This window comes from Saccopteryx leptura, chromosome 11, assembly GCF_036850995.1.
Source record: "Saccopteryx leptura isolate mSacLep1 chromosome 11, mSacLep1_pri_phased_curated, whole genome shotgun sequence".
Lineage (NCBI taxonomy): Eukaryota > Metazoa > Chordata > Mammalia > Chiroptera > Emballonuridae > Saccopteryx > Saccopteryx leptura.
In genome coordinates this window covers 69,026,832-69,087,180 of record NC_089513.1, presented here as the reverse complement: position 1 = coordinate 69,087,180, position 60,349 = coordinate 69,026,832, and the positions used below count along the sequence as shown (strand labels likewise).

The 60,349-nt window shown below is 51.6% G+C and overlaps 3 protein-coding genes and 1 pseudogene across 7 annotated transcripts; 2 read left to right on the top strand and 2 right to left on the bottom strand.

Moving 5' to 3' along the window:
- Positions 1-292: 292 nt before the first annotated feature.
- Positions 293-18,901, bottom strand: DENND2D (DENN domain containing 2D). Of its 5 annotated transcripts, none has more exons than XM_066352562.1 (13): positions 18,676-18,694; positions 14,772-14,902; positions 13,985-14,160; positions 12,998-13,110; positions 12,207-12,276; positions 11,403-11,480; positions 9,616-9,756; positions 8,083-8,231; positions 5,184-5,361; positions 2,276-2,317; positions 1,792-1,864; positions 1,218-1,457; positions 293-793 (listed from the first exon to the last, which is right to left on the bottom strand). In XM_066352562.1, the coding sequence occupies exons 2-13, from the start codon at positions 14,857-14,859 to the stop codon at positions 717-719; spliced, it is 1,425 nt and encodes a 474-aa protein (XP_066208659.1). In that variant the 5' UTR covers positions 14,860-14,902; positions 18,676-18,694; the 3' UTR covers positions 293-716. The 5 variants fall into 5 exon arrangements, with proteins under 5 accessions (XP_066208659.1, XP_066208660.1, XP_066208661.1 ...); XM_066352563.1 differs by lacking the exon at positions 18,676-18,694 and adding an exon at positions 16,946-16,964; XM_066352564.1 differs by lacking the exon at positions 14,772-14,902 and having other exon boundaries at positions 18,676-18,901.
- Positions 18,902-34,337: 15,436 nt separating this feature from the next.
- Positions 34,338-37,798, bottom strand: LOC136382923 (small ribosomal subunit protein eS10-like; annotated as a pseudogene).
- Positions 37,799-37,990: 192 nt separating this feature from the next.
- LOC136383104 (acidic mammalian chitinase-like) lies at positions 37,991-47,563 on the top strand. Its single transcript, XM_066352666.1, is given in 10 exon segments — positions 37,991-38,092; positions 38,183-38,384; positions 39,650-39,706; positions 40,108-40,273; positions 41,329-41,453; positions 42,296-42,419; positions 43,303-43,488; positions 44,278-44,394; positions 45,211-45,352; positions 47,328-47,563. Coding segments are annotated over 10 exon segments (1,422 nt in total). The 5' UTR covers positions 37,991-38,025.
- Positions 47,564-51,658: 4,095 nt separating this feature from the next.
- Positions 51,659-57,542, top strand: LOC136383487 (acidic mammalian chitinase-like). Its single transcript, XM_066353408.1, has 11 exons — positions 51,659-51,765; positions 52,196-52,225; positions 53,135-53,336; positions 54,079-54,135; positions 54,232-54,397; positions 54,696-54,820; positions 55,199-55,322; positions 55,614-55,799; positions 56,246-56,365; positions 56,469-56,610; positions 57,239-57,542. The coding sequence occupies exons 1-11, from the start codon at positions 51,741-51,743 to the stop codon at positions 57,472-57,474; spliced, it is 1,413 nt and encodes a 470-aa protein (XP_066209505.1). The 5' UTR covers positions 51,659-51,740; the 3' UTR covers positions 57,475-57,542.
- The last annotated feature ends 2,807 nt before the right edge of the window (positions 57,543-60,349 follow it).

Below are 60,349 nucleotides of genomic sequence, written 5' to 3'. Positions count from 1 at the left end.
GTCCACGGAGACTCCTCCCCTCAGGTCACCCTGGGTGCAGACGCTTCCCTCTACGGGCGGCCCTGTGCCCTGGGGACTGCTGCCCTGTCCCCATTGCTAGTGCTGCTTGTACCTGGATCCCGTACCTTGCCCGGTGGAAGTGGGGCTGCTGACCCTAGAATTTGGCCACAGCCCGAGTTCGGGGCCGCCGGGACCTGGCCCTCCACTTCTCGTACAGTTTGTCCTCACATCCGTTTCTTGTTTTGTTGTTCTCCCCCAAGAGCGGAAGCCAGAGATACACATTAAACAACAATAAGATTTTCGTTTTATTCTTACCCTCACATGTCCACAGACCCCCTTCTATGTGGCGAGCCTGCGCCTTTCAGCCCCAACCGCGTTCTCGGGGGAGGGTTTTGTCCCGGTGGCTCCTGGGACAGGGCAGTTAGAGCAACTTCTGAGTCTCTGTGACACCGGCACTGCCGGTGCCTGCCCTGGGCCACCTCGGCGGAAAGGGAGCCCTGCTCTGTGAGCACAGAGGTCGGGGCCTTCCAGAGTCTTGAGAAAGCTGATCCCAGGGATCCCAAATTCAAGACAGCAGCTTGAAGCCAGACCTGGTTTCCAGGACTTGGAGGAAGACCGGATTCGGGGATTGCCAGCCTTGCTGACCCTGCCGTCTTGGCCGGGGCCGAAGTCCACTGCGGGCCTGGAGGTCCAGTCTCTCCTGTTCCCCACAGTTCCTATTTCACAGCCTTTTCTCTGGATTTCTTCTGTTTCTTCTGTTCCTCATATTCAAGTATTTTCTGTTGGAAATAGCCTGTGGGTTCAGATGCAGGTGTAAGAGGCGCCCAGGGGTGAGGGCCAGAAACACCCTTCCCGTCCGCTCCCCGGACTCCCCCCGCCCTGCACCCACATTCTTGCTGGGGAATTCCCATGCCCTCACAGGCCTCTGGGGAGCCACACATTCCAATCAGACTCATTAATAGGAATGGGCTCCAGACTCAAAGAGCAAAGGGCCTCCTGCTGGCTCATGGGTACAGCAACTTCTCCAAACCCTCAGCCTGGGCAGCATTTCCTTAGACCTCCGGCTATTTCTGCCCTACCCCACCTGATAGGATCACAGCTGTTCTGTGGGACTCTAGAGGGAACTGCTGTCACCTCCCCGCCTCTTCCTAGGGCCACACTTCCCTTGGGGGCAGTGACCGCCTGGACTTAGGTGACAGGAGGCTCTCCTTGCGTACCTGCAGGAGGGTTCTTGCTCTTCTCAGCTTCCTGGATGAAAAGAGAGAAGAGCTGTGTCTTCACAAACTTCTTCACGAATCGGCGGTTGGCCTTGGAGGTCAGAGCCTTATAGAAGGCCCGTTCTTGGAAGTGGCCTTGCCCGTTGGCCTCCCGCTTGATATAGGAAGCATAGTGACCCACAGTCTTGACAAAGAACTGCACAAAAGGGCCTGAAACATTCTCGTTGGTTTGTTCTGACGCTGCAGGGGACAGAGAGAGGCCATCTCAGGGCAGTGGAAGGATGAAACGACCCACTGTCACCTTGGAGGGGCTGTCACTGCAGGCCAGAAGCTCAGGAAAGGGATAAGGGTGAGGTTCATAATTACAGACTGGCTCATTAAAATGGGAGGCTGGGTATGGGTTCTCCAGCACCGCTTAGGAAGAAGAAAGCCTCAGACTTGCCCCGGGATCTTGACCCCTGGGTCTGTCTGAGGCCTGCTGACCAGGTTCATGTTTGTTTTAGAAGGGAACAGCTGGGAATCATACCCTCGAGTCCTTTGGAGAAACCCAAAATAAGATGGGTCTAGGACTTACTTTTTAACTGACCAAGAGAGTCCAAGATGTCATCCTGAAGCTTGGGTGGTAGGATGTCTTTTTCATCACCCACCTAGTAGGGGACAGAGTCGGGGATGCGGTGTGAAGGGAGGTGCTAGCAGGAGGCCGTGTGTTCTGCACCCCTGCCCCCCCCCCCCCCCCAGTTCACAATCCACCACGCAGGAGAGAAACAACAGGAGCTCTTTCTTGGTCTTCAGTTTGAGTCATCATCAGCAAGTCTCCTTTCTCCCCCTGCGGTACCTGGTTCATACCCTTGCTCCAGAGGCACTAACACTGATTGCCTTGTCATGAATTTATCTGTGTTTCTGTCCCTTGTGGGCTCCCCGAGAGAGAGGACAGGTCTCATTAGCATGAGTTCTTGTGGGACAAAAGGACTTAGGTTGAAATAAGTGGCACAAGGATGGGACTGGGATGTGATTGAGTTGGGGGTGGACCTGCAGGGGGTCCGAACCCAGATACTCACTGACATTAAAAAGGTTCCTTCACACAGATTCACCAACAGGACCTGAAAAAAACCCCAAAACATAGGCTGGGTTGATCTCTTCCGCTCTCCTGAGAACTCAGGAGGCCCTACCACCTCCATTTCTGCCTGTGTAGCAACAAAATCGGCACCTCCAATTCTCATTTCCTGTCTGAGGCTCTCCAGTCTCATGGGTCCCCAGCTTGGAAACCTCAGTTCCCTTCCTAGGGAAAGAGTATTGGGGGGAAGGAGGAAGGTGAGGTAGAAACGGAAGTCATAGCCAGTCACTCCCTTAATTAAGTAACCGCTACTATAGACTGGACATTTCAAACAAGATCCGTGCCTCTGCACATCTATCTCCATCCTCCCACAGTCCTGTGGAGGCAGGTGCTAAAACCCACTCAAAGAAGTTGCCTGAGGTCCTACTGCGAATATGCAGGAGCCGGCTTCCACACCTAGGGCGCCCTGTTCTCAGGACGGCATCCCTCTCCCTGCTGCCTTCGGCCCCCTCCCTCGGGTCGGCTTTAGGACAGGGATGGAGAACTTTTCACCTTTCCATGCTTGCAACAGCTTTTTGTAAAACTGCATGGAGTTCCGGTCTAAAAACTCCCTCGGAGCTTTGGGAAACAGCAAGAGAAGGAAATGAACGCAGGGTCAACAGGAAGAGGGAAGGAAAGGCAGTGAGGAGACCACGTGTCCACAGGCTGCAGGCCAGACAAGGTCAGGGCTGGAACTTGGGGGCCTAGGCTCCCGTACGGGCTCCACCACTGCCCCAGGGGCCTTCCCCATTGGATTCCGACCTGCAGATCGGTTTCTTTGATCCCCACCGCATTTTCAAATCATTGTATTCGTGTCCAGTGTGTAAACTGGAAAATTTCACATAAAATTTGGATCCGGGGCTTCTCCTGAAAAGTCTGGAAGCCCAGCAGCGGTCCCCACTTCTAAAGGATGACATGTGGAGGGAGCTGAGCGCAGCTGCCCCATGTGGGCTGGGCACATGCCCCGCAGTTTGCCGCAATCCCACCCACACCTGTGTTGGTCACTTAAATGCCTATGGGGCTCCTCTTTTCAGTGTGGACTCTTGCTCTTGACAACAGGGTGAATGATCCCTCGGTGTTCCCTCTTCCAAATAAAAGAAAAAAGAGGGACCGGGAAGTGTGCCAAGAGACAGAGCAGCCACTGTAATTATCCATCATCAGGGGACAAAAGTTGAACTAGTCCAGGCCTGATTCCATTGAGCACATCAGGTTCAGATACCTTCATTCCGGGAAGGCTGTTTGTTTTGGGAGGTTGGGAGCTTAAAAGAGTGTGGATGAAGAATTGTTTTGTGTGAAGTCATTCCCCCAAATCTTTCTAGTATTTGGGTATATTACTGTCAAGTCATCCCTTCCAGAGAGCTTATGTGGGAGGCAGGGAATCCCGGCACACCCACCGTAGGCCCTGCCTACTTCACAGAGCAGCAGCAGAAAACAGGCCAAGGCCTTGGAAGGCAGGAGCCAGGTTCTGCTGGCCTTGGGGTGTCTTCCCACCCACCCCGCCATCCGGGGGAGGAGCCACAGCTTCTGAGAAGCCGGAGCTGCAGCGTCAGGAAGTTTCATACTAATGGTATTGGGACATTTTATGTCTTATTGCTAAACACGGGGCTGATACTGTGTCCCAGTTAGTCACAAGGCAAAGGCTCGTTCAAAGGGCATGTGTACTTAGCAGTTCTGAGAAGAGCTGGGAGGGCCAGGAAACAAGGAAGGGAAACATTTCTTTCCTTCCCAGCAGCACTTTGTACAAGGATTTGGGTTTTCCCTGTGCCGGTTCCATCACTGCCTGTGTGACCTTGGAAATGTCATCGAGTTCTCCAGACCTCAGTTATTTCTTATGTAAATGGGGGAAGTCTTCCCATTGGGGCGAGTTCCAGAACTCTTAGTGCTTACTGTCAGCCTCTTCCCCTGGTTGGCCCCTCCTTTGCACAGAGTCAAGGTTGGCCAGTGCACACACATATACCTAAGTAGCTCTTCTTGCTTGAGATGAGTAACATGCGATCTCTTGAGAGTTCATATTGACAACTCCAAGCAGAACACATTGTGGGTTGTCCTTCCAACGCTGGGGATCGACAAATGCTACAAATGTCCATTTTCACCACTGAGCGCATTGGTATGTCTGAGGTGCTGTCCCCGCTGACAAAATCAAAGAGCTACATCCTGATTAGCCAACTGAGCTCATTGGGAAGGCGTTTGCTACAAAACTGTGCATTTCAAGATTCAGTTTTTAGAGAGACTACATTAGTCAGCTCAGTGGTTTTCAACCTTTTTACCCTTGGGGACCTGTGAAAATACGTAGGGGAATTATTTCAGGGACCGCTAAGGCAGAAATCACCCTAAGCATAAGCAAATTCAACTAAGATCACTGGGTCTATAATCTTCATACAACATCAGGGTGGCTGACTCTTTCGCGGACCAGTATGAAATTTCTGATGGACCGGCCCGTGGGAGGATGGTTGAAAATCACTGAGATAGCTCACGTCCAAGGAATGTGAGTGAATTCCAGTGGGCTGTGTGTTGCATAGACCAGCTGTGCTTAACCATTCAGATGAGACAGGGGACAGCCCGGAGCCTGCTGTGTGGGGCCAGCAGGCCTAGGACATCTAGAAGACTCCTCAATAAGCTACATGCTGCCCTTGGAGCCCTAAGGGGATCATTCAGGAGAGGACTGATGCTTGTGGAGCCCCCATGCTGTGTCCACACCAGATGAGGAGCTGTGTGCAGGTGACCTTCCTACAGCCCCTGGGAACTGAGCACTGTCACCCCCATGTCACAGAAGCAGCTCAGGCTTCATGAGGTAAAGCCACTTGCCCCGCATCACACAGCCCTTAGCAGCAGGTCTGCCTGGCCCCGGTCAGAGCTTCTTCTCGCTGTCCTACCTCTTCCATGGGGCTCTCCATAACCTCCTGCAGGAAACGCATTTGGACTCCAACCATGAAGGGAGTGGGACAGCAGACAGTGGCCAGCAGGCTCTCGGGGACAACCGGGATGTAGGTGTGTGCCCAGCTGAAGGGGTAAAGCAGCGCGGCGGCGGCGTGGATACACTGAGACAGGGTGCTGGGGACAGGGCGCAGAGAACGAGAGTCAGAGGGGCCTCCCTGCCCTCCAGCCCAGCACCCCGCACCGTCCAGCACCCCGCAGTGCCACTACCCCCTGCGGCGCTTCGCCCCGCCTGCACAGGTGCAGAAGCAGGTCTGGGAGCCACGTGAGTCACACGTGACTCCTCACAGCTGGGCGGGGAGGCGCAGAGACCTCCTCACAGCTGGGAGGCGGAGGCTCCTCTCAGGGCCCTATTGGTTCCTATTTCCCAGCGAGTCTTCTCAGCTCACTACCGAGCAAAAACAAAGTGGCTTTAAAGAGAGGAGGGAAGAACAAACACCTTCTCTCCCTCGGCAGATCATCCGTGGAGCCCCTTCTATTTGCTCACGTCCCGTGCTCAGGACTCGGCGCTGGAAGTGAAAGACACTGGCCCTGCTTTTAAGGAACTCACAGTGTTGCTAAGGAGACAAGCGTGTAAACACTGGGACTCAGCCTCATTTCCTCCTCCTGTCTCTCCACCCCATCCCCGATCTTAACCCCTCCGGGCTCCCTCTGGCCACGCAAGGTCATTTAAAGTTACCAGGTTGGGAAACTGGTAAGCAGTTAACTTGGGAAATTCCTAGATTCCAGGAACCTCACCCAGCAATTCCTACCCGGGAAGTCCCACAGAAGTGGCTCCTCTGCCCTTCCCAATGAAGCAGTCCCTGTGTAATTGCTGCCCGTGTCACAGCTCAGGCCCAGCTCCTCGCCCCCCACCCCCACCCCCAGACCCCAGTCTCCTCTTCTCTGTTGCCCATTAGCCTTCACGGCTCTTCCTTTCTCCAGGTTGCCCCCAAACCAAAGCCAATAAAAACAGAGGTGCGGAAAAGAATTCTTATTCCAATTCTTGGTATCAGGCTAAGACTTCCTGAGGGAGAGAGATTGAGTCTCTGAGATTTTAGCCAGGGCTTTGGCTGCCTGGAAGCGGGGACCTGAAAACTGGTGTGGGAAGGAAGTGGGGGAGAGGTGAGATCTCCCCGGAGAAAGTGAATGCCTGATAGGGAAGAGCTGCCAACCAGTGCCCCTGTCCAGGCCAGCAGTCACCTGCAGTCACATTCACTTCCTAATGCTGATCTCCCCCTGGGCGGGGGTGGGAGGAGCACCTCAGCTCCAGCCACACAGAAACTTCTCCTTTCCTTCCAGGGCCGAAAGGGAAAAAGCTATTTCCAAAGCAAAGGGTTACAGCACTTCCCTCAAAGATTAGCCTACAACTAGGGCCTTGTGTTGTCACTGATGTTTATAGGATGTTCAACCCACTGACCCCCCCCCCCCCATTCCCTGCCCAAGCTTCCTTTTCTCTGAAAGCCATGACATTCACCTGACCCTCTCTGGACTAACCTTTGGGTCCCTAACATCCTTTTCTTCTTCTTCTTCTTCTTCTTCCCTAAAAGACGGAGCCAGAGTTGTCAGCCCAGTCTCATCGGCTTTCTCCTCCCCAGACATGAATAGAAGGCCAACCTCCTACTGTTTCATGACATATTTTTTTTCTTTTTTCATTTTGTCACATGTCCCCCTGTGTCTTTCTCAGACTCAAAGCCCCTAAGAGGTATGACCAAGACATGACAGCGCCCTGCTCCAACTGCACACAGGGATATATACTCATCTGTGAGCTTAGCGTTAAGGATAACAAACAGCTCACACGACTCAGATGCGTCTGGCCCCAGGGTACTAGGTACCCAACGCAAATTAATTCATTTAGTCCCCACCACAACCCTATGAGGTAGGCATAAGCAAGCACTCTCTCCGTTTTACAGATAAGATCACTCCAGCCTAAGGGGACCGGAAGCTGAGGTGGAAGAGCCCCCGTTCTGCTGATTGAACACCTGTGCTTTCACTCTGTACCGAATTCTACATCCCCTGAGGTCAAAGACCATGTCTTGTTTGTATGCTCCTGAATGCATCGGACAGACAGTTGGCACACAACAAATGTTTGTTGAGTAAGCGAATGGATAGATGGGACGTGTTTGTCATTAAGGAGGATGGACCTGACCTCCATACCATTATACGCCTTCCTGACCTGTCCCCGCCCTCCTTCCCTCCCTCTGCCTTTCAAGAGCAGAATCATTTCTGCATCCACCCTAATGGCCCCCACCTGGGCTGTCCCTGGAACACTTCTCAGCATTTTTAGCGCTAAAACAGGAAACTCCTTCAGGCTTAAGCAACAATCAAGTCTGGAGGCAGAAGCAGGTTTAGTGCAGATCAAGACCCAGAGGCAGGAGGGTGAGCACATGGGTCCTATAACCTGGCTTCCTTTGAGGACCCTCTGGCTGACCAGGCGGTGGCGCAGTGGATAGAGCATCGGACTGGGATGCCGAGCACCCAGGTTTGAGACCCTGAGGTCGCCAGCTTGAGCGCGGGCTCATCTGGTTTGAGCAAAAGCTCACCAGCTTGGACCCAAGGTCGCTGGCTCGAGCAAGGGGTTACTTGGTCTGCTGAAGGCCCGCGGTCAAGGCACATATGAGAAAGCAATCAATGAACAACTAAGATGTCACAATGTGCAACGGAAAACTAATGATTGATGCTTCTCATCTCTCCGGTCCTATCTGTCCCTGTCTATCCCTTTCTCTGACTCTCTCTCTGTCTCTGTAAAAAACAAACAAACAAACAAAACATGCAAAAAAAAACAAACAAACAAAAAACTTGAGGACCCTTTGGCTATGCCCTTGAACCCAAGGTGAACTGCTCAGTGGCGGGACCCACCTGAGACCTTCTGCCAGGAAGATGATTCTTCTCTCCAGCACGGCAGAAGCAAAGATCTGAAGAATCTGTTCAAAGCGGAGACACCGCAATAGAGAACTGAAATCCACGTGTTCTAGATGGGAGTCCAGGGGCCGCGTCAGGGAGATGAACTTGGGGAAACCCGAGAGAGAGGCTGTCACCACACTGAAACATCATGCAGACCCCAGAAGGCTGGGCCACTGCCAGCCCCCATTGTCCCCACAGGAGTAAATCTGATCCTGTCTCTCCCTTGCTAAAACGCCATGCCCGGTTTTCCCGGTCCTGGGAATCATGCTGACATTATCGTACCTAGCATGGCCCACGTGGTCTTGCCTCCCTACGCGCTGCGCTGAGCACACTCCACCCCCATGGCCATGCTTCGTCCCATCACCCCCTTCCTGTTCCGCGAGCATGTTGTGCTGTTTCCAGCCCGGGGTCCTCCCCAGGTGAGGCCCTCCCCTGGACTGCCCTTCTCCCTTCGTTCCTGTCCTCCCTGGAGTCTCAGAGGCCTTCCATGGCCAGCCAGGGCAATGTGCATCCTCTGTGGAGCACCCTTCCCCCCCCCATCACAATCTTGAAACTGTTCATTAGATATTTGTCTGTTTCCTTATCTAACATCCGACTCCCCCACTAGACTTTTAGCTCCATGACGTCAAAGATCATGTTCCTTTTATTCACCACGTTATAGCCAGAAAATAGCAAAGCTGGGTGCCTAGCGAGCATTCTTTTCTTGAGTAAGTCAGAAAGCCCAGACCTCCCCTGCTTATTATATGGGGAGGCCAAGGTTCAGAGTGACACACAGCTTATCAAGAGGAACAGGGGTCAGCAATGGACTTTTATTATTATTATTATTACTGATTGATTTGAGAGGGGGGGGGAGAGACAGAAAGAGAGAGACATCAATTTGTTGTTCCACTTATTTTCAAGTACTCATTAGTTGATTCTTTTATGTGCACTGACCGGCAATCGAACCCACAACCTTGGCATGTCCCGACAACATTCTAACCAACTGAGCTAACTAGCCAGGGCTGGAATTCTTAAAACAATGTTCTATTTGCTGCTTTGTCTGCTCAGTGCCTTAAAACAATGGCATCCCCCATGTGGCATGGGTGGAGACTCAGGGGCGGGAAGGTGAGAAAGAGACGGATGGAGGCCATAGGTATAAATACAAGACAGACACAGGAGGACATAGGGCGGGGCTGGGGACAAGTGGCAGTTTGGGGGCTGGGGACAAAGTCCATTCTAGCACCAGGAACCTCAGCTTATATGGTTTATTTTTAGAAACAAACGTCTTGGTGGCTTGAACAGTGACTAGGTCCTTGTGAGCATCAGGTTGGGAGGATCAGAAAATTTGGATTAGATTTCTAGCTCTGCCAATAATTCAAGCCGAGACCCAGTCCCCGCCTGGCTCAGTTGCTCTGTATGTTAACTGGTAAATGGCAGGACAGTGCCGAGAGGTGCCACAGGAGCCCGCCCCTCCGGCCAGGGCGGGCCTCACCTTTGTTTTCAACCTACCTCAGTGCCCGAGTCAGGGATGAAACTCTTGAGGGTGACAGTCTTCCCCGGAGCAGGGAAGGCCGCCTCCCGGAGGCCCTGCATGAACGGGTAGATGACAGCCATGGAGATCTGATGCCTCTTCTCCACCTCGTCCAGGATCTGTGCGGAGAAGGACCACAGGAGCCGCGGCTCAAAGGAGAGCGACGGGGAGGCTGGCAGAGGCCCCCTGTGTGAGGCGCCCAGGCTGGTCCAGCCAATCTACAGGGACCTTCCAGGCCCCTCCCCCAGCCAGGCCTCCCGCTCCCGGCCACAGACCAGCCTACTGCTCTCTCCTGGCCTTCTCTACATCCTCCCTCTACCAGTCCATATTCTTCCCTTCTCCCCACATCAACACAAACTCCCTTCCCCCCGGAAGTCAACCCATTGCAAACTCATTATCCATGGTGATACCACGTTCACTTGTGCTGGTTGGAGTGGGAGCCTTTTAGGAAGCACCACTCTGCCCGCCAGCTTCCACTGGGTACTACTCCCCAAGGCCAAGGCCAGCCTCTGTCCCTCAGCACCCTGCACGGATGAACGCTCCCCCCCAAGCCAAGGCTGACGGAGTTCCCTGCCTTCGTCCTCCAAGGTGCCTGCTGGGGGCACAGCACACTGAAGCTCTTTCCTGGCCACCAAGACACGCTACATCCATACCCGGGGCCTCCTCTCATCCCCACTCAGGTGCACTGGCTCTCAAACGAGCCCCAGCGGGAGAAGTCCTGGAGGCCTCCACGTCCCTTCTGCCCTGGAAGGAGTCGGAGGAAGCCCGCCATTGTATAATAACTGTCTCCATATTTCTTTAGAGCAGCGGTTCTCAACCTGTGGGTCGCGACCCCAGCGGGGTCGCCTAAAGCCATCGGAAAATACATAATGCATATCAGGTATTTACATTCCAAATCATAACTGTAGCAAAATTACAGTTATGAAGTAGCCACCAAAATTATTTTTTGGTTTGGGGTCACCGCAACATGAGGAACTGTATTGCGGGGTCAAGGCATTAGAAAGGTTGAGAACCACTGCTTTAGAGCTCTGCCCTTCTCACGGATCACCTCACCGGAGCCTCATACCTGCCGTGAGACAGGATGGCGCGGGGACATCAGATGCATTTGACAAATGGAGAAACTGAAAACTCCCCAATTCAGAACCTGGGGCTCCCTGCACGGTCCCCTCTGCTGCTTTCTGACCTGACTGGAGACGGGGCGGTGGCACTGGGCAGGAGAGACAGTCTCCTACGTTCATTCAGTTCTCTCTTTTCTCTAAAATCAAGTGGAGCCTCAGCCCTTCCCCCGCCTCAGTCCTCCCAACAGGGGTCTCGCCTGACCCGGGCTGTGAGGGAGGCATCCCCTAGGGCAGGGGTCCCCAAACTTTTTACACAGGGGGCCAGTTCACTGTCCCTCAGACCATTGGAGGGCCGGACTATAAAAAAAAAACTATGAACAAATCCCTATGCACACTGCACATATCTTATTTTAAAGTAAAAAAAAACAAAACAGGAACAAATACAATATTTAAAATAAAGAACAAGTAAATTTAAATCAACAAACTGACCCGTATTTCAATGGGAACTATGCTCCTCTCACTGACCACCAATGAAAGAGGTGCCCCTTCCGGAAGTGCGGCGGGGGCCGGATAAATGGCCTCAGGGGGCCGTAGTTTGGGGACGCCTGCCCTAGGGCTTAGGGAGCACAGCCGGCTGGCGGGCAGCCATGCAGAGCGGGGAGCCCAACAGGCCCAACAGGCCCGGGAGGAATTCGCTCCGGCCCTACCTTGGAGAACAAGCCGAAGCAGCCGATGCAGCTGATGATGCAATACACCTTGGGGAGCCGCGGGCCGGGGCCGCTGGGCTGCAGGGACAGGGAGCCTCCGTCAGTGCCGCCGAGTCCCCGGGGCCTCCGCCGACTGGGGCTGACCGGCACGGGTCCGGGGGGCTGGGGCTGGGGGCCTCATGGGGGAAGGTTAGGCCGGATGGAGGAAGGCCTGGCCTGCAGAGGTCCTGTTTGTGGGACACGCACCAAGGAGGCCAGAGCGGCCACCAAAGTCAAAGGAGGAAAGTGGCTGCGAAGGGGCCGGCCGGCTTGAGGGCAAGCACCTGCCGTGATCTGGGGTCGGCAAAGAGAGGGGGCGAGTGTGCTGCATGGATGAGGAAACGGTGAGGAAGGACAACACTGTACAAGTGACCTGAAGAATCCTGAAAGCCCAGAGGTGTTCTGGTTCTGATCTACGCTCTGGGCGGCTCCCGGGCCAGGCACCGAGGCCTGGGTAGGGAAGGCGGAGAGGGGTAGGTTGGAGCCCCCTATACCACCGAGGGGGGCAGCTCTTGGAAGTTGGGAGAGCAAAGACCACAGCGGGGCCAGCAGAGGTCCCCTGGGCAGGCGGGCGAGGAGGGGCATGTGTCCCTGGTCCTGCGGGGCTGCGGAGGGGCACTAACATGGCAGCTGGAGCTGGGCTGTGCTCTCTCTACAACCACCACTGCCAGGGGGCCTGGGCTCCTGCAGCTGAGGCTTGAACAAGCCCAGCTGTGGAGCCGAGCGGGCTGCAGAAAGAAGGGGGCAGTTCTGAGCTGCACAGACCAAGAGGCGCCTGCAGTAGCCAATCTTCCTGCTCCCATCCACGTTGGTCAGGACGAAGGAGAAGGTCTCCCTGAAAAAGAGCAGACAGGATTTTCATTTGCTCAGCAGACTGTGAAAGAGGAAGGGGTCAGCATCAGAGGGGGGCGCCCAGGGGGAGTGAGGAGGGCACAGGGCACTGCCAATTAGCCACGAGAGCAGTCGCAGTCATAACACCAGAGATGTATTACATGCTTATTGCTGTCACGCTCCAAGTACATCATCTCATTTAATTTTGAAAACAACCCTCTGAGGTAACCGGCCCGATCGTTATCCCCACTTTGGAGTTGAAGGAGCTGAGGTCGAGGGGGCATTTCTGATTCAAGCCCATTCAGCTATGAGGACTAAAGCGAAATTTCGAAACCAGGCAGTCAAATTCCAGGGCTCATGGTCTAAGGGTCTTTGCTATCCCACCTTCTTAAAGGCCAAGGGCCTCCTTCTAAGTCTAGCTTCTGCCACTAGCGGAGTCAAAACACAGACACTGTCTGTCACTCCTGGCCCAGAGGCAAGAATCTTGCCCATCTCTGCACAGACATAACTGGTCCAACCCCGTTAGCTAAGATCCTTGGCCTTGAGGGCCGGCCCCCAGGCAAGTGTGGGTTATGCATGAATCAACTGAGTCCCTCTCGTCAGGAGGAAGGCTGGTGAGAAATGGGCAGACACACCAGGTGAGGGGGACACAGGCACCACAAGGCTCTCACACTGTCCCTTCTCCGCCGATCCCGGAGGCCCCGCCCACAGGGCCAAGCAGTTACCTGGAATACTCGGTGAGTGCTGCCCACTCGTTCCCATCCGGGAAGCAGAACAGAGGGATGGCGTTGAGCAGCCGCTCCTCCTCCTCCTGCTGGCCCCGCAGCAGGTTCTCCCGCTGTAAGGAACAGGAAGGAGACCAGCCGATGGTGGATGGCGCGGCCGGGCCGTGGGAGAAGGCTGGAGGGCAGGCGGGTCCTCTTCTGAGGCTCCAAAGAAGTCTGAGCATCAGCTTTTCCACTGGCGTGGGGTCAAAGCGTGCCTCGGCCTATCACTCTGCACTGGGACTTCGCTCTGGGGCTGGCTGGAATGACCCCATGGCTGGACCCCCTGGTCCAGCTCTACATGAAGCTGAGCTAGATGTGAGGGTCCTGGGGGTCTGTGTCATCAGCATGAGGGCCAGGGCCACACCCGAGCACAGAGAGGCCCAGAGACGGCCCGGCTTCCTGCGAGGACCACGTCACAGGATACCACATCAGAGAAGAGAAGCAGCCAGCTCGCTTGCTGCACTTTCAGGGTTAATGAGAATCTCTGTCACCCAGTGCAGGAGCCGGAGGCCCATGAGGAGCCCAGCGCGTGGGCTGTGGCCACGGGCTGGGCTGAGTCTGGCCACCAGCTGTGCGGCTGTCCCACCCACTCCAGGGAGGGGATTCCTGCCGGGAGCTCCTGCAGAAGGTAATCCTCTCCATAGAGCAGGGTGACTGGACACGGAATCTGGGAGAACTAGGGGGTTCCAAAGGGGGCGGAAGAACTAGCCTAGTTTCCTGGCCAGGGAGCCCAGGTCAGCTCCTCACAAGGCAGCCAGACCTAGATTCTGTGGCTGATAGCAGAACACGGGGCTGGGCCTGCAGGGAGCAGGAGCAGGCAGGCTCAGGGCAGCTCCGAACTGGAGCCAGCCCGGCCGGCTATGGCTACGGAGAGAGCGAGGGTACCCCTGCTGTCTCTCAGACGCCCCATCCTCTGTCTCCCCTGCCCCCTCCTGCAGCCCTTACCTTGGGAAACTGGTAGGTGATCGTAGGCTCATAGTCATCCCCTGACCGCTTTTTTTTGAGGGAAACAACGAGGAGGTATTCAAAGAAATGCTGTCCTCCAACGAAGCTGGGCAGACAGGGCTCCTGGGCCCTTTCTGGTTCCTTTGCAGCTTCCCCCGGGTTGTCCTGGACAGATCCTGAAACCAAGACGCATGGCCCGCTGGCTATCTCACAGATCTACGCCCCAGGTGGAGACTGCGCGGCTCCAGGCGGCTTCAGCACCTGAAGGCCGGCTAGCCGAGACTCTGAGGTCCCTGGAGCCAGCACCTGAGGCTCTGCAACGGGGTCAGAGCCAGCTGGGGAGTTTCCGTGCCTGCCCTGGGAGATGTGAAGTCACGCGGAGCCAGGAGAAAAGAAACCACGGATCTGAAAGCCAAGGAAATGTACCAGGGAGGCCCCCTGGGAGGCCGTATGCCCCAGAGTACCACAGAGACTCTGCCGACCCATTGGGTGCCCAGTGCAGTTGCTGAAACAGTATGCCCAGTAGACCAGCACTTACTAAATCAGAAGAGGCTCAAGGGCCATGTGGCTGTGACTACACCAGCACCGCCCCCCCCACACACACACACCCGGGGGCATGAGAGGCTCTAAAAACCAGCAGGGAAAGCCTGCCAGCCCAGTCACATGGGGACTAGGTGGAGGGCAAGATTTAAAAGGAAGAAGAAAAAGAAGTGTTTCAAGGAAGGAACAGCCCCATGAAAGAGAGTCACGGCGGGGGAAAAAAGGAAGTAGGCAATCCAGTCCAGACCTGCTCGGAGTCGAGGAGGCCGTTTGCGGAACAGCCTGAGCATCCCGCCTACCACTTGTCCTTCCATCTTCCCGGGCCTGCGAGGCATGGAGCGCTGCCCTCTCCTCCGGCAACAACTGGCTACAGAAAGCCTGAAAAAGCGGCCGTTGCTTCAGGGTCTGGCCCCAGCGCTATGAAGACAAGCCCCACGCTGTCTTCCTGATGGGGGAGCGCAGTTTCCATCTTGGGCACCCCATGGTTGAGCAAGAAGGATGTGACGGGACCCAGGAAGGCGGCAGGAGGCTCGCACTGACAAAGGCAGCATCCTGGCACAACAGCTCAGACCTCAGCTCCTCCCAAGAGCCCCAGGGTGTGGTGAGACAAAAGGTCATGAGCAAACACCTCCAAGGCCCTGCTGGCTTCTGGGCTAAGGGCTCTGAATTCTGGGCTGCAGGTTGGACCGGGGTTTATTTACAATCTCTGGTGAGTAGAGAATGCGAGATAACATCAGACTGTGGGCACTGGGGCCTCACTAGACCCAAGACCTGGATCTTCTATCCCCATTTCTTTGATTCTTGGCCTTTCACTTCTCAACCTGGTCGACAGCAGTCCCAAACCCCTGCAAGGACATCTGCCGCCCACTGGGACGTGCAGGTCTTTGGGGCCGCAAAGCAAGAACACAGGACCAAACCCTCCCCTCAACCGGGATGCCGCAGCTCTCCCTGACATCTACGAGGAGAAATTCTAGTACGAGGGAAACCTGGAAATCAAGGCGAACCGAAAGCCTCCTCTCCCGCGGTGACACAGAGAGCAAAGTCCCCCTCCAGGCTGGAACGTTCCTGACATTTCAGGCCTGGCATGGAGCATCACTCACCCTCACAACACCTCCTGAGACAGACTTCTCTCACTGGGATCTATTGCAGGGTCCCAGCAAAGAGTCCCTCTTGCAAACAGAAAGCACTGACTCAGGACATTCTCCCTGGCCTACAGTAGGGAACTGGTTGCATCAGCAGCCTGAGGGTCACTCAGTGACAGTAGAAAGCATTCGGGTTCTCTGCACCCCACCCCCACTCCTGCTTTTTTCCCTGGGTTAGGTCAATGGTTCCCCCCCCCCCCCAAGCAGCTGCACCTTGGGGATCTAGTGGTGTCTGGAGGCTGTGTCTGGGGGCTGAGGGAGAGATAAAAAAAAATAGCAATAAATCACACAGGAGCCTCATAGAAGCCCCGAGTGAGTAAATGCACAATGTAAGGGAGAAGGACTTTGGCCAGGAAGCTGTGCCTAACAGAAGTCAGGAGGCAAAGGCAGTTGGTGACAGTGGCTGCCACACCTGCAGAGAATTAGCAGCCTTCTGGAAGAAAAAGGGATCCTGGAATAGAGACGATGGCTGCCTTGCTCTTAAGAGCTTTGGCGGCCTGACCTGTGGTGGTGCAGTGGATAAAGCGTCAACCTGGAAATGCTGAGGTTGCCGGTTCAAAACCCTGGGCTTGCCTGGTCAAGGCACATATGGGAGTTGATGCTTCCTGCTCCTCCCCCTTTCTCTCTCTCTCTCTCTCTCTCTCTCCCCCACCATTTACTCCCATCACAGTAAATAAGGACATTACACATACTGTAACAATGAGAACAGTGACCCAGAACACAGAACTCTCGCCACTCTTTGCTCGCACACTGCACAGGTTTGTTGCCCATGCCTCACCACCTGTCTAAGGAATAAACATCTTGCTGATACAGATGGGGAAACTGAGGCGCAAAGTAGTTCAAGGACTATTGACAGAATCTGTTGGGGGTGGGAACTATGAGAATCCTAGACCCATTCTCCTGCCTTGTGGGTGCAGTACACACAGAACATCCCATAAATGTGTGATGCCTCCTGTTTGCAAAGGACTTTGAGAACCAAAATCATTTCTCTGATCATTCCAGAATCTCAGTAAATTATTCCTTTGCTCGAATCCTTTGAGTTGCAATGTATAGCCCACTCCCTTCCTGCTTCACCAGGAGAGCCAAGAGAACAGCAAAACTCATCAATTCAAACAAGTAAGTGACAAGACTTCTGGCCTGAGGCCCAAGGAAGCCAGAAAAAGATACCTCTCCCCTATCTTTCCAAGGGGGTTAGCAGAAGAGAAAACACCCACCAAACACACATATTTCATATAGGTCACCTCATTTAATCCCCAGTGCCCTGGAAAGGAATTCTTACCTGGGGTTTTTAATTGAGGAGGGAGCCACCCTTTCCAAGGAAGAAAGTAGTCTGGTTACACTTGTTCCTCCACCAGGAAGCTCCTCCCACAGCCACCTGAGGGAAGTCCCAGACTGGCTAGAATATAGGTGAGCGGAGTTTCTGGAACCTTCATTTGAAAAGCTGGCCTTACCTCCTCTAGCTCAGCTACTCTCAACCCAAGACCACCACCCTCATTGCCACTCCTTCTACCAGGGTGATTTACACATTTGTGTGTGCCCATGTACTCACACACACACACACACATCCTCCTACCGCACAGCTGCCTCGGAGGGAGGGGGACTCCAGGAAAGTGGAGGACAGAGGGAAGGTACGGAAGATGACAAAGTCACACTCTCATGACCTGGCAGCTGCCTGATCTCAGGACAGGTAGTACTGGCTGCTCATCTTCCACTTCCTCCACGTCCAGGAAGCTCCTCGGGGCACAATCATCACCTCGTTTGGGGGGCCAGGGTGGGTGGAAACAACTGGAATGTCGCCTCTGGGCTGAATGGCAGACCCTTTCATTCACACCGAGGTCTCCGGGGTGAGGGGGGCCAGGAAGGTGCAGGCCTGTGCTCGCCAGAGAGGAGAGCACTGCAGCTCTACCCTGTGTTCTACTCTGGCCACTGCACACTCCAGACCTCTGTCCCCGCCGGTGTTTCTGACCTCTCTGCCTTGCCTGGGGTGATATGACAGATACTGGAACCCCGTGTTTAGGGAGACCAGCAAGGCTGGGATGATAGCAGGAGCACTGAGCTCACCCCCAGACTTCCCACCTCTGGGCTTGGTTATGGGGGCACAGGGTGGCTTCACTCAACCTATTGATTCGCCAGTGCTAGAAGAGGCGGTCCGTACTGTCCAATCGCTCTCTCCGCCACGCACATAGGGACCTTCCGGCGGAGTACTGAGGGCTCTGGCTGCTCAACCACCGCACTGGCTAGTGGTAAGCAGCAATAAATGTTTGCCAACCGATTGAAGAAAATGAATGAATCCCTAACCGCCTTCCTCCCAAAGCGCAGTGGCCCTGCGCAGGAGGAAATGAGCATCGACTTCTAACGCGATCCCCACAACACTGGGAGGACTTATCCTCACTTCACCGCCGAGGGGGGGGGGGGGGGGGTCGGGGAGGCGGGACTTGCGTGGTTCACACACTCGAAGGAAGCCACAGAGCAGGCGCCACCCCAGCTCTGCTCTTGGCCACACTCTCGGTGGCCCCTTGACTGCCTTGGGCGGGGGTGGTGCGTCGTCCCGGAGACCAGTTTTTCTGGCGGGTGGCTATTTGCGGCGCAGGGACGAGTCAGGGGGCGGGGCGGCGGGCACCCGCGGGCTGAGGCGGGGTCCCCCGGGAGGGCGCTCCGTGCACTCTGTGGTTGCACCGCAAGCTTCCTGGCCGGAGGACACGTGGCCCCGGGGCCCCACCACGGTTTCCTCTGCCCTGCCGCCTCCCACTTCATCCCCTTTGGCCTGGCCGCTCTTCTGACCTCCGACCTTGTCCTCACCTGGCGCTGTCCACCCCTCCCTGCGCCCTCTCGGCTCACCTGAGCCCTGCCCAGCCCTCCCGAGTGAACGACAGACTGCTCCCGGATCCCGACCCTCCGCGCCTCTTCCCCGGCCCCCCGAAGAGGCCCCCGCCGCGGTCACCTCGTGTCCTGGCCCGGGTCCCCGCGCCACCCCCGCGCCCTTGGCCCGCGCCCCTGCCCGGCACTAACCCCCACGGCCGCGCTTCAGTCTCAGGCTGGCTCGGAGGCGACGGCCGAGCCCATCCATGGCCCTTTGGTGCCCGGCGCCCGGTCCCAGGTCCGCGCCGGCCCCGCCCCCCGCGCCGACCTCCGGAGGGCTGACACTTTCACTTTCACGCGGGGGGAGAGGCCGAGGGGACCCGCCCCGGGCGGGGCGGCGCACCTTCCGGACTCGGCCCAACCCACGGCGCACCTGGGCGGGCCCACTCTTTCCTCGGCCGGGCCGAGCGCTGCGTGGGGTGACAGAGGGCGCTCGACGCGCGTCGGGACGGGGCGGTGCCACCTCGCTCCCACCCTCCGTGGAGCGCCCCGGGAAGTTCGCCTCTCTAACCCCGCCGTTCTCAAACACGCGCGGGGTCCCAGAGAGGTCAGCCCAGCACGGGCTAGGAGTGCCCGTGGCCACCCGCGCACCTTCCAGACCGGTCCCCACTTATCCCATAAGGGGATCGCTTTTTCAGCGCGGTTCCACCTTTCCATGCCCTCCATCTCTTTCCCTGCAACTGTCAGTTCCAGATCTTCTGCCGTATTTGTCCTTCTACCGCGGGCATCTGTGCCTGCTCTGCTCAAAGCCCTGTTCCACTTCCCTCCAGGAACCAAGGGGAACCGAGGACAGCCAGATGGGCTCCTGGGCGGGGACTGGAGATGTGGCCAAGGGTCCAGACCCTGCCTTCGCTGTGTCTTTTTTTTCCTCTTCCATTTATTGCAGTAACGTTGGTTAATAACATTATATAAATTTCAGAGGTACAACCTGATAATTCAACATCTCTTGTGTGCTCACCACCCAGAGAAGTTTAATTTCCTTCCATCACCATGTATTTACCCCTCTTTACTCTCTTTTTCTTCCCCACACCCCCCTTCCCTCTGCTGTATGTATCTATGAGTCTGGTTTTTGTTCATTTTCTCCTTCACTGGATGACTACATAAAGACAGATGATGGCAGCTTCCTGACCTTCTAGCTGAGACAGAGGTAGCAGCTTCCCCAAAATGGCCACTCTGGGTGTTGAGCCTGTATCTGCACCCCACCCCCACTCCTGCTTTTTTATACGGTGGAATACTACTCAGCCACAAAAAGATAAAATCTTGCCATTTGTGACATGGGTGGGTCTGGGGGGTGTTATGCAAAGTGAAAAAAAGTCAGATGAGAAAGGACAAGAACAGTATGATAGCACTGATATGTGGAATATAAAATAAAAAGGAACAAACCAGCCAGCGTGTTCCTGAGCAGATGAACAAAATGTGGGTAGGCCCTGTCCTGCCCCCCTCTCCGCACTGACGTGTCAGAGATAAGGAACAGAAAGCTCTTTGTCAGCTCTTCTGTAATACACATGTAAGGGATGGTGGTGATGGTATAGTTGCAGCTAGTCACACTCCGTTTTCTAATCCCAAATCCCAGTGCAATCTTTCAGCTCCTCCTGCATCCTTCTCACGTTTACTGGTTTCCTCCAGACATGCCCAGACCTCTAGCGGCTGTCGGGTGTGAAAGTCTGCATCTGATAAGCCCCACTTGCTCCCAGGGCAACTTCCCTGGCTCCCTTCCCCTCCCAGGACCAGGGTGAGAAGAGTGGGAGGAATAGAGTCCTCTTCAGTTGCTCCTTCCCCAGAGGTATTAGCCTCAGTTTCAGGTGTGCAAGGCGGAGGGAAGAAGACGCTCTGGCGGCAAGATGTCTAGGATCATCTATAGATGTGACCCCCCAGGCTGCAGCTCCCTTCCCCCTCTTGTGCTTGGCCTCCAGGTGACTCTCTTGTCACAGACTATGGGTGAGCAGAAGTGAGGAGTCCAGCCCTGGTATTAAACTGTCTAGTTTTAGCCCTGAAATTCTAAAAGTCGCCTCTACTCTGGGCCTCTGCAATTTTGTGCTTAATTACACAGTGTATTTCTGTTCCCTATTCTCGGTGTATTCCCGCATGCAAGGGCACATGTCTTTCCCAAATACCTTCTCTTGGCTGCACCGTGTCTTAGGCATCTCTGGGTAAATTTAGAATTTCTTCATGATAACCTTGTCCAATTGGTCGAATATTATTGTGCCTTAATTTTCTCAACCTATTTTAAGGTGGTCCCAACCAAACTACTTCTTTCCTTTCAAAACCGATGAAGAAATATGTGCACATGTACTCCAAAAAGACCTGCACAAGAATGATCCTGTAAACCCTGTTTGAAATAGCTTCCAATTGGAAATAGCCTCAAATGTTTATAAATAGTGAAACAGATGAATTGCAGCACATTCTTACAACGGAATACTATACAGCAGTAAAAAATGAACACCCCACTGCTACAGACAATGACGTGGCTATTTCACACAAACATAATAGAGCAAAAAAGCCAGACACAAAAGAATACCTAATGTAAGTTTCCATTTATATAAAATTAAAAATAGGCAAAACAAATATATGGTATGAGAAGTCAGGATGATGTTAGATTTAGAGAGGAAAGAGGAAGTAATAATTGAGAGGACACCATAGGGATTCTGGGTGCTGCTAATATCTTATTTCTTAACCTAGTGGCAGATACATAGGTGTGTTCACTATGTGATCTTTTGTGTGTGTGTGTGTGTGTGTGTGTGTGTGTGTGTGTGTGTGCGCGCGCGGCAGAGAGAGGGACAGATTGGGACAGACAGGCAGGAAGGGAGAGAGATAAGAAGCATCAATTCTTCGTTGTGGTTCGTTAGTCTCCTTAATTGTTCATTGATTGCTTTCTCATATGTGCCTTGTTTGGGGGCTACAGCAGAGCGAATGACCCCTTACTCAAGCCAGCAACCTTGGGCTTTAAGCCAGTGATCTTGAGCTCAAGCTAGTGACCATGGGATGATGTCTATGATTCCACGTTCAAGCCAGTGACCCCACACTCAAGCTGGTGAGCCCCCACTCAAGCCGGATGAGCTCGTGCTCAAGCCGGCGACCTTGGGGTTCCAAACCTGGGTCCTCCGCGTCCCAGTCCGAAGCTCTATCCACTGAGCCATCGCCTGGTCAGGCTATGTGATCATTCTTTGTACTGCACACTTCTATGCATTTTTCTGTATGTATATGAGACTTTAATTTGAAAAGATTTTTTAAAGTATTCATTAGGATATTAGGGTAATATAAATGGAGATATAAGCTAGTTTGAGTTGAGACTGAATCAAGAAATTATTGGGATGTAAGTTAACAAGTATAAATCTACATTTTGAGAAGTGTGTGGAATAACAGTGAAAAGTTCTCTGGTCCACAATTAGAGGGAGAGCTGGGTTGTGAGTGATGGGTTAAGACAGAAAAGATTAGAATGTGTTCATAGGCGTTAGGGCTAGGGACCAGCAGGGGTGAGAGGAACAGTGTGGCAGATGGAACAAGGTCTGAGAGGAGAGCGAGAAGGTGGAAGTCGGGGTGTAGGGAAAATGTTAGCTTTACATAGGAAAAGGGTATTTAGTTTGAGGGAAAGAAAAGAAATCAGACTGGAAACAGATGTTGATTAATTTGTAGATGCAGAAACAGGCTCAGAGATGTTAAGAAACTTGCCCAAAGTAAAAAAAAAAAAAAAAAAAAACTGATAAAGTAAATTTTTAATTCCTACGCAGATGGGAACCTTATCTCCAGGTTCTTGGGGCGCTGATGACGAGTGCCCCAACAGTTGCTTGTGGCCTCTTCTGTGAAGTTGACAAGTGGCCCAGTACGCAAAGCACTACTTATTAGTACAATTTCCAGAACGACATGTTTTTCTCATTCAAATAAGGGAAACTTAAGAACCGCCTCCGTCCCATGACTATGGGAACTGACATTTCAGAATCAGGGTTTGGTCTGAGACTCTGGATAGGGAAAACAAGGTTTTTACATTAAATCCAAGATCATGCTGGATGAGTTCTGAAAATATTACCGGAAAGGGGACCTGGCCCTTTGGGTCTGCCTTGAGCCGACCGGTAGTGTGTGGGTTCTTGACTTCATGAAGGAAAGATTTCACAAGACGAGTCCGGATGATTATGAGAGTATGTTTTTTAAAGCTGGGAACGGGAAAGCCAGGAGGGGCCGAGGTTGGAAGACGCAGCAGGAAAGCCTCGGAGGGGCTGCGTGGCTCTCCAGAAACCTTCCGGGAGAGAAATGAGCCCACATGAGGAAACTAGAGAGACAGGTTCAAGCTGTTAGCCCAGGACGAAGTGCCGCTGCCCGTGGCTTCCCCTGCCTGACGTCTTACGGGGACCCTGAGAGTTTAGGAGATACCCACCTGTGGGGGCTGACACGGGAGAAGGGTGGGCAGGGAAAGGCAGGGTGCTCTCCCAGGAGGGAGGGCGCGCTGGCTCCTTTGTTCCGAGGGTTTTTAAAGACTGGGAATAGCGAGGAGGATTTCAATAGAATATCCGTCAGCTTTTCCAGGTGTGTCCTTTCAGGGTCCTGGTCTCCATCAATTGGTCAACCCCCAGGCAGGGGGTCATTAGTCATCACAGCTGCTCCTGGGGTTGCCCACCTGGGCCTGGGGCTAAAATACAACTGAGGTCTAGGTGTTACCTCTCGGGAGGTGACCTGTGTCTGGCTGTAAATTGCTCGGCCAGTGTGTTCAACTGTCTCAGTTTCCCCATACTACTTGCCAAGGAATTTCCCTAGCTTCTTACCATCTGGCTTCAAAACCTATACCCTTTCTTGCAATCCAGTGCATCTTCTATCACTTTATTTATTTATTTATTTATTTATTTATTTATTTATTTATTTATTTATTTATTTTGAACAGTGATTGTTTATAACGTTTATTGAGATGTTTTCCAAATGAATTTGAATGGACTAATTTGAATTGAAATGTTCTGTTCTTGCCTGGATTGCAATGAAGTCTCGTTTGTTCATTAACCGTCCCATTCTGGCCTTTTATTGATAGACAGAAACCAGAATTGTAGCATGTCAAGTCAGAAGGGACAGTATCAGAGGCAGTCCTCCGCCGCAGGCTGTCCCTGCCAAGTGCTGACACCGCTACCGGCACCGTCTCGGCAAGAGGTAATGTTCACCTTGAGAGCTGAGAGTCGCCAGTCCTTGGCACCCTTGCTGGGGGGTGAAGTCTCGTCATCACACAGCTAGCTAGTGGCTGTCAGGACAGAACCCAGGAGATGGCTCTGTCCAAGCCCCTTTCTTCAGACCAGGGAAGAGAGCTGATAGCTGATTGTCTTCTGATCTTCCCTCTTTTTACTTAGTGAACTGAGATAACAGAGCAGCAAAGGCTTAGGACAGCCCTAGAACACAGAGATCAGTAAGTACTTGTTCATCGGTTCATTGAACGGTTAATGACATTGATCCCCAGCTGTCCACGTGCACCCTCATAGCAGAGCCCTAGATGGTATGACCCTCACGCCACCAGGGTTCCCTTCCTCTCCCTTCTCCCCTCGCCCCTGCCCGGTGAGACCGAAGGGCTATTTGCTCAGGGACCACAGCCGTTGTGTAGGGGAAGCTAAGGAAATGGCGAAAGGCTTTGCAAGACAAGCATGTGAAGAAAGGGGGCAGGTCACAGTGGGCAGTGATCCGGAGGGAGGAGAGAAAGGTGGTTGGGCAGAGAGGCTGGGTGCAGGGCTGGCATCACCCTCCCAACCACAGCTGCCACTGGGGTCTCAGAACCTGTCTTCTTCTTTCCTCTGGCTCCGGCAGAGAATATCATCCCATCTTCTGTCTTGGTCATATTTTTTTTTAATTTTTTTATTTATTCATTTTAGAGAGGAGAGAGAGAGAGAGAGAGAGAGAGGAGGAGCAGGAAGCATCAACTCCCATATGTGCCTTGACCAGACAAGTGCAGGTTTCGAACCAGCGACCTCAGCATTCCAGGTCGACGCTTTATCCACTGCGCCACCACAGGTCAGGCTGTCTTAGTCATATTTTAAGAGATAGATACACACAAGTGTGTGTATCTATGTATGCACACACTCACATAGATGCCCATGTATTTATTTATTATAGGCACCAAATGGACACCTGTCCCTAAACCAGACTCTGAGCCTCTCAAACTCGTGCCCAGGGAGCTGGCACGCTGGAACTTCCATACCGATCGGAGGATAAGGGCCGGTCTCAGTCTGGGCGGATGCCCTTATCGGACACTTTTAAGAGCCGGAAAGGGCCACAGCCTTCGTCATTCTCCACCTCGCAGCTCACTTTACAGTCACTCTCTTCATGCCGCTGTCATTTCCTGAGCGTCTCCCATGTCCCGGGCATGCTGCTGGGCGCTGTAGGATGAACCACACAAACTTGAACTTGGCTCCAAGGAGAGTTACTATCTCAGCTCATAAGAGAGTTTCCACACCCAACATACCTTGCAGGAGTCCTGTGAAAACCAAGGGAGATTTTAGCTATGAAAGTGCTTTGAACAACTGGAGTCTCTGATCTAATTGATTGCCATATACTTCAATGGAATGTGCAACAGCTCACTATGGTCCTCAGCACTGACAGGAAGTAGAACTCGATGCACAGCACCTGTTGGACCGCATGGAGGGTCTGAGGTCTGAGCAGCAGTCAAGTTGTAAAAGCATGAGAAACGGTGAGAATCAGATTCCCAGGGTGAACGGGCCATGCAATTAATACTGTTTTGTTTTGCTTTTGTTTTCTTTACGTTTTTCTCCTCCTCCTCCTCCCCCTTCTCCTCCCCCTCCTCCTCCTCCTCCTCCCCCTCCTCCTCCTCCCCCTCCTCCTCCTCCTCCTCCTCCTCCTCCTTCTCCTCCTCCCCCTCCTTCTCCTCCTCCTCCTCCTCCTCTTCCTTCTTGTCATATACAAAGGAAACCAAATGCAAATAGGTACCGTACTTTATTCTTTAGGGGCCCAGGTACCAGTCTCCTGTTTATCAGGAAGTTGAAAATCTGGGTTGCACAGACACCTGGTTGCAAGAGGCGTGGGGGCCAGAGACGGAGCTAAGGTTGTTTACCACCGGCTTGTTCCGGGGAAGAGGTGGGACCATCACCCAGAGCACTAACCGGAGGAAACTGCCTGTTCCCAAAGTCACTGTGGGGCTTTCCGCAGAGCACCCGAGCCCTCTGACTTAGTTGTAACCTTCACCTCAGAGTTCTTCCACAGATTAGGTGGGAGGATTTATGAACGACCCACCACCACGGCTTCAAGCTGAAAGAGCACCGGGCTTTCGAGTTCCTGCATTTAAGTCCTGGCTCTGCTGTTTGAAAGCTGCATGACCCGCTCCCTGTAAAATGAGGAGAGGGTATAACAAACACTAGCTCTGAGGGTTTTGTAACTTTCTTTCCCATCCATTAAAATTTTCTCCTTTCTTTCTCAGGTCCCAGTATTCCTGTACCCTCTCTTCTTGTATGAACAGCCAAAACTCAAAATGTTTTTTACTTTATTTTTTCCAACAATTTCATTTTGTTTCAGTTTTTTCTGTTTTTGTTTTTGTTATTGCTTTTTAAACCAGATCCTGGAACCTAACTTTTCTGAATTGCAAGTGTTTTGCTGACACTAACAACAAAATTTCTTCTCCAAAAAGAATTCTGCCTCCAGCCTTTTTTTCTTTATGGGGGGATGGCTGGGGGAGGGAGGCACGACAGAGACAGAGAAGAGGCAGAGAGAGAGAAACAGATAGGGACAGAGATGAGAAGCATCACTTCTTTGCGGCAGCACCTTAGTTGTTCACTGATTGCTTTCTCATATGTGCCTTGACCCGGGGGGGGGGGGGCTACAACAGACCGAGTGACCCCTTGCTCAAGCCAGTGACCTTGGGCTCAAGCTGGTGGGCTCAAACCAGATGAGCGCGCGCTCAAGCCAGTGGTCTCGGGGTTTCGAATCTGGATCCTCTGCGTCCCAGTCCCACGCTCTATCCACTGCGCCACCGCCTGGTCAGGCCTCCAACTTGAATATAGCATGCATTTTTCTTGCCTCACGGCTCTATTGGTTCTTCACTCTGCACTCCCAAACTGGCCTGCCATCTTTTATAGCAGTGGTTTTCAACCGCCGGTCCGCAGACTGGGGCTCATCCACCAGGAATTTTGTGCCAGTCTGTGAAAGAGTTAACCACCCTGGTATTGTATGACGGTTATCCGCTGACCTGAGGCTTAGAGACAGGGTTCTACAGCCTTCACGAGTCCCCAGGGCATTGCTCCACTCAGGCCATGTTTTTAACAATCTGAAACCTGCCATGCCCTCCCAACCAACGCTTTCCCCTGCATGTTCCTTCTATGTTCTTCTTTCAGTCAGCTGATTTATTTAAGTCACTGTGCCACAGTGCCAACATCAGAGCAGTACATGGTAAGTATACAGTAGACACCTGCCAAACACTAGGTTGGGGGAGCTGTTTGGTAACAAAATTGCAGAACGGAATCCAAGGTAGGAAGCGTCCACCACCAACCCGACATCCTTCCCAGCACACGCCCTTTCTGTTCCGCTGATAGAACCTGGGTTTGTTCAGCCACCAGCACAAATCCTTTGACTTGGGGGAGAGTAGACCCCCTGCTTTGGCCGTCAGGAACGAATTGCAATTCACCTAGACCACATGTAGGAATCTCATTCTCCTGAGGTTGGCTCCAGGAACCATTGAGATCTGAGGGGGAGCTTGCTGGATGTGGCTTCCGGGAACTTTACCTTTCTGGGTACAAAGGAACAGACTCAACCAGCAGACTCCCTTTTGGTCTCTTTGCCGTTTCTTCTTCCCTGAAAGACTGACATTGTGCTTTTTTCTCTCTTCAATACAGGGGGTCCTTGGGTTATGACACAGTTCCATTCCTATGACAGTGACATAACCCCAATTTGGTGTAAGTCGAAAACACACCCTAGCCTAACACAAACAGAACACTTGTGCTTTTTAACAGTCCAAGATGCATGGGCAAGCGTCCTGGGGGACACCAACGCCCTCACAGGCCGCGTAACTGCGAGTTCTTCCGCCGCACGAACAAACAAGCTCACCCACGGAGTCCCGTAAGTACGATGCTAACGGCATAAGCTGGAACACTCATGTCTCGATTTCTTTAAGTTTTTATGGGAGTGAGCATTGTAAACTCAAAATGTCGTGTGTCAAGACCGTCATAACCCAAGGACTCCCTGTATATTCATGGTCCCCTTTAAATCCTTGCACATACTTACAATAGCTGCTTTAAGGCCCTTGCATGTTAATCTCTGTCACTTCTGATCTGTTTCCATTGAGACTTTTTTCTGGTGGTTATGGGTCACATTTCCCATCTCTTTGACACATCTGGTAATTTTTTATTGGATGCTGGACATCGTAACTACGGATTGTCGAATGTTTAGATTGTGTTGCCAGGCAGTTAATTTACTCGCAGACTGACCTGAGCATTATGCAACTGGTGTTTAAGCTTTGTTAGGGAAGGTAGAGTTTTCTTCAGGGCCAGGGTGCCCTTTAATAAAGATTGAACCTTGTGAGATCCCAATTTAATTTTCCAGCCGCTCAACCAAGACTTCCCCCTCTGGCCAGTCTGATAGCCAGTGTCTCCCAGCCCTGTGTAAGCTCTAGTGTTCGTCCAGCCTTCAGCTCTCCGGGGGGGTGTTTCTCCTGGGTCATTGTCCATTGCCCACTTTTCTGGAGTTTCACCTTATGTACATACAACTTTATATTTAGCCGAAGATCCGAGGGAGCCTCACACAGATTTCTGGAGCTGTTTTTCTGTATTGCTCCCTTATCTCTTATACTCTATTGTACAACTTCCACACATCTCAAGCTTCTTCCAACTCCAACTTTTGTCTCCTCGGCTCAGTGAGACCACCATGCTCTTCACAGGACCCCCCCTTCCATGTGTGGCAGTCTGGAAACTGCCCCAGGGCACACATCTGGGGTATCGGTAGGGCTTCACCTCCATTTGTTTCCTTCCCTCTCTCGGGGTTCACAATGCTGCACTGCACGTTGCCTGCGGTCTGAAAACATGTATTGGATGTGGTTTTCTAGTTCAGGGCTTGAGGGTTACTCAGTCGTAACTGGGGCTGACCATAAACACTGCTGACATCGGTAGTGCCCTGCAGCCCCCACGCCTGTCACTAGGGTGTGAAGTTGAGTGTGAGTTTCATTGCCATGTGGTAGAGGGGCTGAAACCCACAGTGAGGAACTAGGAGTCGTGTCCAGGTCTTCCACATTCTCAGGCTCTTCCTCACACGCACGTTGTCCGGTCCCCTCCCACCCCCAGCTGAGCTCCTCCGAGCACTGGCTGTCCCTCAGCTCCCGTCTTCTAACACCTGGAATCCCAGCCTCTTTAGCCAGGCCCCCTCCAACGCCTTTCCCACGCCCAGCTCTTTCGGACTAGCTGGGAGAGGTCTGTCGGGCCCAGGTGTATTCAGACCATTGAGAAGGACTGAGACCCACTGCATCACGAGCCCAGGGGACCAGCTTTTTGATTCTCTCCCCTTTGGTATCTGCTTCAGATTTGCTCCGATGGCCTCTAGCATGTCTGGGACCGTGGCTGTGAAATTGTGTTGTAAACAGCAACACTTAAGCAAATGGGAGTCATCGGAAGGTAATCAGAACAATAAACATCTGCTTCTGCGTGTCGGGCCACCAGGGGCTGAGGGTCACAAGTAAAAGGCCCCCTTTCTCCCAGAGCACTCGTTCTAGGGCCTGGAGCACTCGTTCTAGGGCCCGGAGCACTCCTTCTAGGACCCGGAGCACTCGTTCTAGGGCCCGGAGCACTCGTTCTAGGACCCGGAGCACACGTTCTAGGGCCCGGAGCACTCGTTCTAGGGCCCGGAGCACACGTTCTAGGGCCCGGAGCACTCGTTCTAGGGCCCGGAGCACTCGTTCTAGGACCTGGAGCACTCGTTCTAGGGCCCGGAGCACTCGTTCTAGGGCCTGGAGCACTCATTCTAGGGCCTGGAGCACTCGTTCTAGGACCTGCCGCCCAGCTGTGGGTACAGAGGCAGAGAGTCTGCTCCAGCCGGTTTCCCAGGATCTGCAGATATCCTCCTCCCCCAAGGTCACGCCCTTGCCAGGGTAGCCCACGTGTAGGGACTAAAGGAGTTGGGAGTCCAGGCCCAGGCATTTCGACGTGAAACAGGACAACACTGATGGACACGCTTGTTCTAGAGCTCCTGGCCAGGTTGGCTGAAGCTTTGTCAGAGCTGCGTCGTGTCTCAGCTCCCCGCTGCCCAGGCCTGTCCCTCTCCCTTCCTTTCACATGTGAACAAGTGAGCCCAAGCTCTGACTCCACATCTGTTTCTGGAGAACCTGACTTATGACCTAGGAAACCACCAATGGGCTTTGGCAGCACAAGGAGTCCGGGTCCCCTGCAGCCAGCACCTCAAGGTCAAGGAGTGGGTGATGAGTCCCTAGGAAGCTCACCCTGACCCCACCGGTTTGGGCTCCTCCCACCTCTCCATCTCCCTTCTTTGCCAATGTGACAGGAAAAGGAGACGACTAGCTAGAAGGTACTGGAGCAGGATATGAGATATTTACTGAGTGTCCATTCTGATTCAGGCACTCTGCTAAGTGGCTCACACACCTGATCATATTTATTTAATTCCCACCAGAAATCTAAGGGGAAGATGATCTTAGTATCCCAATCCTGCAGAGAGCGGGGGCAGGCCCATGGATGGACGGACGTGCTGATAATTTCAGGGCCCCTCCCGGACCTGGGCCCCATATTCTGCAGCAAGAGCCCTGACAACAGCTTCCTCTTCATCTCTGGCTGCTGTTGCCACCGTCCCGTGCCACCTTCCTGCCCCAACTCTCGATTCTGCCAATCTGGCGGCCACGGCATGGGCACCACTAGCAAATCAGAAGTACTTTCAGTGCCCAACCCACACGCTCGAAAATAGGAAGGTGACAAACTCGCAGCCCACATCCTGTACTTGAGCAAAGTTCCCACCGGTGGTTCAACCAAGGCAAGGCTTTATGCAACACCCTTCAAGACCCCACCAAGTCTGGGCTCCCAAGAGGTCACTCACTCATTCATTCATTCATCAATAACAAACTGCGGCTGATGCACCTGCATGTACAGGGGCAGGCTGGGGGGACACAGCTAAATGGCCTGTTCATTTATTCTTCCACTTGTGTATTTATTTAACAGTGACTTACTGAGATCCTATTTTGTCTGAGACAAGTCTTAAAGATCTGGCGGGGAGCACAAAACTATCTTGACCTCACATTTCACTTAGTAACAGGCAGAAGCTTAGAGTTCATTGTAAACGACTCTACCATAGTCCAGTCTCACACACAGTCCCGAAGAATGTGCAAGAGATTTTCAGTTCGGTTTTGATAGTCACTTCTCCTGCAAAAGGGGTTTCCAGACAACGTGCATATTGGAGTGTTTCCTTCCGTTTGTTTTCTTCCTTCCTAGTTCTTTTAGGGGGCAGGTCTTTCTATTTAGGTTCTCTGGGGGGCCCCAGGCCCACCCCTCTCACCAGGGAGCAAATGCCTTTCCTGAGTCTGCTCTCCTTCCTGGACATCTGGCCTCGTTTCCCCCCCACCCCCACCCCCAGTGTCCTGCTTTGTGGAGGGGCTCTCTTCACACACGTCCCACATGTCCTAGGCTGACACCCGAAGAAAGAGCCCGTCTCTTCTGCCCAGGGGTACACTAACAAAAGCCCCATTTGTAATGCCAAGTCTAGGCCTGAACCAGGCCCAGAAGGCAAGGAGGGGAGGTGCCGAGCCTCTGGAGTGCGTTTGTGTTGGGACAGATGGGGAAAATCCATTTCTCCTACTCAGGGCAGAATGTGGAGAAATGGATCTTCTGCCTTGTCCCCTTCAACCTTCCCCAGGGTTCTCCCTCTGCCTCCTCCATTTTTGGGTCCACTCTTTCCCCGTGAGCCAGGTCATGGACTCCTCCTCTCTCCCTACTCAGCCTCTCAACTTCTCTGAGACAATCTCCACCCCAAGAAGAGAGACTGAGAGGTTGGGGGAGGCAGCACCTTCCCAGGAGGACACAAGCCCAGCGCCCACCAGGTGTTGAGCCATCTGCCAACCACCACCAGAGGGCGCCACGTCCCCCGGTCCACTGCATGAGGCTCTCTCCCTGTCTCAGTTGGGGGCGGGGCAGAAGCACTGCGTGTGGGTTGGAGGAGTGGGCTGGACCCGGGATTCCATCTGGACCAGCGACAGTGCCTCAGTTTCCTCACTGACTAATAAAAGCCTCCTTCATTTTTATTTCCATCTGTGGTAGAACTGAGTTCTGAATTTCCTCCTCAAGCAAGTCTCTAAAGCATATCTCTGACCAAACCTTGGATTTGTAGTCTTTTCCCACCTTTAGGGATTCAGGTCCTCCTTGGGCTTTGGAACAAAGTTAGACCAAGCCTTCTGAGGCTTCAGTAAATAAATCGAGGTGACCGGGCTGGCATTAAATCTGGCTTCATCCACCAACAAACGGACAGCTTCATACTCCCTCGCATCCAGCAACTCCCAGTTCCTATGAGGCCCCTAAACCCTCATCGCCCACACTTGTTCGCCAGATGTGACGTCACACCCCTGAGACTTCCTTAAGACCCGGCTGCAGGGTATATTTGTCTTTCCTGCACCCTGGCAGTGCCCAGACCTTCCAAATCCTATCTCAAGACGCGCTTCCTGGAGGAAGCGGGCTGGTCCCCACCCCCACCCCCACCCCCGTCCCGGTCCCATAGTCATTCCATTCACCCCAGTCTCCCGTTCCATCAGGGGCGCTGCTATGCTGTTTGCACTTAATTCTTGTCTACTTCACCCTACATCTTACATAGCCCACCTAGCAGAGCTCTGCCGGGTTAGATGGAACTATCAATATAAATGAAAAGAGACAGAATGGATTCCTTAAAAAAAATTTTTTTAAATCACACAAGGACGATATGAATAAAATAGGAAGTGAAAAAATTAAATATGGAAGAGAAAAGATAAATTTATATAGTACAGAGAGAACTCTTAAAAAGCAAAACCAGAAAAGATAAGCAACCCAATAAGTATGAGCGGATAAAGGCCGGCACAGGCCCTGAACGTGGGCACAGGCTATACCGGCAGGAATCGGAGTGTCTACATCACGCACGGTTCAAGAAGGAGGGATACGGACTCCAGGCGGATGTGCCCGGCCCTGCAGTCTCCTCCCCTCATGGCGAGGTTGCGGCTGGAGGAGGACTAGAGCGGAACCCTCAACAGCAGGACACAGTCCAGTCCAGCTCATGGGTCAATCCAGTCCATTGCCTGTTTTTTGTAAATAAAATTCTACTGGAACACACCGAGCGCGGTTTGTTTACATGTTGTCTATGGCTGCCTTCGCTCTCCAATGGCAGGGTCAAGAGGACAGAGACAGTGTGGCCTGCAACGCCTAGAATATTACTATCTTACCACTGACACAATAGTTGGCGATTCTTCCTCCCAGGCACGGTGCCAAAGAAGGGACTGAGGCTGCCCAGGTCTAAGGCTCGCACACTCTCATTTCAGGATACGTTGTTTTTCTGCATCTCTCACTTATCTATCCTTGCCTTCTCGAAAAACAAAACAATTTTTATCCTACACTTCGAACAACACTTTGATGTGCATTTTAAATCCTCATGGCTTATGAAGAAGGTCGTGTAAGTCCAATTTGCAGATGAACTAACGGGCTCAAGGAATGTAAGGTCACATGTCTGGTAAGTGGTGGCAGCACCCGAATTTCTGCAGAGCAGGGGCTTAGCGATGGCCACGTGATCCAAAGGGGAGCGAGAGTGGAATACTAGGGGATTTATTCCAAAACTGCTTTGGATATTCCCTTATGATTGAGAAGGCCTGGATATATGTACCAAAGAGTGGTGGTGAGCCCTGCTGGAGACTGGGGAAACTTAGTCCCCAAAGCCCCCTAAACGCTGCCCCCATGCTAGATCTTCTTACTTTCCAGTTGACATTGTTCGCGGCGCTTCTCTGGTTTTCTAACTTGGGTCAGTCTTTTTCCACCTCTGGCCACCACGTTCCCGAGAAGCAGAATTGCCGAGTAGTGAATAGCACAGTCAGGAGTCAGACGGCCCGGGTTCACTCCCTGGCTTTGTCACTAACTTACAGGCTGTGTAGCCTTGGGCAATTTATTTACTTTCTCAGTGCCTCAGTTTTCTTATCTGTAAAATGGGGATAATAAGAGGGCCCAGCTCCCAGAGATATGAGGGATAAGTTACTATTTGCAAAGCATTTAGGCTAGTGCCTGACACACCACAAACATTTTTCCTTTTAAAATTTTCTTTAAATTAAAAAAAAAAATTTTTATTGACTTTAGAGAGAGAGGGAGGGAGAGAGATAAAGAGAGAGAGAGACAAGAACATCAATTTGTTTCTGTATGTGTCCTGACCAAGGATCGAACCTGGAACCTTGGTGAATCAGGATGATGCTCTAACCAACCAAACTGGCCAGCCGGGGCTTATATTTTCTTTTTCTTTCTTTCTTTATTATTATTTTTTTTTACAGAGACAGAAAGTGAGAGAGAGGGATAGACAAGGAGAGACAGACAAGAACGGAGAGATGAGAAGCATCAATCATTAGTTTTTTGTTGCTCATTGCAACATCTTAGTTTTTCATTGATTGCTTTCTTATATGTGCCTTGACCACGGGCCTTCAGCAGACCCAGTAACCCCTTGCTCGAGCCAGCGACCTTGGGTCCAAGCTGGTGAGCTTTTGCTCAAACCAGATGAGCCCGCTCTCAAGCTGGCGACCTCAGGGTCTCGAACCTGGGTCTTCCACATCCCAGTCCGACGCTCTATCCACTGCGCCACCGCCTGGTCAGGCTGGGCTTACATTTTCTGACCATGAGTTAATTCAACATAAAATAATCCCTCTAACTTTACTGAGCTGGTTGACCATGTCCATGACCAAATAAATCCACCTCTAAACTGGAATTCATTCGGTTGCTGACTGAGGCCTGGCCTCAGCTTTCTTGTGGGCACCAGAGGGCACAGTGTTCTGTCTGTAGGTGTCTCTGTGGCTTCTCCTGCTATGCATCTTGTGGGTCACTCGCCCTCCAGACCTTCAGGCCTTGGCCTGCCAGTCTCAGGCCAGCTGCATGCAAAGTGGCAGGCATGATCTCAGGGGAGGGGGAGGTAACCACGGAGACCCTGATGCTCTCGTTGCTAAGGTACCAGTAAAAATGTCTCCAGGCAAACTGTTCCTTCATGTAGCCTCGTGATTTGAGATACTGCATGGCTTTTTTGATGTGAAGATCAGGCACGTTCTTGTCCGCCAGCTCGGGGTGTTAAGTGTGGGCACACCCTTTGGGGCACCATCACCCCCTCCTTAAAAAGGAGTTCATCAATGGCAATCTGCTTCTGCTTGGGCATAACATCACCACGACTGCTGCATCGGGGGCTGGAGCTGGAAAGGTCACACGTTCTCTGTTTGTTGTTACTTTGATCATCATGGACAGTTGCCCAACACCTTAACCTCGGCCTTGCTTGGAGCCTGTGTGTCCACCAGAGGTCTCTGTCTTGGGCTCCAAGCCCCAAACTCTCCGGAGCCATCTCTCATACCTGCTATGAGGAGAGAACCATTTGCTTTGCAAACATGCAGAAGATTAAGGAGGAAAGAGCCTCTTGTTTAGTGCTTGGCACATGGCATTCTGAGTGAATATTAGCCGTTATTAGTTTTAAGACCGGCCCAGTACTGGTTCGGCAACGCCTCGAGTTCTTGGCGGTCAATGACTAGGGTTCAGACAGAAGCCAGCCGAGCTGGAGGTCTGAGAAGGATCGGGAGGCTGTGGATAATAGCTGTGGAAATGCCACCAGCCTTTCATGACATATACCGACATCTGAGGGACCCACTCCTGCATTTCCTGTGAACCCAGACTGTCCTTAAATGAGGCTGGATCCAGAGTTCCCAAGGATCTGATCAGTACCTTTCAGAAGATCTTGAGAACTCACCTGGTGGATCTTTAAATGGGAGGTGCTACCACACTGCCAGCCCACAGTGACACCCTGTCCTAACTGGGGCTGGTGTCCTTCCAGAGGACAGCAGCCATGCCTTTGCTCCTCTCGTTGCCTTCTGGGATGTGGCATCCTGGTGGGCTTCCTGTAGGTGCATGCCTTTCTGTACGGGCAGTAAGGCTGGGAATGGAGTGAAGGGAGATCCTAAAGCCGTGTGATTCTCATCCTCCACCCACAGGCATTTTTGCAGCTGTCTTCTCTGATCTGCATGACTCGTTGTCCCGGGCCTGGGCCTCTCGCTGCTTCTCCCTTCTGAGTCAAAGCCTAATAAGAGGTGTCTGCCCTCCCCCAGGAATTCCCTCCAGCCTCTGCAAACCGGGCCACCTTCAATTAAACAGAAGCAACCCTGGCCAGGAATGCTTTCTCGTCCCAAACCCGGTGAAACGTCAGCCTTCTAGCCACTACCTGGCATCTCTCGCTACAACAGGATTAAGGAGTTAGAGGGTGGGCAGGGTCGGCCACATTGTCTGGCCAGCCAGTGGCTGCCTGACTCCCCTCGTCTACACTCCTCCCCTTGGGGCTCACTCTGAAATGACTTTGAACCCTGGGCCAGCCTCGTACCGGTGCCAGCTGTGCCATTTTCCTAAGTGTACCGTCAGTCAACAGCCTTTTAGGGCTGTTCTCACGGAGGCTCCATTGTGTTGATTACCCAACAAGGCAAACACAGATAAAAGTCAGAGGGTAGACGGGGCCGTGTGACCCCCTGTCCCTCTGCTCCTGACTCCCACCCACCTTGCCTGTGGAAGGGAGCCACGTGCAGGCTAGGGAGGGCCTGCCATGCTCCCTATAAAACCTTCTCAGGTGTTCGTTCAGGCCTGGAACTTGCATTTAAGACTTCCCACCGAAATGGGCAAATTGCTGATTCTTGCCGGTGAGTCTTTCCCAGGTGACCCAGGTCAGCTTTCGGAGTAGCTGCTCCTTCTCCATTCACTGTGTCCCCACCCCCCACTCTGTGCGCCACGGCCACCTGCACTCTCCCCTGTCGCCCTTGCGGACTCCTTGGGTAATCACATAGTTGGGAAGGAAGCGAGGAAGGGAGGAAGGAAAGGAGGAGAGAGAGGGGGAGGGAGGAAGGGAAGAAGGAAAGGAGGAGAGAGAGGGGGAGGGAGGGAAGGAGGGGAGGAAGGAAGGAGGAAGAGGGGGAGGGAGGGAGGGAGGAATGGAAGGAGGAAGAGGGGGAGGGAGGGAGGGAGGGAGGAATGGAAGGAGGGAGGAAGGAGGGAGGAAGAAGGGGCCCACTGAGCACCCGAGGGCCTCAGCTAGGAGGGCAATGGATACCTCTGGTGTACCAGGACAAGGTCATTTCCCCCAGGTGGGGTGATGGAAGACTTGGGCCAGCCTCTTCCATCCTCATGTCCTGTGTTTTCTCCTCACCGCCAGACACAGAGCGGGAGCTCCATGCATGGACTTGACCCAGGGTTACTCAGAGAACAGGAGCAATTAGTAGAAAAAAGTGGATGAGGCAGATTTTATCTGAATGTGTACAGTAGGGACAGGGGTGAGGGGGGCTGGAAAGGCCTTGAAGAGCTAACGCAGTTTCTCCCATGCTGACTCCTTCCCCGCGATGATGCCTGAACCGTGACTAGCCGCCCACGGGAAAGATCAGGGAGCCGGCGGGCACAACAGCTCGTCCGGCATCTGGTTGGGCGGCTTGAAAGGGAATCCAGTCCGGAAGCGTCATGTGAGTTGAAGAGTAGCCCGAAGGCGGTTCTGGGAGAAGTGAGGGCTAGTTCTCAGTGTGGGGAGACTGCTACGGGAAGGGACCCACTGCCCGAACCCGCTTCTCCTCCAGGTCGGCTTCAATGCGGGTCCTTTCATTCAGCGCATGTTGATCGAGGGGTGACTGTGTACCACCAGGCTCTGTGCCGGGTGGTGGAGGCTCAGCGGGAAGCACAGTCCCTGCCCTGGCAGAGCTCACCGTCTAGCGGGAAGAGACAGATCGTGATCTTTCAGAGTGACAAGTGCTGAGAAGGAGATTAGCCACCACCGACACCAGAGGGAGAGCCGAGTGACCCGGCCCAAATGTCACCTCTCTTGAGAAGTCTTCCATGTTTGTCACAAGACTCTGTGTGTGTCTGAATTTTATCATTGTGTCACATTGCGCTGCACCTTTGTGCTCACAGGTTCCACCTTCCCGTCCGGCTGTGAGCAATTTGAGGGCAGGGACCTTGTCTAGTTTTTTTCTTTTTATCTCCAGCACACAGCACTTCATATGAGTTTGCTGAAAGAATAACAATCGGTTTTCTGGTTCCTGAGCTGCACTCTGTCACCTGCGCTCGCAGGTGGCTCTCTGAATGCCCGCGTTAGCCACCCTCCCCCGAAGCATGACGCCAGGGTCCGGGTTGGACACCTAGAGCGGAGGGGACATAATGCCTGCGTTAGCCACCCTCCCCCGAAGCCTGACGCCAGGGTCCGCGTTGGACACCTAGAGCGGGGGGGGGGGGGGGGGGGGGGTGGGGGGGTGGGGGGGGGGGGGGGGACATAGACCGCGGATGCTCCTCTCTCCTCACCAGCCGGTGCTCCCCAGGGCTGGTCTCTCTGTCCAGGGAAAGGATGACCCTGCCACCCTCTGACCGACGTCTCTTCTCTTCTGTAGGGATGGCCCTCCTGCTGCAGCTGGGTAAGTGCCCCCTGCGAGGGCGGGGAGTGCCCGGGTCCCTCAGGGGAAGGGGACATTAGTCAGCACCGGGGTCATCTCTTACCATTCCAGCCGCAGCAACCAAAATCGTGTGTTACTTCACCAACTGGAGCCAGTACCGCCCTGGGGCTGGCAGCTACCTGCCGGGGAACGTGGACCCCTGTCTCTGCACACACCTCGTCTACGCCTTCGCGGGCATGGCCGACAGCCGGATCAAAACCATCGAGTGGAATGACGAGGTCCTCTATGCCGGCATCAACGGCCTCAAGAGCTAGTGCGTCCTGGGCTTGGGCTCTGCGCTGGGCTGGAGGTTTCCGTATGGGCCTTTCAGAAGTTCCCCGGGTGACACCAGCACCAGACGGCCCAGTCTTTGAGTACTGACCACAATCCCTCTCACGCCTCATTGGCAGAGTGGTCAGCATGTTCTGCCCAGGAGTGGCAGGTTGCTGTCATTTTTCTGGGTTACTTTCTTACCAGGTTGTAGTCTGTCTGACCGGGGAGGTGCCCATATGGGACCATTGTGAAGAGCGCCCCCTAGAGTTTGCCATGCTACAGTGCATCCCACACCAACCTGTGAGCTAGCTCCCCATATAACCTAAGATGGTTCTTGGGCCAGTTAAATGCTGAGCATATTAATCAGGTGACTGCTATGTCAGGCGTTTTTCTAGGTGTTTTTTTATTTATTATGTATGTAACCCTCATAACAAACACTATAATGTAGGCATATGAAAAATTTAAAGAACAATTTCTAAACTTAAAGAAACTGAACTATGAAGATGTTAAAAGGTTTTCCTAGCCCAGTAAGTGGCAGAACCCAGGAACGGCTCACCCGTTTATCAGACGGGTTAATTAACAATCTGGTCCAGTTGGGAACCCAACGGGTAAGTTTGCAGGTCAAGGACACCGGCCCTCGGTGCCTGCTGGGAGACACTATGAGTTAGAGGAGTTCAGTTTGAACCCTGGCTCTGCTACTTTACTGGCTGGATGATCTTGAACACATTGCTTATCCTCTGAATATCACCTAAAGGTCAAACGAGACTAATAGAAACAATAGCACTTGGTAGGCACTCAGGAGACGGTAGACATTTCACTGTCTTATTCCTGCTCTTCCCTCTAAGAGACTCAGACTTGCTTCTTTCCAGCTTTATCCCAGCAACTCCAGCCTGCCCACTGCCTGTGCTAAACTCCAGCCTGCCCACCACCTGTGCTGAGAGACTGCTTTTAGGCTCCTCCCCCTTCCCAGGATGCCCCGCCTTTTCTTCCCCTGAGTCTCCCTGCCATACCAGTATCCGTCCACCCCCTGGCAGAATGGGGAGTGACAGCCTGTTCGATGACTACTTATCCTGTGCCTGGAGGTGCCCGTGGCAAGAGAGCATCTTGCTTTTACAGAGACATCTGCTCCCACCCCAAGATCTTAGACTAGCGAGGGGGCAGCTCTGAGGCTGCTTAGGTGTGGGATGGGAGGGCGGAGGGCCTGATTAGCAATGGTATCTCCTTGTCCGTGGAATTTATTTCACATCGATATCTTTTTCTCTTCAGCAACACAGATCTGAAAACCCTGCTCTCTGTTGGTGGCTGGAACTTTGGAACCCAGGGGTAAGACCTTGTAGCCTCGGCTGACTCACTCCCACATTACTTAGGGCTCTGAGTTTCTCTGGGCAGATCTCAGTTTAGACCTCCCTGGCCAGAGCTCTCCCGCAGTCTGTCCTGTCCATTATAGCTCTAGTTACTTATCTCTGCCTTCTTCTACACGAGCTTCTCCGAGGCAGAAACTCTACTTTACTCACCACTATACCCCAGCACTACTCAATGTCTAAGAAATGACTGAATAACTGAATATCCATCCAGACAAATAGTCAGGAGGCTCAGCGACAAGGCAGAGGACCCAGGACCTTAGGTGACTATTGCGTCTGCCCCATGAGAGAATCCTGCCCTCGAGAAAGTCCCTATCAAAGCCCATCACTGCCACGGTGGCCGTAGTGATGTGTTGACTCCAGTTTCTCCAACATGGTGGCCACTGCTGAGAACCGCCAGACCTTCACCCAGTCGGCCATTCAGTTTCTGAGGAAGTACAACTTCGACGGGCTGGACATTGACTGGGAGTATCCGGGCAACCGCGGCAGTCCTGAGGACACCCAGCAGCTCTTCACGGTCCTGTTGAAGGTGACTCGCCCTCCCCATGTCCAAAGAACAGAGGATCTGACCCACAACTGTCCAAGGAGAAGGTCTCTATCTGGTAGGGGTTCTCAGAGGCTGGACACGCCTCAGCCCAGGGTAGCGCTCTTAGCCTTTCTGGCTCAAAGCCCAATTTCTTTAATACAAGATCAGATCTTTTTTTTCAAGGAAAACTCACGTGGCCAAGTTATAGGTCCTGCCACCAGGACCAGGCACAGTTATTGGGTGAGGGCACCCTCTCCCCTGGTCACACTTGCCTGAGCACCCATGTTTTCTTTGATACCCTTATTTCCTTTTCTTCCATGACTGGTTTTTCTTTTTCTTTTTTCTTTTTTTTTTGCATTTTTCCAAAGCTGGAAACGGGGAAGCAGTCAGACAGACTCCCGCATGCGCTTGACTGGGATCCACCTGGCATGCCCACCAGGGAGCGATGCTCTGCCCCTCTGGGGCATCGCTCTGTTGCATCCAGAGCCATTCTAGCACCTGAGGCAGAGGCCACAGAGCCATCCTCAGCGCCCGGGCCATCTTTGCTCCAATGGAGCCTCGGCTGTGGGAGGGGAAGAGAGAGACAGGGAGGAAGGAGAGGGGGAGGGGTGGAGAAGCAGATGGACACTTCTCCTGTGTACCCTGGCCGGGAATCGAACCCAGGACTCCCGCACGCCAGGCTGACGCTCTACCACTGAGCCAACCAGCCAAGGCCTTGGTTTTTCTGATTATTAGATTCAATCACATATAGTTTGCAGAGCTAGGCGCTATTTGTGTCAAAATATAACGTTTTGTGTTTGTGTGTTTTAATTTTCTGCTCTGGACATTATGGATCCATTTTAAAGTATAACTCTCAGAGGGTCATCAATGTTCCCTCATTTACAAGTTTTTGGGTGACAACTAATTCACTGTTGTCTCCAGATACGAACAACAGTATTTGGGATCGAAGGACTCTATGCTCTACACTGAGCACTTTGCAGGTTTCCTCCTAAGAACTGTGACCTTGTCACATGCTCACAGGAACCTCCAGCCTGAGCCCACCGTCCCCTGTTCCATAGGAACTGTATGAGGCTTTTGAGCAAGAGGCTATGCAGAGTCACAAGCCGAGGCTGCTGATTTCTGCAGCCGTGTCGGCCGGCAAAGGCACCATTGAGACCGCCTACCAGATCCCTGAGATGTCTAAGTAAGTAAACCCCAAGCCCGGAAGCCCAGGTTCAGAGCTAAGCAACCCTGGTACCTCCCCCATAGATTGGCCAATGCCCAGGTATCCTGGACACAGAGGGATCTATCCCAAAGGAATAAGATGATCCTAACTCCTGAGAGATATGAGGAGCCAGCAGGAGCACTGGGCTTATTTCTAAATCTCTTTCTAAGATTTTCAATGATAAAAGGCTATTTGGAGAAAGTTGTGTCTCTAACTTCGACAAGTTTTGAAGGTCTGAGTGCTCCTCTCTATATCGATTATGGGTTGTAGGCTTTCTATACACCAGGTATTCTTGAGATAAACATGAGGAAGAATGAAATGAAAATACTAAAGCACATTACCTTATGGCATGATTGCAAACAATGTATTATTACAGTGGTAGTCAACCTGGTCCCTACCGCCCACTAGTGGGCGCTCCAGCTTTCATGGTGGGTGGTAGCGGAGCAACCAAAGTATAAATAAAAAGATAGATTTAACTATAGTAAGTTGTTTTATAAAGATTTATTCTGCCAAACTTAGTGAAAATCCAACATAAAGTACTTGGTAAGTAATTATTATTATATGCTTTAACTTGCTATAGCTCTGCTTCATAAATTTTATAAAGTAAAGTTACTTCCCTACTTTATAAATCACCATTACTGTGGAACCAGTGGGCGGTTAGAAAATTTTACTACTAACAGAGATACAAAAGTGGATGGTAGGTATAAAAAGGTTGACTACCCCGATGTATTAGATAGGGACTAGATGCTTTAGGGGGACTGGGATAGAGAGTGTGACTTCTCATTGACCTTTTCTCTTCTCTTATACCCCAACCACCCAAGGTACATGGACCTCATCAATGTGATGACCTATGACCTCCGGGGCTCCTGGGAGGGCTTCACAGGAGAGAACAGCCCCCTGTTTGCAGGACCCAATGACCAGGGAGACTACAAATTCTTTAACGTGGTGAGTGATGGAATGAATTCAGGAGAGCCAGCCCTACTCGGTTGGCTTCACACAAATCCCCAGTCCAGTATGAAGCGTGTCTCTGAAGCGTGTCATGGGATCTCTGACCAACGACTGGAAGGGATGCAAGGAAGGTCGACGGAGATGAAGACGACACTCTTTCCTAACCCCGCTTGGGTTCCCTACTTCCCTGCCCTTCTGGTTAAGTGTAGGCATTTGTCTTTCACACCAAAGGAGGTGGAATAGTGGTTTGGGGGTTAATCTCAAACAATGGAAAACCTTTAAATATATCATTTCCAGTGAGGCTAGGAGCACATCTCATGGTCCACCTTTCCCCTACTCTTCCTTACCTCCCTTCCACTCTCTCCCTGCGCCATGAGTTTATCTTCCTCACTCGTATGCCATAGCAGGTGTAATAATGAATCTTCTTAATGAGCTGTAGGTAGGTAGATTGGCTAGATGTGATTTCAGTGAATTTAACGAGGAATTTACACATGGGTGTGGGAAAGCCTCCCAGGTGCATACCCCATGCTCCAACAATTCTGCGCTGCCAGACGGGGACAAGAGGATGCATGGCTGAAAACTCTGGTTATCCCACAAATCCCCAGTCCAGTATGAAGGGAAGGAGGATAAGAGAGCATTTCACTCCTAGTTGACACGGGCCCCAATTAACTACCTCCCTCATGTAACTCTTGACTGAGGTATGTCTAACAGCCGGTTCTAGCAGGGAAGGCGTTCCTTTCCTTTCTATATATAAGGTTGGCTTGGCCGCACACTGCATGTGGGGTGGCCAGGGAATTGGGTAGAAAACGTAGGCTATTCCACCGGCCTCTGGGAGCATGCTCTGCTGCCGCCTACTAACACCGTCCTGACCTTGCCCCAGGATTACACCATGAACTACTGGAAGAACCACGGAGCCCCCGCTGAGAAGCTGATGGTGGGCTTTGGGGCTTATGCCCGTACCTTCACTCTCACCAACCCTGCCGACCATGGCCTGGATGCTCCCACCTCTGGCCCCGGGGCTGCCGGGCCATATACCTAGGAGGCTGGGACTCTTGCCTACTTTGAGGTAATGTCCCCAGAGGGCCTGGGATGCCTGGGGGAGCCACTCCCTCTGTTCTAAAGGACTGAAGATACTTCCATGAGGAGAGAATTGATGCCCTGATAGCTAATACAGGGCACCCTGTGTGCTATCGAGGGAAAGGTAGAGTGAACAATTGAAACATCTTAAATGTTAACCCTTTAAAGTAAATATGCATCTATAATACCAGTAGTAGTTAACACTTACTGAGTGTAAGCAGGCAACCAGGCTCTAAGTGGCTTTTATATATTATCTCATCTAACCCTCACAACAAACAATGTGGTGCTGATTTTAGCCTCTTATGCAAGAGGGGACACTGAGGCACAACGGGGTTAAGAAAGTTGTTCAAGGTTGCCGAGCTAGTAAGTGCCAGAGCTAGGATTCAAACTTAAGTCATCAGGCTCCAAGCCCTAACCCTTCTCTCTGTCATCCCTTTGTTGGCTCCTCTGTGGGGGGGAAGTGTTCCGATAAAAGGAACAGGTAAATTTGTTTCAAAGGGAAACTGAGGCACAAGGCACCAGGAAGCTGCCCTGCCCGTTGTCTCGCAGACGGGTACCGGCAGACACAGGATAGGAACCCACATCTCATCTCTCCACGGTGCAACCGGACAGGAAGCAGGAAGGGAGCTGGGATGAAATGGAAACCGCGTGCTCTTATTTCCAGCAAGGAGGGTGGGTGGGGAGCACATCCCAGAAGAGAAAGGAAAGGAGAGGAAGAGGCGGGCAGAGCAGAGTAAGGACGCCCCGCACCCTGACTGCTTTTCCTGCACCGGCCCAGGCCTGCTCCTTCCTGAAAGGGGCCACCGAGGTGTGGAACGCCCCCCAGGAGGTACCCTACGCCTACAAGGGGAACCAGTGGATTGGGTATGGTGACCCCAAGAGCTTTGCCCTCAAGGTAAGGCCCTCTGCACCCTTCCTTCTGCACATTTGGAAGAGGTAGGGAACCTGCCCCCCAAGCGCATCGGAGTTACAGCCCCAGGAGACGCGCAGAGAGATAGGGCGACGTCTCGGGGCCGGCTGGTGGCCCGGCCGCAGAGCCCGGCAGGTGCACCTGCATGGCTGCCTCCCTTCACTCTCCCGGGCACATTCCCGCTTCCCCCACTCCTGGAGGCTCCCGGTCGGTCCCCTCCCTGCCCGGTTCTGGTCCTGATCCGGTTCTCCCAGGCAGGCATTTTCCCCCACTCCAAGGCCCACACTGTCAATGAGGGTTCTCCCCCTTCCGCTTACAGCCAACGAGGCTGAACCAGAATCAGGGGGCAGAGATCATCTGGGATGTTAGGCTTCCGAGACGTGCAGGTCTGGGTGGGTGGTTACAGCCTCCCGACCCCCGGGCCCTTGACCCCATATCTCCCTGTCAGGAGCCCTATCTCTTTGCCCAGACACTTGCTGTGTGAATGGCCTTATATCTCTAATGACACTACAGCCCACTCAAGCTCCAGCTCAGACAGCCTGCTCAGAAGGGGCTTGGTGATTGCAGAAGGCAGGGAGAAAGGGCTGTTTGGGCCCAAGTTTCCTTCTCCCTGCCTTGGTAGTCCTAAAATCTCTCCTTGTGGACAGCTATGTCCGTGAGTCCCTCCAAGTCACTGCAGGGAAGCCACCCACGCTCCCAGGCCCTCCTCTCAGGCCTGGACTGTCCCCCCTCCCCCGAGTCATTCCCTGAACCTGTGCAAGGACACCCGACAGCCCCCCCCCCCCCGATTGTCTCCCGCAGGCCGAGTGGCTGCTGAGGAACGGCTTCGGGGGCGCCATGGTCTGGGCCATCGACTTGGATGACTTCACGGGCACTTTCTGTGGACAGGGCACATACCCGCTCATGAACGCCCTCAAATCTGCACTCGGGGTCTCCACTCCCAGTAAGTAGCGACACGCCCCCTCCCCCCACCAGCCAGGAGAGCACACTTGGCGCCATGATGGAGGAAGGAAAGGCCGCCCAGAGCACCCCGCAGCCTGGCCTCAGGGGGGCCTCCCCCACATCTCCCACCTGCCCCAGCATTGTCATGTGGAGCCTGCCTGTGGGACGCAGACAGAGACCCGGGTGGCTTTCTAGGGGCCAGTCACGGCTGATGGTCCTCCTGAGGAAGGACCTGTCACCTTTCCTGAGAGTTTCCCTCTGCGGAGCTCCTGAGGGGTCCCCAGGACAGTGACCTGGACATCCCGGAGCCCAGGTGGGGAAGGGACCACCAACACCTTGTTCCCTGCCCTCACCCGCCCAGCTCCAACCTTTATGAATTGTATGGAGCAGCAAAGACAAAACAAGGCCCAGATTAAAAATTTAGCAGATAAGGGCCCTGGCTGGTTGGCTCAGCGGTAGAGCGTCGGCCTGGCGTGCGGGGGACCCGGGTTCGATTCCCGGCCAGGGCACATAGGAGAAGCGCCCATTTGCTTCTCCACCCTCTCCCTCCTTCCTCTCTGTCTCTCTCTTCCCCTCCCGCAGCGAGGCTCCATTGGAGCAAAGATGGCCCGGGCGCTGGGGATGGCTCCTTGACCTCTGCCCCAGGCGCTAGAGTGGCTCTGGTCGCGGCAGAGCATCACCCCCTGGTGGGCAGAGCATCACCCCTGGTGGGCGTGCCGGGTGGATCCCGGTCAGGCACATGCGGGAGTCTGTCTGACTGTCTCTCCCCATTTCCAGCTTCAGAAAAATACAAAAAAAAAAAAAAAAGATTAGCAGATAAGGAAAGGGATAAGAGAAAGAGAACCCTGAAGGGGTCCAGCTGTACCTGCCCCCCCCCCGTGAGACTTGGAGTTACAGTCGGTCTCACACACAATTCTGCCCCAGCCCCAAGCATCATGGCTGGCCCAGAAAGCAAAGGGTCCAGGCGGCCTGGGAGAAGCGTGGGACCGTGGGACCTTACTCTGTGCCAGGCCTGCTGTCTCTGGGTTTCCTGTTATCCTCCCAGGCACTCTTAAAGACATGTGTTGTTTGTCTCCTTAAACATAAGAACTAGGGAGGGAGAAAAGGGAGGTGTTGGTCAAAGGGCACGTTTCAGTGACGCAAGATGGAAACAGTCTTAGGGATCTGCCTAGGACAGAGCCTGCACTTAACGATGCTGTATTGTCTACCTGGACATTTGCTAGGAGCATTTAGTTTTATGGTACGTGTTCCTACCACAAATAATAATAATAAAGAGAGCAGAAAAAAAAAAACAACTTTTGACAGTGATGGGTTTATTTATAGATTGTGGTGATCTTCAAACTCTTCAAGGTGTAACATTAAATATGTACAGCTTATTGTATGACAATCATACCTCAATAAAGTGGTTAAAGAAAATGATATCGGTATAGTGGGCACAGCCCAGGCTCTGAATTCAAATAGAACAGGTTGTGAATCTCAGTTCTTGCTTTAGCTATGATGAATTAAGGGATCTTTTAAATTGCCCCACTTTGTAGGATTTGGGGGGGGGGGTAATGGAACATAGTATTTGGGAAGCATTTAGGTGATAAAGGTGATAAACATTATTTTTCCCTGAAAAATAAAATAAAAGCTGATAATTGCACAATACTTTGCTATATTATATACCAAGCACATCAGAAAATGCTTCACATAGTAATTCTAAAAGATTATTAGAATTCTATCAGAATTTTATCATTCCTCCCTTCCGGTCATTACAAGGAGGAAATTGAGGCTCAGAGAAGATAATGTTGATAAGTCACATAGCTCAAGGCAGAGCGGGGCTGTGAACTTGGGTATCCGGGTCAGGCCCAGAGCATTTAACCACTGGTTCAGGCAAGATGTGCCCTTGGCTGAGAGAAACCCCCAGTCACCCTACAGACTTGACGTTTGTTCTGGGAATGGAGTCCACTGAAGACCCCTTTTCTTACTCTCTTCAGATTGCAGAGTGCCCACCTCTACCCCAGGCACCGCCTCGGCCCCCATCGTCACTGCGGCTCCCGGGAGTGGCGGTGTTGGCGATAGTGGATTCTGTGTCGGGAAGCCCAGTGGTCTCTACCCGAGCCCCACCAGCAAGCGAGCCTTCTACAACTGCGTGGGTGGGCACACCTATGAGGAGGCTTGTCAGACAGGCCTGGTCTTCGACCCCAGTTGCTCATGCTGTAACTGGCCTTAAGCCGTCCACCTGTTGGGTCCATTGGGAACTGTAAGACAGAAGGATGATTAAATAGAAGTTTTGCTGCTGAGTGCCAAGTTGTCTATTTTGACTTATAGCCCTGCATGGTTGCTGCCCTGTGTGTAAGAGAGGCCCCGCGTTCCTGCTCCCCAGAGCTCTGCAGAGGTCGGGGCTGGGAGAGGAAGCAGCGGTGGGGGCCCCCTGTGGGAAGTCCCTGTGCTTTGGGCCCTGGGGGGGGGGGGAGGGGAGGGAGGCTCAGGCGAGGGGTGGGGCAAGAGACATCAAGTTCTTTTCCACAAAGATGCCTCCAAAGATCTTGCAGAAAGATCCGGAAGAGTGTCTGGGCACTTAATTTACTGCATCACCTCCTTCAGGAAGTCCTCCTTCATCGAGTTCACTCATCTCCCAACTCTAGGGCTAAACAACCCCAAGCCAGCCATACCTGTTATTGGAGGACGGAACATGATGACCACCTACGGGCTAGTCTGCATACTCCACTTCCGCCCCTGTGAGGACAGGAACAAAGACCATCAGCTCTGATTTCAAAATTAGCTCACTTTAAAAAAACAAGTTCATTACCATAGACAAATGGACCCTGCAGTTTCCTTAGGGAAGGCACCAAAAAATTTTTAAAGAAAAGACACATTACTGGGGGGTGGGAGGTCTCCCTCCTACCGTCTCCGAGGCGGCGTGGGCTCCGCTCTCCACTGACTCGGTACCACGCTGAAGAAAACAGCTCGCCAAGCAAGGAGGGGCTTCCGCACTCACCAGGTCATGGAGGGTGTGGGGGTTTCTGTGGCTTACGCTGTTTTGATAAAAACCAGCACAAACAATAAGCAGAACCCCTGGACACATGGTAAAATATGTGTTATTAGTGCTAACTCATATCTCTTTTCCTGGCCCTTTGCTGACAAAGCTTAAATGATAGCCTCTTGCAATCATCACTGTAGGGTGCTCGCTGATCGGCCCTGGCCAGTTGGCTCAGTGTTAGAGTGTTGGCCCAGCGTATGGATGTCCCAGGTTCAGTTCCCGGTTAGGACACACACAGGAGAAGTGACCATCTGCTTCTCCACCCCTCTCTCTCCACCTTCTCTCTCTCTCTCTCTTCCTCTCCCACAGCCATAGCTCAATTGGTTTGAGCAAATCAGCCCTGGGCTCTAAGGCTGGCTCTGTGGCACCTCTACCACAGGCACTAAAAATAGCTCAGTTGCAAGCATGGTCCCAGATGGGCAGAGTATCAGCCCCAGACAGGGGTCACTCGGTGGATCCCGGTCAGGGCGCATGCAGGAGTCTGTCTATCTCCCCTCCTCTCATTTAGAAAAGAAGAGAAAAAAAAAACTATTTGATAAGTTCCTTTGTAAAATGTCAATCAAAAATAAATAGTTTGAAAACTCCGTAATTCTAATGCTCCTTTTACTCTCACGTGCGTCTGGGTCTGGATAATGAATTATTTAAAGAGACTCAGAACTGTTGATCAGACGTCCCACTATGTACCGAATGTCCTCATAAGTCAGCAGAAAAGAGGTCCCCAGATTTGCACAAAGTGCTGAGCGAGCCATTTTGTAAGCGAATTCCAAAATGAGAACTCGGGCTTAATTTCTCGTGGATTTAACTCATTTGGCACATTTTACAGCCACGAAAGCATCTCTGGCCCACCTCTGGCCCCAGACCCCCTGCAGTCCCCGTGGCTTTCCCGTCAGCCATTTATCCATGTGTCTGGGTTTGCTGTCTTCATCTTAAGAGTCAGCACACCCTAAAGCAGGGGTCCCCAAACTTTTTACACAGGGAGCCAGTTCACTGTCCCTCAGACCGTTGGAGGGCCGGACTATAAAAAAAAAAAACTATGAACAAATCCCTATGCACACTGCACATATTTTAAAGTAAAAAACAAAACGGGAACAAATACAATATTTAAAATAAAGAACAAGTAAATTTAAATCAACAAACTGACCAGTATTTCAATGGGAACTATGCTCCTCTCACTGACCACCAATGAAAGAGGTGCCCCTTCCGGAAGTGCGGCAGGGGCCGGATAAATGGCCTCAGGGGGCCGCATGTGGCCTGTGGGCCGTAGTTTGGGGACCCCTGCCCTAAAGGCTCCTTTTCACATCACCTGGCTGTGTGGGAGGGAAGTCGCCCTTGACACATAGTCCTCGCTCCAAGTCCCTTCCTAACCAACACTTACAGGGCACTCTGCGAGCAGGCCCTCTAATAAACATCAACTCGCTGAGTCTTCACGGGGACCCGCTGAGGTCGTCACAGTGATTACTCCCCCTTCACAGAGAAGAGCAGACACAGAGAGGCTGAGAGCTGGGCTGAGGCCATGCACCTCAGAAATGCATGGCGAAGCTGGCGGTGTGGCTCTGGTGTCCACGATCTCGCCCCACGCTCTGAGCTGAGCTTTGGCCCAACCACACCGTGAGACTACCTCTCCTTCCCAGCCCAGGTGGGGCATTCGAACAGTGACCTTTCTCCACAAACAGTCTTTCCACCTATCTCCGATGAATTTCTTTGGGTTCCTTAAATCCAGATGCATAACTGCCCACTCTTCAAGCTGGGCTTCTTTTTGTTTGGTTCTAACAGTTATTCTGCAGAACTTAATTCAGCAGATAATAATGCCCCTTTACTTATCTGTCCGCAGCAGCGACGGTGAGCCTTGTGTCCCATTTACTCGCATAGCCCAGCACTCACACGGTACCTGACACGAAGTAGGTCATGATTAAACAAGCGAATGAACATTAATAAATGGTTTGTTGACACAGGTGTATTCCCGTGGTATTTACTCTAAGTGCATATTGACTATGAGATTATAAAAGACGGGGATCGTGCTTCCTCCCTTTCTTCCTTTCAATTTGTGGCTCACCTTTGACTGGAAGAACACTGGGGTTTTTTGTTATTTTTTTTAAAAAACACTTCGTACCTGGTTTCCTATATTCTAATCCCTATGAGAACACTCTCAGCATATGCTTAAGCAGTTTTTAAACAAGAAAATAGATGGACAACTAGAGTATTTAGCTCATTTACATTTAATGTAATTACTGGTATACCTAGATTTAAGCCTACAGAATTTTTGAACTGCTCCAGTCAACTAAAGGGAACCTTTTATTGAGACCCCACAGCCACAGGGCTTAGGCAGGAGGACACCCTGAGAGGCAGGAGGGTCTGTATTTGACATTTTTCTTGGAGTGTAGGTTGGCAGCGGCTTGTAACATTTGACAGTTCTGGAATGCAAGTGAGGAAAACATTTGAGATGGATCATTTTATGAAAGTTGTATTTTGGGGTGAACTAGTGAAGGTAACACTCAGTAATGCCACCTGGCAGGCAAAGCACCAAGTTCAAGGCGAGTTTTTCCTGGATGTTAAAGTCTGAGTGGATATGGCCAACCTCCAGCTGTTCATTCACAAAAATGCTGCTGGATAGAGGGGTTGCCCTCCTTGTCTTCCATTTAGGCTTTAACATTCTCAGTGGTGTCACTGGGTTCAATTCAGGCTCAAAGGCAATGATCTTGACCGTCAGGGTCTCACAAAGATCTGCATCTCTATGTCTGCCAGTAAGCGGCCATGTTGAAGGGAAAGACTAAATCCATAGTCCTCTCTCACTCTGGGGAGAATAACCATTGTGAAAAGGGAAGGAAACGCTTCAGAATACAGGCTAGTTTATAGGCAAATAAATTCTAGCGATATACACCAAGGAAATTTGAGAAACTGGCTATTTGTTGTATTAAAAAGGGGGTTGTTATATATTCTAGCATCAGGTGTGAAGGCACAGGGTAAAGAGAGAGGCAGAGGGAGAGCATGTTTCTGGAGGGGACCATGGAGATCATTTGCTACAAACCCATGGGTGTGAAATAGCCCATTCCTTGCTATCCAAACAGAGAGTGTAGCCCACTGGACATAAACCATTTTGAATTATGTAAGCTGTTCCATAATGGAGCTTTTAGTACGGTTCTGGGCTTGAGCCCAATCTTTTCTTCTCATAGACTGAAATCAAGACAATATGGTTTCCCTGTCAATAATGGATTTCATAAATGGGTTTGAGGGTTTTGAGCACTGCCAATATTAACATTGACTTCAGAGGCAAGCACGATAAAGGAGAATCTGATAAGTCACAGGAGGGGATGGAGGGGTATAAAAGGCAGGTTGAACTAGGGAGTGTTTTTTTTACCGCTGAGACAAGATGACCAAGCTCACCCTCCTCTCTGGTAAGGAACCACCGTGCTCTGTGCCTGTGGACCACTCCCTCCCTCCTGTCCTCTGCCCCCCTTTACAACTTTACTTTACTTTTGAATTCAACCAAATCTCAGGAAATGATTGCTTCGGGCAAAAGCTCAGGGACACAGATTCTCCCTGGTGATGGGTCTCCCACTGCTCTGCAGCCCCTCCCTTCACCAAGCCTCAAGGCGCGTGGCCCTTTGATGGGTGGTCTCCGGAGCTGGAGCAGAGGGGCGTGGGCTTCTAGGAGAAACCCAGGGACTTCCTCAGCCTTGGGAAGTTGGGAGTCTACAAAGAGTGTTAAAAGGACTCAAAACGTAAAACCTAGGAAAAATGTCCCTAGTGAATGAACCACTGCGTCCAGGCCTGCTGTGTTCGCAGACGCGTTCCCCCACTCATGGCTGTCTCTGTTGCTTTAAGGTCTGCTCCTGCTGCTGACAGCTGGGATAGGTACGTATTCTTCTCCAGATGGACCATCATTAGTGTTCCTTTGTAATTTGGAAGCTCAGCATGGCCCTCTGTCTTTCTACATTAAAAAAAAAAAAAAAAGACAATATATTTTTAAAGCATTTTCAAATATGTCACCTCACCGAGTCCTTATAACAACCCTTCTCTGCGAGGCAGACAGGAAAAGCATTGCCGCCCATCTCACAGCCCAGGGAATGAGGGCAGAGGGGACTTGTCATGTGTCTGGTCCCAGGAAATATAGAGAGGTCGTGGCAGAATCTAAACCTCACCCCAGAGTGAGAGAGGACTATGGATTTAGCCTTTCCCTTCAACATGGTCACCGACTCTTGACTCTGAACGGAGGGTTCATTTCCCTCCGAGTGAAATTATTACTCGGAGACACAGCTCTCCATGCTACACGGACCTCTACCACCATCCTTTCTGTACTGCCATCATTTCATTTGTAGTTTCCAAATGGACAAAGCGGGAATAATGAAAATACCTGCCTCACAGGGTTTTGGCGACAGTGAATGAATGACTTTGATAAATTACTGAGCGTAGAGCTGGGGGCATAAATTCTGAGTAAGCATTAGTGACTGTGAGTGTTAGCATGCAGAGGGGAGTAGAATGCATTTACATCAGAGTTTACGGCTTTAAGGTTTCATTCAGCGAAGGGCACGAAGGTGCTTTCATTCTCTCTGGAGGGACAGAGCTACCTCTGAGAGGACTCTTCAGCCTTGAATGCCTCCTACTCGGTGGTTTGGTGCAATACACACAAGGAGCTCAAGCAGATCATCCCGAGACTCAACGGGAGTGTTATTTGGAAGTCTGTGGTTTCTTTGGCCATCAATAGCTAACTCCCCAGAGAGCTTGCTTTGTCACCGTTTCTCCCCCTCATCCCCTGAGCAACAGGTTCTGCCTACCAGCTGACATGCTACTTCACCAACTGGGCCCAGTACCGGCCCGGCCTGGGGCGCTTCAAGCCTGAGGACATCGACCCCTGCCTCTGCACCCACCTCATCTACGCCTTCGCCGGGATGCGGAACAACGAGATCACCACCATCGAATGGAACGACGTGACCCTCTACCAGGCTTTCAATGGCCTGAAGAACAAGTAAGTGGAGAAAGGACTGAAACGTAAAGTCTTTTCACTTTCGAGAATAGTTTGGACAAAACCTTTTACGGTAGCCTCCAGGTTGACATTCCAAACATGCCAACAGGCCAGTGAATTCTGAGCTTTCTTATTATTTCCAATACAGCGGTGACTGTAACTTAAGGGCAATGGCTAGCTCACGGGAGAGGGTTATCCATTAAAGTCCAGCTCCATTGCCAAGGGAATTTAGAAAACTTTAAGTATGGTGGACTCAGGTGACAACAGCCTTCTGCTCAGAAGCAACCCAAAGCTGGCATTGGGAAGCATGTGGAGCAGGGGTCCCCAAACTTTTTACACAGGGGGCCAGTTCACTGTCCCTCGGACCGTTGGAGGGCTGCCACATACAGTGCTCCTCTCACTGACCACCAATGAAAGAGGTGGCCCTTTTGGAAGTGCGGTGGGGGGCTGGATAAATGGCCTCAGGGGGCCGCATGCGGCCCGCGGGCCGTAGTTTGGGGACGCCTGAATTGTGGAGGCTTCACACAAGGGACGTAATCAGAAGTGTAGAAGCTTCAAACTACCAACCTCAGGTCACCTACTCCAACTGCTCTTGAAATTGAGGAAAAAGGATGACAATGGAGAATCCAGTACAAGAGGCTGCGTTAAACTCCCCCTGGAGTCTCAGTCACGATGATGGCTAGCGTTGAAATGATTTCTTTCTCTCCATTTGTTCTGACACCACTGTTGACTTCTTGTCTCTCAGGAACAGTCAACTGAAAACTCTCCTGGCTATTGGTGGCTGGAACTTTGGAACTGCCCCGTAAGTTTTCCCAGATCACTTCCTACACTGATGTTATAACGAGGTGTTGGGACCACCGGGGCACACCCTCACCCTGCCTTCCTGGGTCTCCCTCAGCTTCACTGCCATGGTTTCCACTCCCGAGAACCGCCAAACCTTCATCGCCTCGGTCATCAGGTTCCTGCGCCAGTACGACTTTGACGGGCTGGACTTCGACTGGGAGTACCCCGGCTCCCGGGGGAGCCCCCCTCAGGACAAGCACCTCTTCACTGTCCTGGTGAAGGTGAGCTGCGTTTCACGGCATTTTTCGACAGTTCAATTTCATTTTAAAATCAGAGTTTACACTCAATATTATTTTGTGTTCGTTTCTGGAAAGCACGCAACCAATCTCACTCATACGGAAGATCACTTAGCTCCCCCCCCCCCCCGACAGTCTCAGTGGGAGGTGAGGACTGGATACCCTATTCCAGTGAGAATGCTGAAGAAGGAAAGATGGAAGATGAATTGAGTTAAATTCAAAGAGTTGTCATGAAAGTCGACTTAGAGTTCATGTTCACAGACGTTCTCCTACTCTTGTACAGGAAATGCGTGAAGCTTTTGAGCAGGAGGCCAAGCAGGTCAACAAACCCAGGCTGATGGTCACCGCTGCAGTAGCTGGTGGCATCTCCAACATCCAGGCTGGCTATGAGATCCCCCAGCTGTCCCAGTGAGTGTCTGAAAACTCCTCTGTGTGTCACTGTGTAAGAGATGCTCACCCTTAGTCTGTCCTGCTATTCAGGGACCTTGCTGAGGTGTTTGGAAATGGTGTCTTTGAATGCAAAAGTGTGGGAGATGACCATCAGGGATGTTTTTAATACAATTTAAAATTTTTTAAATTTATTATTTATTTTAGAGAGAAGAGTAAGAGAGAGAGAGAGAGAGAGAGAGAAGGGGGGGAGCAGGAAGTATCAACTCCCATATGTGCCTTGATCGGGCAAGCCCAGGGTTTTGAACCAGTGACCTCAGCGTTCCAGGTCGACACTTTATCCACCGCACCACCACAGGTCAGGCAGGAATGTTTTTAACTCCTTTACCTGGACTGCAGGTACCTGGACTATATCCATGTCATGACCTATGACCTCCATGGCTCCTGGGAGGGCTACACGGGAGAGAACAGCCCCCTCTACAAATACCCCACCGACACTGGCAGCGACGCCTACCTCAATGTGGTGAGTCCCTACACAGACACAGTACACACCAGACCCGGGGTCATACGTCACATGAATATTCGGGGACAAACCAAACAGATTCTGAAAATGTCTTATTTAAGTTATAATTGTCCTCTTACATGGCTGATCAAATCTCCTTAACTATAATTCCACCAAAATGTTTTTTAAGGATACTAAAGAATTCTCTGTCATTAACATCAAACAGTTTACCTGCTAGAACAGGAGTCTAACATAACTAAGCCCTGGGTCCTCAGCCTGGTGGGGCCTCTCGCTAACCCGCTGCCATTGCAGGATTACGTCATGAACTACTGGAGGGACAATGGGGCCCCAGCTGAGAAACTCATCGTTGGCTTCCCAACCTATGGACACACCTTCATCCTGAGCAACCCCTCCAACCATGGAATTGGGGCTCCTACCACTGGCCCTGGTCCTGCTGGACCCTATACCAGGCAGTCCGGGTTCTGGGCCTATTACGAGGTATGTATGCTCCTGGAAATCACAGACAGACAGAGAAAAGTGGCTTTCTGCAGGCCATAACTGAACAATATCAACAATTCAACACTTCCTGGCTCACTTAACAAGGAGTTGGGGCTGAAAGCGGATGCTCGTGGCTATTTGCAGGGAAGGCAAGATAAATGTCAGGCTGGTTTCCGGGAACAGAGAGAGTAGGAAAAAAGATATCATCACTGAGTTGATATCAGTGTAGAGGCACTTCTCACTGCCTGCCAAAGCATTCTTTGATTTAAGAGCTTCTCACACATTGAAAATAAATGACCCATATGGGACAAAGAGTCAAAATCCTAAGTGAACTGAGACATTTGCTGATACAGCTCTGGATCCTCTCCATTTCCCGCCCCATGTCCTTTACCCCTGCTACATGGATACTTTGCTGACCTCTTGACCTCTTCCTTCTCTTCTCTTAGATCTGTCCCTTCCTGAAGAATGGAGCCACCGAAGTGTGGGAGGGTGCTGAGGATGTCCCTTATGCTTACAAAGGCAATGAGTGGCTCGGCTATGACAACACCAAGAGCTTCCAGATCAAGGTAGAACGTGTTTCTTGCCTGTGAGTTTGTTTCCATCTGTAGCCTGGAGCCCCAGGCTGGCCTTGGCGTCTGCACTTCATTGGGTTTCTCTGAATGACCACAGGCTGACTGGCTGAAGAAGAACAACTTCGGAGGCGCCATGATCTGGGCCATTGATCTGGATGACTTCACAGGCACCTTCTGCAACCAGGGCAGATTCCCCCTGACCACCACCCTGAAGGAGGCCCTGGGCCTGCAGAGTGCAAGTGAGTTGGGGTGAGAAGGGACCCTAAGCCTCAAACTTGAGAGAAATTTCAAGGGCTCCTCGAAAGTCAGGGAGCTATTGTCCAAGTGATTTTATAACTATTGCTCCATTTATATTTGGTAATAATTCAATGATGGTGGAAGAACAAACAGCATCCTTCACCATTGCTTTAACCATTATTTATTTTACAAGCAAGTTTTATGAGCATCTATGTAGGTATCACAGGGGATCCCAAGTACGTAAGTCACAACCTCTACTGTATAGAGGCTTATAATCTAATTAGAGAGATTGTATTGATGAGATTACAAAGTTTAGATAACAACACAGAAGTTATTCTATGGTTAAGTCCCAGAAAAAAATAAGAAGCTTCCCTGTGAGCACATGACATTAATGCCTCAAGGATCAGGGAGATCTAGGAAAGAGGAAAAATAATGAACTATACTTTGAAGGATGAAGAGGGAGTTGGTAACCAAAGAGGAGAGGGGAAGGCAGGCATATCAGATCAGAAGACTGAAATACGCAGGGATGCGGAAGGAGGAGCTAAGATCAGAATCCAGGGCAGTAGTTCTCATGCATCAGGAACTCTAACAAAAACCAGGGTGGCTCAGGATCTGGGTTCTTTCTTGTAGGCTGCAAAGCCCCAGCCCAGCCCATTGCTCCCATCACTGAGGCTCCCAGTACAGATGATGGCAATGGCAGTGGCAGCTCAGGGGGCAGTGGATTCTGTGCCAACAAGGCCAGTGGCCTGTACCCCGACCCCACGGACAAAAACGCCTTCTACAACTGTGTGAATGGACAGACCTTCATTCAGCACTGCCAGTCTGGCCTGGTCTTTGATGCCTCCTGCTCTTGCTGCAACTGGTGATGTCTTTGTCAGATACCACATCCCTCCCGCCAGCTCAGAGATTGTTGTACAATAAAAGGTTGAGCAATGCTGTCCAATGACTTCTGTCTCTTTCCTAGAGGGTTTTCAATGTAATTAACCCCAGTCTCCCAATGACATTCTAGACCAGGGGTCCCCAAACTTTTTACACAAGGGGCCAGTTCACTGTCCCTCAGACCATTGGAGGGCCGGACTATAAAAAAAAAAACTATGAACAAATCCCTATGCACACTGCACATATCTTATTTTAAGGTAAAAAAACAAAATGGGAACAAATACAATATTTAAAATAAAGAACAAGTAAATTTAAATCAACAAACTGACCAGTATTTCAATGGGAACTATAGGCCTGCTTTTGGCTAATGAGATGGTCAATGTGCTCCTCTCACTGACCACCAATGAAAGAGGTGCCCCTTCCGGAAGTGCGGTGGGGGCCGGATAAATGGCCTCAGGGGGCCGCATGCAGCCCACGGCTGTAGTTTGGGGACCCCTGTACTAGAGCGTCACCAGCCCACTGCCACCTGGTTTCTATGCTGAGCACCTTCAGCATGCACTGCTCTTTCCTGGGTGCTGGGTGGCTGGACCAGAGGGATTCAAGGAAAATGCCTGGTCCATTCATTGTCAAAACATGCACTTAGATGAGGTGTGGGTAGAGGCAAGTATGTAAGACTCGGATAATAACTACCCATAAACAAACATTACACATTCCTTTAGAGAAACACTTCTAAATGTTCAAGAGGTGCAATAGTGAAGATTCAGAGGTAATGTATGTAGGGAAATAGAAGAGGAAGTGGGTTTGTGTCACGGTGACAATGAACTACCCGGAGACCAGATGACATGCTCCAAGGGGCCGAGGGGAGGCAGCAGCCCTGGTCTGCAGACCGAAGGACTGAAGCCCGTCCCCAGCTGTCCTTAGATATTTATTAGCCAGTAAAAAAACCTCAAGGGCTTGTTTTCAGGTGAATGAAGTAAAGGACAGGAACACGCTGACTTCTAATCTCTCTCTGAGAGCCTGAACAATTCTGTTACTGAATCTTATCATGCTGTTGTGCTGTTTCCAGCACAGGGTCAGAGATGCCCCTAGACTCTTGTCCACTCAGAGCTTCTGCCCTACAGTGCCTCACTGTAGCTGATTGTTTACCCTAACTCTGCAAGTCTTCACTTCACTCTGCATATTCCTCCAGGTTTGAGCAGGATTTGGGAAGATTAGGAGACATGGTGAGTCAGAGGAGACAGGGTACGCTAGGAAGGCAAGGCAAAGTAAGTGAGCTGATTTACGTAACCGTTTGGAGGTTGTATGTAAGTTTCTTCTGCTAAACCCAAACAAATTAAGCTTTAATATTTAAAATAAACTTAAATTAAGAATTTAAATAACTTATGCCTGACCAGGAGGTGGCGCAGTGGATAGAGCGTCGAACTGGGATGCCAAGGACCCAGGTTTGAGACCCTGAGGTTGCCAGCTTGAGCGCTGGCTCATCTGGTTTGAGCAAAAGCTCACCAGCTTGGACCCAAGGTCACTGGCTTGAGCAAGGGGTTACTCAGTCTGCTGAAGGCCCGCAGTCAAGGCACATACGAGAAAGCAATCAATGAACAACTAAGGTGCCGCAATGCGCAACGAAAAACTAATGATTGATGCTTCTCATCTCTCCGTTCCTGTCTGTCTGTCCCGTCTATCCCTCTCTCTGACTCTCTCTGTCTCTGTAAAAAAAAAAAAAAAAAAAAAAAAAGAATTTAAATAACTTTAAAAAAATCAGAAGTAGCATTTATTCATTGATGGACATTAATCATTTGTGTGTCTTGGTTATTGTAAATATTGCCTTGACATGGTGTTTTGATTTCCTTTGGATATAGACCTAGAAGTGGGATTGTTGGAATATATAGTTGTTTTATTTTTAATTTTTTGGAGAACCTCCATACTTTTTTCCATCGTGGCTGCACCAATTTACATTCCCACCACAGTGCACAAGGGTTCCCTTTTCACCACATCCTCACCAATACTTCCCTCTTGTCTTCTTGACCAGTGGTCCCCAACCCCCAGGCCACGGACCAGTACCGGTTCGTGGGCCATTTGGTACCGGTCTGCAGAGAAAGAATAAATAACTTACATTATTTCTGTTTTATTTATATTTAAGTCTGAATGATGTTTTATTTTTTTAAAATGACCAGATTCCCTCTGTTACATCCATCTAAGACTCACTCTTGACACTTGTCTCGTAAGTTCGACAATTATATAATATTTAAAAATACCACAGTTTTACGCCGGTCACATAATTTTATTTTGTGCATTTATCCGTCCCACCCTAAAGGCCGGTCTGTGAAAATATTTTCTGACATTAAACTGGTCCATGGCCCAAAAAAGGTTGGGGACCATTGTTCTTGACGACAGCCATTCTCATGGGTTTGTGGTGATATCTCATTGTGCTTCTGATTTGCATTTCCCTGATAGGTAGTGATGTTGAACATCTTTTCATGTACCTGTTGGCCCTTTGGATGTCTTCTTTGGAAAAATGTTTATTCAGTTCCTCTGCCCATTTAAAAAATCGGATCATTTTGTTGTTGTTGTTGTTGTTAATGAGTTGTATGAGTTCTTTGTGCATTTTGGATATTAACCCCTTATTTGATATATGGCACACAAATATTTTCTCCCATTTCCTAGGTTGCCTTTTCATTTTGTTGATTCTTTCGCTGGGTAGAATTTTATTTGTTGCTTAATTCCTTTGGCTAAGACTTCCAGTGCAATGTTGGACAGTGCAGAAAGGTGGCATCCTGGCCTCACTCCTCATGTTATGTTAAAAAAAAGGTTTTTAACTTTTTGCCGTTGACTATGACATTAGCTGGGAGCTTTTCATACGAGGCC

What these genes read in the sequence shown, in the direction of transcription:
- DENND2D (XM_066352562.1), bottom strand. Translation starts at nt 14,859, where the DNA reads ATGCCTCGCAGGCCCGGGAAGATGGAAGGACAAGTGGTAGGCGGGATG. An exon ending in GCTACTGCAGGCGCCTCTTG is followed by an intron (nt 11,481 to 12,206) that starts GTCTGTGCAGCT and finishes CTGTCCCTGCAG; the next exon opens with CCCAGCGGCCCCGGCCCGCG. An exon ending in TTCCTGGCAGAAGGTCTCAG is followed by an intron (nt 5,362 to 8,082) that starts GTGGGTCCCGCC and finishes CCCTGTCCCCAG; the next exon opens with CACCCTGTCTCAGTGTATCC.
- LOC136383487 (XM_066353408.1), top strand. Translation starts at nt 51,741, where the DNA reads ATGACCAAGCTCACCCTCCTCTCTG. An exon ending in GAGATCCCCCAGCTGTCCCA is followed by an intron (nt 54,821 to 55,198) that starts GTGAGTGTCTGA and finishes CCTGGACTGCAG; the next exon opens with GTACCTGGACTATATCCATG. An exon ending in GGTTCTGGGCCTATTACGAG is followed by an intron (nt 55,800 to 56,245) that starts GTATGTATGCTC and finishes CTCTTCTCTTAG; the next exon opens with ATCTGTCCCTTCCTGAAGAA.